We start from the raw sequence: 72,089 nt of genomic DNA on the forward strand, positions 1-72,089 counted from the left end.
GCTTTAAGTGCTTGAGGTATTTGAATAAAATTCAGACTCTTTGTCATGACCTCCAAAATTCAACCAGGTTGGGCACCAACTGCCTCCAGGACTATACTTACCTCCCCTTCCCCCTAGTCCTACGCACTTACAATCCCTTCAATATATCAGACATGGTCTCATATCAGGATCTTTATTTATTTATTAAAGGATCTGCTCTTCCCTTTTCTTGGAATGTGTTTTTCCAGATCTTGTCATGGCCACTCCCTAATTCTATTCAATTCTCAGCTCAAATACCTGAAACAAGCCTTCCTCAACCCCTGAACTTCCTTACTTAAAATAGCTGTTTCCACCTGTGACACTGTCTGTCGCCTGACCTCACTTTTCCTGTCACAGGCCTTCCTGTCCCCGCGTATGAAAGCCAGCACTGTGAGCCCATCATCTAGCTCATGTACAACGAAGCAACAGCCAGGAAAGCAACGCTGCTGCCGTTTCCCTTGACTCACTATGTACTCAAAAAACATTTGTTTGGTGAAGAAATAACAAATATTTCCTGACACTTTATGCATTAAGTTTTACAAATCATTTCTACTCAATGTATCGATTTTTTTTCCCCAGATATTTCTCTTGCAATTGTGTTACTTACACTTAGATGGCAAGGTTTTCTATTAATTTATTCAGAAAGATTAAATTTGCTTTTCTCAGGGATAGTGAACACAAAAGAACAAGAATGTTATAAAATTTGGTTGTCTGTCTCTTGCACAAAATATTTATGCTTTCTAAATCTAATGAGATGAATTATTGATTAAATGCCATCTTTGCTTCTCAAGTCTTAAAAATCCTTAATTTTTTTTTTCAGTTTCTTTCTTTAGTTTGTGAGTGCATTAAAGACAGAGACTGTGAATTATTCATTCTTTTAGTCCCAGGGCCAGACTTAGAGCCTGGTGAATAGAAGGTTTATAATAGATGTTCCCTGAAAATGACAGAGGAATGATTCAGGGAAATATAAGAATTTAAGTACAGATTTATGTCTTTCTTCTGTAAAAATTGTCAAGGTTTTCATAAAAGTTTGTGATTCCTTATCTTCTTAATTAGTTGTCTTTTGTGTCCTAAACTTGATCTTAATTTAATTTCTCAAAAAACTCCCAACCTGCACTTAAATCTATTTCTAACCAGCCAACTTCCCCATTACTCACTGCAGATGGAGCGATATCTTAGAATGAATACACCTTCTGTAGGATCTATAAGACAGAAGTAACAGAGGTCCAGGACAGGTCCACAGGGATGAGGCACAATTCAAACCAAATGAGCAAGATCTGATCATCACTGTTTTATTCCATCAAATATGGGCTTAATGGAATCACAATAAAGAGAGAAACTTATATCTCTGCCTAACTGATGTTTATGCAACCTAGAAGATTCTGGCATGATGGTTTAGTACGCAAGACAGCCTTTATTCCTTAAAATTAAATTTAAAAAGTGCTCTATTTCTTCCTAGAGTGATAGTCACTGTAAAATGTTAAAATGATATTATTAATATCATAGTATTAATAGATATAGTATTGATCACTTTACCCATGAAACAAAACCACCATTTTGGTTACATGCTGCTGTATAACAAACCCCAAATGTAAGGGGCTTAAAATAATAGTAGTCATTTGATTGTTGTGTCTCAGAGTTCTAGGAATTGACTGAAGACAACCAGGCAATTTTCACTTAGAGCTGTGAAACGTGACATTTTTGCCATCAGTGTTGAGGCTAGAATATCAGCCAGAGTCTCACTCCCTCCTGTGGCGGGTGCCTGGCAGGAGACTCAGAGGCTTGTTGGCTGAAACACCTGGGATACCTTGTGCGTCTCTCTCTGACTCTCTGTGGTCTCTCCAGCAGGGCGACCTCAGAGTAGAGGGACTACTTCCATGCTAATTCAGGCCCCAGAGTGCATTCTTGAGACAGTGCTACAGGAAAGTGTACAGGGTTTTCTAAGAGCCTCGGGGATCATGCAGCACCACTCTGGGATCCTCTGTTGGTCAAAGCCACCCCCACAGTCCTCCAGGTTCAGGGGAAGGGCCTCAGACTCCACCTCTTGATGAGGAAGTGGCAAGCCCTTCAAGAGCATGTGGGACGGAAATGTTGCTGCATCCATTCTTGGAAAACATAACCTGCCATGGCCACTGTTAATATTTTGCTGACTCCTCCCAAGCATCTCCTTCTGCATATTCTTTTTTACATAAGTGGATTTTAATGATGCACACCATTATAAAACCTTATTTGCTGTTATTAGATCCCTTGTTACATTGCAACTCCAGTACTCTTGCCTGGAAAATCCCATGGATGGAGGTGCCTGGTGGGCTAAGAGTCGGACACAACTGAGTTACTTCACTTTCACTTTCACTTTTCACTTTCATGCACTGGAGAAGGAAATGGCAACCCACTCCAGTGTTCTTGCCTGGAGAATCCCAGGGACGGGGGAGCCTGGTGGGCTGCCGTCTATGGGGTCGCACAGAGTCGGACACGACTGAAGCGACTTAGCAGCAGCAGCAGTCACATTGCAGGTTAGTAATACGTCTTGTCACACAGAGTTAGCAGCAGACCTGGGCCAGATCTGAAGCCCCTTGAGGAAAAATCTAGGTCTCATGTTGATCCACGTGGAATAAAGAAAGCAGAGGTCAAGTGACAGTTCCTGTTGGAGCTATGGGATAAGGTGGATATTGAGGTACTCGAGGAAGGATGTTAAGAGGATGTTTGGTAACCTATAGAAAAGCAGGTGGATTTTACACCTGCTTTTTAGTAATGTAGTTTGAAGGAACTGGTAACCACTGTCCTCAAAGATGCACTAGCTAAACTATAGGTACTACATGCACGTCTTACTGTCTAAGTCATGAACAATTTTCACAGAATTCTCTAGTTGCATAGATTATAATCAGTATGTATGTTACTGTTGTGAGTCACCACGGGCATCAGGCACTTTGTTTCCAAGACCAGTGCTGTGTGGAAAAGCCCCAGCCCCGCAGTGACTGGAATAGGAAGCAGATTTCTGAAAGTCCACTAAAAGTTAAACCATCGCATCTATGCCATGAACTCTGAGCAGAATCATCCATTCTGCAATGGGGACAAAGTAATTCAGATGCTCAGGGCATCACAGGGAGAGCCCTTCTCCCATGGAGGAGTCTCCTCAGGGCCCCTTTCATGTCCTTGTTCCTCAGGCTGTAGATGAAGGGGTTCATCATGGGGATCACCACAGTGAACAGCACCGCCCCAATCTTGTCTCTGTTGTCAGGGTCAGAGGATGAAGGGAAGAAGTAGACCCCTGCGATGGTCCCGTAGAAGAGGAACACGACTGTCAGGTGAGAGCCACAGGTGGAGAAGGCTTTCCACCGCCCCTCTGTGGGTGAGAGTCTCAGGACAGCCCTGACGACGCAGACATAGGAGATGAGGGTGAGGGCGAAGGGCAGGGTGACGACCGACGAGCCCACGACAAAGAGCACGAGCTCATTGGCCGTCGTGTCTGAGCAGGACAGCCTGAGCAGTGGGGCCAAGTCACAGAAGAAGTGCGGGAGAGCATTGCCATCACAGAAGACCAGTCGAAGGAGCAGAAGGGTGTGTGTCAGGGCGACAGCATTACTGAGGACCCAGGGGATGGCAGTCAGCCAAAGGCAGAGCCTGGGTCCCATGATGGCCATGTAGTTCAGAGGGTGGCAGATAGCCACAAAGCGGTCACAGGCCATGACCCCCAAGAGGAAGTTGTCAATGACAACAAAGACAATAGAAAAATACATCTGTGTGACGCAGCTCTCATAGGAGATGGATGGACTCTTGGTCTGAATATTCATCAGCATTTTGGGGACTGAGGTGGAAATGGAGGAAATATCAGCAAAGGCTAGGTTGGCGAGGAAGAGGTACATGGGGGTGTGAAGGTAAGAGTCCAATCCGATGGCCAGAATGATGAGCCCGTTCCCCACCACGGTGGCCAGGTACATAGCCAGGAAAAGCGCAAAGAGGAGCTCCTGCTGCTCAGGTTGGGTGGAGAGTCCCAGGAGGAGGAATTCGGAGACGCTCGTTTGGTTTCCTAGATGCATATTTCTGCTGATCTGGAGAAAGGACCGCAAAGTCTTCACCCCCACAAGGAAACCCAATGTGGTACTATTCAACTGGGGTCACGGGGAAGCCTGAAGGGGAATGAAGGGTGGAAAAAGGTTACTTAATAAGGGAACTATTTCAGCTGTGCAGAGACTCAGGAAATGCCTTAGAAAGAAAAGACAGGGACATGATAGATACTTCTCGATGAATATGTTTTAAGCTCTAACATGGTTCTGAATGTGATTTTTACAGTTGGCTCCAAATTAGTGACAAGCCCTGAACTGAGGACAATATATGAGGTATGTTCCATTCTCTAAAGATGTGAGATAGCTCTGAAGGAATTACTTAAAAATGAACTAACCGGTCCCAAGACCTTCCCCACCACTCACCTACATCCTTTTGAAGAGTCATTAAAGTGAAGAGTTTGGGAGTAGCCAACTGAGTGTTAGGTGTGCTCGTGAGAATACACTATATGTGGGTTCTTCTTCCCACTCAAATTCAAGGGACAATCCCAAAAGAACTGTTCTCGGAGAAGGTGTACAAGAAAGGGAGACCAGACAATTACTTCATTTATGGTTAGATGTTGGGTGAATGGAGAAAGTTTAGGGGACACGTAAGAGCCTAAAGTCTTGTGTTTTCCTCTCTGTCGGAAGATGGGAGGCACAGTGCATCAGCTCACTACTGATACGGCAGGACCGTCCTGCATCCTCACAGGGGACACAGCGCGAGTTGCCCACAGGCCAAGTGGCGGCTGCAGGAGGTCGTTGAGCTCAAGCTTCCTTGTTGGGACTCCAACCAGGAAGAAGCCTTTTGGGGAAGAGGAAGTTATAGAATAAGGGATCAGGGAGGGGCTGTCTTAGGAAACAGGCAGTCATAGAGAGATCAGGGAGAAAGCTCATCGCCTTTGTCAAGGAAATGCTTCATGGACCAGTCCCTGAAAGGCCTCTGAAGAATCCCAAGTGTTCTCACGGTGGAGCAGGCCTGCCACCTGCAACTCACCGCCCCCTAGTATCCCATGGCACCAGACAGAGGATGTCCCTTTCCACTGCCAGCCTTCTCCTTGCGGCTCCCTGCGATACACCCCCACACTGCAGAGCAGACTCAGCTCAGAAGGGAGGACACAGACTGCGAAGGATGTGAAACTGAAGTTTCTAATTGGGCCAGGCTTTCGGCCACCTGGAAGTGAGCCTTTAGTTCTAAGGTAAAACTTATTTTTAAATAGTAAAAGTGATCAGAAAATGACGAGAACCTCCCAAGGTGTTACCCGGGGCAGGGGTATTGGACTGAGTATGGTTTTCCTTGGGAAGAACACTGGCTTGAGAGCCAAGAGGTTCGGGTCTCACCCTCTGCTCTCATAGTATTGTCTCCCTCTCAGTTTTTCTCTCTCTTCCATTATCTCCAAAATCTTCATCCCTCAGAGATTAGAGAGAGAGCCAAGTCTTCATGTAGGTTTTCTTTCCATGATGGAGTCAGAAGAACCCCAGGATTCTGGAAAACTGAAGGCAGTGAAGACTGGAGTAGGAGGTCTGGGGTCTCTTAGCCCCCATGAAGCGTGGCTTACAGACTCAGAGAGAGGCAGAGAGAGAAGCTTAGAGTGGAGGTGCCAAGGCAAAAATAAAGAGAGACAAAGAAACAAGCAGGCCAAACACAGACCAGACATCTAACCTAAGGGCCAGACACGGAGCAGCCTTCGAGCATCCTGTGAGGGTTAAGCCCTGGACTGGTTTGGGATCGACTAGCATGAGCAAGTGTGTATTTTGAGTGACAGTCTCACCTTCCTGCCTTTCCTGTCCTGCCACCAGAAGTCCTGCAAAACTCGCCCGAGTCCCTGGGGCCCCTGCCTAACTAGCTGAGAGCCGCAGTGCTAGTCTAAACGGGCTCACCTCTGAAAGACGCTAGGACCTCAGGATGTCACTGGGCTCTAGACCCAGCAGCATAGCTTGCTGATGACAGGGCTGCAGCGGGGAGACAGAGAGCAGGTCTCATGTACTTCTCAGAACCAGGCTCTTTCCCCAAGCACAGAACTGATAAAGTCACGGTGCCAGGCTCACATGGGACAGTCAGCTACTTGTAAATCCCTGGGGACAGTGTCCCTGAAGGCTTTCCTCAGGACAGATGGTTGTTTTCACACCCCAGCTCAGTGAGGTATACAGGGAATAGACGGGCTGCTCAGCTTTTTTGTTTGTTTGCCTTCAGATGCCTCTTCCCACCTGTGATTCCAGGTTTGTAACTTAGTCGCTTATTACCTTTGGTAGCAAGTGAATTGTTTGCTGTGTGTCTTATGTTCCTAGTGAGATAGATGGTAAGAATTTTGAGAGTTCCTTCTCTGCTTTCTCACTAGTGCCAAGTAGAGGGAAAACAGTAAACACCTCAAGAGCCAACTGTAATTCCTGCACTAGGGATTATGACTCCAAAGAGATGCCATGTCTCGTGGAAGCGGGTAGGCTACAGTCTTCTTCCCACTTGAATGAATGTCAGTGTTGGAAGGGAATCTAGGGACCCAGTGATTTGGCCCTTGGGGCTCATAGTTGCAAACTAAAGAAATAAACTCTGGGTTTTTAATGTTGAAAGGAAACGTATTGCAATGATATTCGGTTGTTCACAGATACACTGGGAAGGCTGGAAATATAGACCCTGAAATAGACAGGAAAACGGAAGGCTGCATATACAGTGAAAGTGAAAATTGCTCAGTTGTGTCCGACTTTTTGCAACCCCATGGACTGTAGCCCACCAGGCTACTCCATCCATGGAATTCTCCAGGCAAGAATACTGGAGTAGGGAACTACCATTCCCTTCTCCAGGACATCTTCCTGACCCAGGGATTGAACCTGGGTCTCCTGCATTGCAGGCAGATTCTTTACCATCTGAGCCACCAGGGGAGCTCATATAGCTAGAAAGACAACCAAAATTAATAGACTCCTACTTCTAATCACTGCACGTGCTTCATAATCTAGTTTGGTTACTTCTCACCCAGACCAAGAACAGTCATCTCCTCCGCAACAGGAATCAGTGTAACCTATGGGCTAACTGTATAGATATTTGTGACTAATATTTAAAATAACTGAGTAATGGAGAAAAAAAGGCAAATTATTCTATCTGTCTGGTCATGACTAGGAAAAAAATGTGTGTGGAGCCAGAATCCTTATTTCTATAACTGGACCATGAGGCATATTTTTGAGTTCCTTCTCCTACTACTGCTATGGTCTGAATATTTGTGTCCCCTTGGACATGGAACAACATACTGGTTCCAAATAGGAAAAGGAGTACGTCAAGGCTGTATATTGTCACCCTGTTTATTTAACTTATATGCAGAGTACATCATGAGAAATGCTGGACTGGAAGAAACACAAGCTGGAATCAAGATTGCTGGGGGAAATATCAATAACCTCAGATATGCAGATGACACCACCCTTATGGCAGAAAGTGAAGAGGAACTAAAAAGCCTCTTGATGAAGGTGAAAGTGGAGAGTGAAAAAGTTGACTTAAAGCTCAACATTCAGAAAACAAAGATCATGGCATCTGGTCCCATCACTTCATGGCAAATAGATGGGGAAACAGTGGAAACAGTGTCAGACTTTATTTTTCTGGGCTCCAAAATCACTGCAGATGGTGACTGCAGCCGTGAAATTAAAAGACGCTTACTCCTTGGAAGGAAAGTTTTGACCAACCTAGATAGCATATTCAAAAGTAGAGACATTACTTTGCCAACAAAGGTCCGTCTAGTCAAGGCTATGGTTTTTCTAGTGGTCATGTATGGATGTGAAAGTTGGACTGTGAAGAAGGCTGAGCACCGAAGAATTGACGCTTTTGAACTGTGGTGTTGGAGAAGACTCTTGAGAGTCCCTTGGACTGCAAGGAGATCCAACCAGTCCATTCTGAAGGAGATCAGCCCTGGGATTTCTTTGGAAGGAATGATGCTAAAGCTGAAACTCCAGTACTTTGGCCACCCTATGCGAAGAGTTGACTCATTGGAAAAGACTCTGATGCTGGGAGGGATTGGGGGCAAGAGGAGAAGGGGACGACAGAGGGTGAGATGGCTGGATGGCATCACTGACTCGATGGACGTGAGTCTCAGTGAACTCCGGGAGTTGGTGATGGACAGGGAGGCCTGGCGTGCTGCAATTCATCGGGTCGCAAAGAGTCGGACATGACTGAGTGACTGATCTGATCTGATCTGAAAATTAATATGCTGAAACATGACTCCAGCTGATGGCATTAGGAGGTATAGTCTTGGAAGTTGATTAGGTCATGGGGACAGAGCCCTCAGGAATGGGATTAGCATCCTTATAAATGAGGTCTGAAAAAGCTCCCTTTGCCCTTCCACTTTGTGATGATATAATCAGAATATGGCAGTCCATAAACCAGGAGGCAGACTCTCACCAGACACTGAATTGCTAGAGTCTTGGTCTTGGACTTCTAGCCTCCAGGACTGTAAGCAATAAATTTCTGTTGTTTATAAGCCACCCAATTTATTTCATTATAGCAGCCCAGAGGGACTATGATAACTACTATCTCATCACAGGTCTTCTCATTTCTAGAGCCTGAAGGAAGAATTTAAGTCCTGATATTTTATTGGGCAGATGAAATCCCAGGGGTTTAAGGAGGAGGACAGTAGAGGATGCAGAGGCTAGGCTAAATGCAACACAGTGCAAAGAAAGACACTGTTGCAAGGGTGATTGTTCACCAGGAGCGTGGTCTCCTTAGATATATTCAATCAACATACTCCTTGGAAGGAGAAATCCTAGCTGGGATCAGTCCAGGGAGAGAGGAAATGGATACTTATGTGCCCTGTTCCTTTTCATCTCTTGCTTCCCATCAGCCAACGTCCATCCCATGGGGGCCTGACAATCTCGAACTTGCAAGTTGCATCACCTGTCCCCCTGGTGGCCACACAGGAAGTCAGGAATCAAATTCCACGAGAAGACTATTGGAGTCCAGAAGCTGAGGGAAGCTCTGCATGAGCATACAGGCTTAATGTGGGTGTCAGCCAGTGAGAGAGCTTGGAAAAAGATGGCAGAGTTCCACAGGGAAACTATTGGTTCCCAATTGGTTCCCAACATAGGTTGGTGACTGGGTTAACTGCAAAGAAACTCAGGGAAATTTACAGTGGGTGATTGTGGTAGTGGTTACCTGACTGCATTTGATCAGATTCTTAGAGTTATACAGTAAAAAGTATGCATCTTACTGTTTGAAAATTATGTGCCAATTAAAAATGAAAATAATATAAAGTAACAAAAAAAAAACATGTACACACTCAAAATATCCAATGTGGTCCCCACAGATAGTCTAATTACTTCTTCCTAGAAAAGTAGGAAGAAATACTGTGGATGTTCTCATGGAGACAGCCCTTGCGGGCATCATGTCTCTGTAAGTCACTCCTGGTTCCCATGCACTAGCTTCTGAAATCCAACACGACTCTTGATGGCCTCCCTTTAGAGGAACCAGACTGTGGTCCTAGGCTCTGTGATCACTCTGTGTTCATCTAAATGTCAATAGTTGTTTGTACCTGCAGGTCCTCTTCTGGCTGTTAGGATTTCCTATGACTCTGCAGCCATAGCCGAGGAAATACTCCAAGGTAAAAATGACATCGAGTAAATATAATAAGCTTTACTTATATTTTGTACAATTTAATTATATTAAAACTATAAACCCTCCTCTCAAGTTATTTTATAGACATTTCTTTATTTGCTGTTTATAAACATAATTCTGTGGATTTGGGGGGAAAAGTAATTCTATTACATTTATTTTACAAATAAAGAGGTAAATGATTTCTCCAAGAGCACATAAAGAATGCATGGAGAAATCTGAACTTGAACCCATATTAACATAGTTTCCACTATTATTCCCTGACTTAGAGACCTTGAAATCTTTGAACAGCACTTGAGAGAGCTTCTCGAACAGTATTTATGCATTATTCCATGGCTGAATTATTTATTCCAAACAACTCTTCAGGATTGGCTGCTGCTTGTTTTTAAGCAGCCAAATAAGCTTCTATACTCAATTGCTATTGTTTAGTAACTAAGTTGCATCCAATTCTTTGCAACCTCACAGACTGTAGCCCACCAGGCTCCTCTGTCCCTGGGATTTTCCAGGCAAGAATACTGGAGTGGGCTGCCATTCCCTTCTCCAGGGAACCTTCCCAACCCAGGAATTGAACTCATATCTCCTGCACTGTCAGGCAGATTCTTTACTGCATTACACACTTTCAGGGAAAACCGTAATTCATGCAAAAGCAGTGTGGCAGCTACACCCAGTGATTTACTAAGCACAGATACGTTAACAGATATTTCAAAAAAATTTTTAAACACGGAGGAGTTTTCTTTTAAGAAGCAGCATATTAAATATCAAATATTAAATATCGGTAGGAAGTTAGGTGATACTTAGAAACATTATCATGATGTTCCTCTAAAAACATTATTGAAAAAAATAGTCTAGGTGATGCTCTGATTAGGTACTAATTTCATCTTGTTCACTATATGTGAGCCTCTTATTAGAGGCAAAGAAAAAAAAAAGGAGAGTTATATGACCCTTCTTTAAATTACAGAAGAGACCAAAGCAAGTTAGTAAGATCCAAATTTCGTTTTAATATTTTCCCAGAATTTTATTTTTAATATTTCTAGCATAGCTATCCATGTTGGCAGTGATGTGGATAAAAGTATAGGCTTTTGATTAGGTTTTAAATGGGTTTAAATCTTGAATCATCCTCGTATCAGCTGTGTACTTGTAGAGCACCACATTCCTTCAGAAATCCTCAATTCTCCAACAGTAAAATAAGAATAAGAATGCTACCTACCTTGCACACAAACACACTTTTATGTCTTACGCTCTTAGCATTTGTTTCAGAACATAGTACATAATAACATGATGTGTACGTTAAGTTTGGCAAGCATAAAGCCTTCACAGGCTGGGCTTGTAAAGTGCAGTTGCCAAAGGTTTAGGTGGAAACTGATAGAGAATAGGAGACAGCATCGGATGGCTGTCTGTCCAGAGGGTTCTGATTCAAATAAAAGGAATTAAAATATTGTTCCTACACAAGAACAGATTCACATAAAATATTTAACAACTTGGGGTTTGCCGCTAAAACAGACCTGCAGGGTAAAGGCAAGCCATAAATAATTATTCACCTTCCATCTGTGGTGCAAATATGGGATTATTGTACTGAATAAAGAATGAGTTTAAGGAAAGGAGCAGAGAACGCAATGGCAACCCACTCCAGTACTCTTGCCTGGAAAATCCCATGGATGGAGGAGCCTGGTAGGCTGCAGTCCATAAGGTCACTAAGAGTCAGACACGACTAATCGACTTCACTTTCCTGCATTGGAGGAGGAAATGGCAACCCACTCCGGTGTTCTTGCCTGGAGAATCCCAGGGACAGGGGAGCCTGGTGGGCTGCTGTCTCTGGGGTTGCACAGAGTCGGACACAACTGAAGCGACTTAGCAGCAGCAGCAGCAGCAAAAGGAGACTCTTTAAACACAAGTTAAAATATGTATTTCAAGAAATATTTTTTTTTTTTAAGAAAACTAGCCACATTAAAGTGCCAAACCAAGCAATTGTATGAGTGGAGCAGGAACAGAGTGAAACTTACAGTGACTTTATGGTGCGACAAAAGGCAAATTGAAGAAGAAGCTTCAAGATTTCACAGCTCACACATAAAGCACCACATATTGCACCCACCCTGCCAAATCAATGCAGAAACCATCATTCTCTCCTAACAATATTATAGCTGACACTAAGCAGGCCATGATAACAGGCTTACTCATTGGTTTTTAACGCAATATCTCATTTAATTATTCGATAACATCTTGAGTTAGATCTCATTACTATTTTTATTTTGTAAATGGAAAACTTTAGGTTCAGGGGACTTATGTTAGGATTCATGATTTCTGGACAGCAAACAGTAGGGCTGATCTGCACCTCATCCCAGAGTCCAAGCTCTATATGTGATGTTATGCTTTCCCTACAGAATCACTAGCTGTATAAGTCCCTACTGCTCGGGTTATCCCACCACTTACACTATGTATATAAGTCTCAGTAACTACACTGGGGAACTCCAAACACAGGATTTGAACCAATGGAACGAATGAGCAATTTTAAACTAAGTTAAATTTAATTTGATTTAAATTCAATTTAATTACAGTTAAATTTACTTATTTACAGTTAATACTTTGGCCACCTGATGTGAAGAGCTGACTCATTGGAAAGGACCTTGACGCTGGGAAAGACAGAAGGCAGGAGGAGAAGGGGACGACAGAGGATGAGATGGTTGGATGACATCACTGAGTCGACGGACATGAGTTTGAGTGAACTCAGAAAGATGATGAAGGGCAGGGAAACCGGGTGAGCTGTGGTCCATGGGGTTGCAAACAGTCAGACACGACTGAACAACAACTTGATTTAAATTCAATTAAGACCATTTTGCTTAGCAATCACTCTATTTGGACCAGAAACTTGGCTTGCCATCCATACTTACATAAATATGAATCAAATCAGTCAGTCCTAAAGGAAATCAACCCCGAATATTCACTGGAAGGACTGATGCTGAAGTTGAAGCTCCAATACTTTGACTACCTCGTGTGAAGATTTGACTAACTGGAAAAGACTAACTCTGGGAAACATTGAAGGCAAAAGGAAAAGGGGGTGGGAAAGGATGAGAATGTTAGATAATATCACAGATTCAATGGGCATGAATCTGAACAAATTCCGGGAGATAGTGAAGGACAGGGGAGCCTGGCATGCTGTGGTCTATGGGGTCACAAGGAGTTGGACACAACTTAGCAAAATTGAACAACAATGACAACAACAAAATATGAATAAATTACTCACCATCTTGTTCCTCACTATTTAAATGAAAATAAAAACTAACCAACGTCTAGAAATTGCTGAGATGAATCATGAATGGATATATATGCAAAGTGTCTAGAGCTATTATGGCAGTTGAGTAATGTAATAGTGTAAGCTTTTACTAGGATAGAAAAAACTGAATTAGCAGAGACAGAGTATCCCAGATATGTCATCTTGGACAAATCATTAAATTTTCCAAATCTCAGTTTGCAAATATACAAAATTTTAAAACTAGAGAGATAGGGTCTCTGTTGGTTTGGGAAAGTTTACAATTTAATAATTTTTAAATCTAGATAATTAATGTATTAAATTTTGTAGTTAGATATCAACAATCTTGAAATATGTATTCAGTTCAGTTCAGTCACTCAGTCGTGTCTAATTCTTTTCAACCCCATGAATTGCAGGATACCAGGCCTCCCTGTCCATCACTAACTCCCAGAGTTCACCCAAACTCATGTTCATCGGGTCGATAATGCCATCCAGCCATCTCATCCTCTGCCGTCCCCTTCTCCTCCTGCCCCCAATCCCTTCCAGCATCAGAGTCTTTTCCAATGAGTCAACTCTTCGCATGAGGTGGCCAAAGTATTGGAGTTTCAGCTTCAGCATCAGTCCTTGCAATGAACACCCAGGACTGGTCTCCTTTAGGATGGACTAATTGGATCTCTTTGCAGTCCAAGAGACTTGCAAGAGTCTTCACCAGCACCACAGTTCAAAAGCATCTATTCTTCGGCGCTCAGCTTTCTTCACAGTCCAACTCTCACATCCATACATGATCACTGGAAAAACCATAGCCTTGACTAGACAGACCTTTGTTGGCAAAGTAATATCTCTGCTTTTGAATATGCTATCTAGGTTGGTCATAACTTTCCTTCCAAGGAGTAAGCGTCTTTTAATTTCATGGCTGCAGTCACCATCTGCAGTGATTTTGGAGCCCCCCAAAATAAAGTCTGACACTATTTCCACTGTTTCCCCATCTATTTGCCATGAAGTGATGGGACCAGATGCCATGATCTTCGTTTTCTGAATGTTGAGCTTTAACCCAACTTTTTCACTTTCCTCTTTCACTTTCATCAAGAGGCTTTTTAGTTCCTCTTCACTTTCTGCCATAAGAGTGGTGTCATCTGCATGAAATATGTATTGGCTATAATGAAATAAGCATGTGGTATATATGACAGAGGATGAGATGGCTGGATGGCATCACTGACTCAATGGACATGAGTTTGAGTAAACTCCGGGAGTTGGTGATGGACAGGGAGGCCTGGCGTGCTGCAGTCCATGGGGTTGCAAAGAGTCGTTCGTACATGACTGAGTGACTGACTGAGCTGAACTGATATAAACATTTCAGTTTCACTGCAATTTTTATTCCACTTAACACTCTTGTCCTTACTTTCACTTGCTACAGGACATCTCATAATTCCCAAAGAACATCAATGGACAACAGGATGGAAGTGACCCAATGTGTCTTCATGTCCAGCTCTGCAACCCCAGGGACTGTCACCCACCAGGCTCCTCTGTCCATGGGAGTCTCCACGCAAGAATACTGGAGTGGGTCGCCATTCCCTTCTCCAGAGGATCTTTCCAGTCCAGGTTTTGAACCCAGGTCTCCTGCATTGCAGGCAGATTCTTTACTGTCTGAGCCATCAAGGAAGCCCTCTTTGCAGTTTACAAGGTCATCTCCTATAATGCTTGTGCTGCTCAGATATTCTTTTTTGCAGCCTTTGCCACTCTGGTGAATTACTTTTTGACATCAGTAGCCTGTGTTCACTATGCAGCAGTGTGTAAGCCCCTAAATTATACCACCACCATGACACCACGTGTGTGTGCACATCTGATCATGGGCTATGTTTGTGGCTTCCTGAAAGCCTCCATCCATATTGGGAATACATTCTGTCTGTCTATCTGTAGACCCAATGTGGTCCATCACTTTCTGGGCTATTCCAGCCATCATGGCTCTGTCTTGTTCTGACAGGCATGTAAGGGAGAGGGTTCCTGTTTACGTAGCCAGCTTCAACATCTTTTTTGTTCTCTTGGTTATCTTCATAGCCTACATATTCATATTTATCACCGTCCTAAAGATGCACTCCTCTGCAAGGTACCAGAAGGCTTTATCCACCTGTGCCTCCCACCTCACTACAGTCTCCATCTTCTATGGGGCATTCATTTTCATGTACTTAGAGCCCAGCTCCAGCCATTCGATGGACACTGACAAATGGCATCTGTGTTCTACAGTAGGGTCATCCCCAAGATCAATTCTGTGGTCTCTAGCCTGAGGAACAAGGAAGTCAAGAGTGCCTTCAAGAAGGTTCTTTAGAGGCAAAACTGTCTCTAGGTTTGTGATTTTTGATGTCATAGGATTCATGTCAACCTTGTTTTATTTTTCTCAGGTCTTCTCCATGTACACAATCACATTTAAAGGCCACACTGAATTAAATTCCTGAAGGGATATCCTTCTCAAGGAAAATTTATGTCCAGAATAATAAAACCTGAATGCAAATGGCTAAGATGAAGCACAACATATCTGTGTCCCACTTGTCAAAATCTTTGTCAAGGAGATTTTTTACTGAATAACTCATTCTATATGCATGTCCTCTACCACACGCCACTCTAAAGATACGTGTGGAACAGAGGCACAGGTGAGCCCGTGAACCGAGGTCCATGTATGTGTCTCACATGGATGCATGTATATGGGCGTGTGAAAGTTGCCATATATGATGGAACGTGTCTGGTTTCTTTAAATAATTCAAGTAATTAATTGGAGTATTAAAACATCAATTCAAGTTTAATGCTACTTATTTTTTTGTTGAATTTCATAAGTGTTATAGCACTTATAAATGTTATGTGTCCTAAAATTGAAAATAAGATGATAAATTTTAAATAAAAGTATTTGCTTTTTCACCAGCACATTTTAAGTGTAGATTCGTAAGTATATCACATTAACTTAATTTTTATGAGTTGACTGAGTCATTTTATACAATCAACATGTTCACATTAAATTTTCCAAAAGAATAGAAGAGCCAGAGTCCAATAAGAATGGAGAAAAAAAATTTTTTTAATTAGAAAATCACTGCATATAAGTTATAATTGACTGAAATTATTCTGAATGTTCATATAAATATAAACATGACATATCTGTCAGCATGTTTCTCATCTTGGAACCATTTCTAATTATTATTTTAAATGGTTCTTTAATTTAAGAACTATTTTAGATTACATAAAATTATCAAAAATAGAACTAAATGCTTCTATGTAATATTGTGGCAGGCTGAAAATAGCCTGCCTAAAGATCCAAGGCTTAATTACTGGAATCTGTGAATACTAATTTATATGGCAAGAAAAATGACTATGTAGAATGACTATTAAGAATTTTAATTTGAGAGGTTATCCTGAATTATCTCTTTGTATCCTAAACCCTAAGGAAATCCCATGTATTATTATAGGAAGGAGTTAGAGAGGATAGGATTCTGGGAAAATGCAGGAAGAGAATGCAGAAAGACCGGGGATATGGGTGCTTATCTAAACAACAACTGCACAGGCAGAATCTGTCTAATGTAAACATCTGGGAACTCTGGACTCAAGACTTGCAACCTTCAGAGGAAGATTTAGATGATAAATTTTGCTTGATTTCAGCTCTTACAGACCCATTCCCCACCCCTCGTGGTGTTACAGACAGCTGTGTTTGTGTTCCTAGAGCAGCTTGCAGCAGTCAGGGTGGCAAAAAGGACTCTCATCTTCCCAATATTGGGAACTTGTGCCCTGCTTTCTGATCGTTGCTTCTAATCACAAAGTTGCAAAGAGATAGGCAGCCATTTTTGCTGCAATAGAGATCTCCTCAAGAAAATTAGAGATACCAAGGGAACATTTCATGCAAAGATGGCACTATAAAGGACAGAAATAGTATGGCTCTAACAGAAGCAAAAGAGATTAAGAGGTAGCAAGAATACACGGAACTGAAATGAAATGAAAGTCGCTTAGTCATGTCCAACTCTTTGTGACTCCATGACTATACAGTCCATGGAACTCTCCAGGTCAGAATACTGGAGTGAGTAGCTGTTCTCCTCCTCAGGGGATCTTCCCAACCTAGGGATAGAATCCACGTCTCCCTCATTGCAGGCAGATTCTTTACTGTCTGAACCACAAGGGAAATCCAAGAATACTGGAGTGGGTAGCCTATCCCTTCTCCAGCAGCTCTTCCTGACCCAGGAATTGAACCAGGGACTCCTGCATTGCAGGTGGATTCTTTACCAGTTGAGCTACCATTGAAGCCCAGAATACACAGAACTATACAGAAAAGATTTCAATGACCCAGATAACCATGATGGTGTGCAATCAGTAACCTAGAGCCAAACATCTTCAAGTGCAAAGCCAAGTGGGCCTTAGGAAGCATCACTATGAACAAAGCTAGTGGAGGTGATGGAATTCCAGCTGAGCTATTAAAAATCCTAAAAGATGATGATATTAAAGTGCTGCACTCAGTATGCCAGCAAATCTGGAAAACTTAGCAGTGGCCACAGAACTGGAAATGGTCAGTTTTCATTCCAGTCCCAAAGAAAGGCAGTGCCAAAGAATGTTCAAACTACCACATAATTGCACTCATTTCACACACTAGCAAAGCAATTCTCAAAATTCTCCAAGCTAGGCTTCAACAGTACATGATCCGATAACTCCCAGATGTTCAAGATGGATTTAGAAAAAGCAGACAAACCAGAGATCAAATTGCCAACATCCATTGGATCACAGAAAAAGCAAGAGGATTCCAGAAAAACATCTACTTCTTCTTCATTGACTATGCTAAAGCTTTTGACTCTGTGAATCCTAACAAACTAATGAAAACTTTTCAAGAGATGGGAATTCCAGACCACCATACCAGCCTTCTGAGAAATCTATATGCAGGTCAAGAAGCAACAATTAGAACAATGGACTGGTTCCAAATTGGGAAAGGAGTACATCAAGGCTGTATATTGTTACCGTGCTTATTTAACTTATGTGCAGAGTACATCATGAGAAATGCTTGGCTGGATTAAGCACAAGCTGGAATAAAGATCGCTGGGAGAAATATCAGTCACCTCACATACACAGATAACACCACCTTTATGGCAGAAAGAGAAGAGGAACTAAAGAGCCTCTTGATGAAGTTAAAACAGAAGAGTGAAAAAGTTGGCTTAAAACTCAACATTCAAAAAACTAAGATCATGGCATGCGGTTCCATCACTTCAAGGCAAACAGGTGGGGAAACAATGGAAACAATGACAGACTATTTTCTTGGGATCCAAAATCACTGCAGATGGTGACTGCAGCCATGAAATTAAAAGACGCTTGCTCCTTGGAAGAAAAGTTATGACCAACCTAGAAATTATATTAAAAAGTGGAGACATCACTTTGCTAACACAGAGCTATCTAGTCAAAGCTATGGTTCTTCCAGTAGTCATGTATGGATGTGAGAACTGAACCATAAAGAAGGCTGAGCACTAAAGAACTGATGCTTTTGAACTGTGGTGTTGGAGAAGACTCTTGAGAGTCCCTTGGACTGCAAGGAGATCAAACCAGTCAATCTTAATGGAAATCAACCCTGAATATTCATTGGAAGAACTGATGCTGAAGCTGAAACTCCAATACTTTGGCCACCTGATGCAAAGAACTGACTCATTGGAAAAGATGCCAATGGGGAAAGATTGACCGTAGGAGGAGAGGGAAGGCAGAAGATGAGATGGTAGAATGACATCACCGACTGGATGGACATGAGTTTGAGTAAACTCCAGGAGATGGTGAAGAACAGAGAAGACTGGCATGCTGTAGTCCATGGGGTTGCAAAAAGTCAGACACGACTGAGTGACAACCCCCTTCAGCTTAAGTGATTTCCAGGGAATTTAAAAAAGATGTGTGTGTGTTAGTCACTCAGTCATGTTCGACTCTATGTGACCCCATGGACTGTAGCCCACCAGGATCCTCTGTCCATGGGATTCTCCAGGCAAGAATACTGGAGTGTGTTGCCATTCTCTTCTCTTGGGGATCTTCTCACTCCAGGGATTGAACTTGGGTCTTCTGCATTGCAGGTGGACTCTTTACCATCTGAGCCCAAGGAGCTGCATTTAAAAATACAGTGCTCTTTTCATTTGATCACATTATTTTTCTCTTTTTCCCCTCTTTGCGAGCCCTAAATTAAAATCTAGGACATTCAAAAATGACTACATATATGGAGACATTGTAAAGTGACCACAATTACCCAAGAAAAGTTCAGAAAAGATCTGAAAAGACCTTAAGTTTACATTCCAGGCTGATTGTTGGCATCCTACAACAATAAAAAAGCAAAAACAAGAAACAAAAGCAATAACAGAAAGCATCAAACCCTAGGGAAAGAAGAGAATCTTATGTCCAGAATTGTAGATTAAATTGCTTAGTTTTAAACAGTAACAACAACAAATCACTGGCAAACAAACAAACAAGAAAGTCTGTCCGATTCAAAGGGAAAAAAATAAACAGAAACTGTCTCTGAAAAAGACCTGATTTTAGATTACTAAACAAAAACATTAAAACAGCTGTCTTTAAAATGCTCAAAGAACTGAAGGAATATGTGCAAAAAGTCAAGAAAACAACATGTGAACAAAATGGAAATCTCAATAAAGAGATAGAAAACCTAACAGTAGAAGCTATCCCTGAGGAAAACCAGATGTTACTCTAACACAAAAAAATTTAAATTAGATAACACAAATCTGGTCAAAGAACTAAAGGATACCAAGTCTGAAAATTCAAAGGAAAATGTGAGAACAATGTCTCACCAAACAGAGAACATCAATATAAATATACAAATTATTTCAAAAACCAAATAGAAATTTTAAGTTGAAAATAAATGAAATATAAAATTTACCAAAGTTGATTAGTAACAAATTTAAGCTGACAGAATAAAAAATTAAAGAGTTTTAAGATAGCCAGTCTGAGGAACAAAAATTCAAAAGTAATGAAGAAAATTAAACAGTCTCCAAGACAAACAGGATGCTATCAAGAGTACCAATATATGTATAATGGGGGATCTTAAAAGAAGAGAGAAACTGCAAACAGAATATTTGAAGAAGTGATGCCCAAAATGTTCCCAAGTCTGAGGAAAGAATGAAATATATATAGATTCAGATATTTTAGCAAAGTGAGACTTAAAATATTAATGACAAAATTATTAACATATTTATAACATTACATATAATTTGTTATTGCTTCAAGAATCCACCTACAATGCAGGAGACCCCGGTTCATTTTCTGGGTTGGGAAGATCCCCTGGAGAAGGGATAGGCTACCCACTGCAGTATTCTTGGGCTTCCCTGGTGGCTCAGTTGATTAAAAATCCACCTGCAATTCGAGAGACCTGGGTTTGATCCCTGGGTTGGGAAGATTCCCTGGAGGAGGGTATGGCAATGCATTCCAGTATTCTTGCTTGGAGAATCCCCATGGACAGAGGGACCTGGCAGGCTGCAGTCCAGGGGGTTGCAAAGAGTTGGACATGACTGAGCCACTACGCATAGCACATCACCTTGTAATTCTTGGTGCTTAAAAGTTTTAAATCAAACATTATATATTTAAGTCCATTAAAGTATGCCTTCAACTCTCCCTATCGGATCTGATCTGATCATATTAATCATTCTTTTTTTTCTTCTTACAAGATTACATTGCTTTACACAGGCATTTATTTTCCTAACTAAATTTCCATCTTAATAAATTATCTAAAAGTAATATATTTTACATGATAATTTTAATTGAGGAAACATGTAAAGCATGGAAAGAAATATAATTTTAGGCCTGCCCACCCAGCGCTGTGGGAGCAGGCACACACAGTCTGGCTGTATTGCAGCAGCCAGGCCTGGGCTGATAGGGAGACCTGCAGTGACATGGACTAGGCTTTTGTTATTTCTTAGGTTTTATTTGTTTATTTCTTAGGTTTTATTTCTATCAAAAATAAAACTGCTCTAAGAGGAACAAGATGGCGGAGGAGTAGGTGGATGTGGAATACATCTCTCTCCACAGACACATCAGGAATACACCTTCAGACACAGAAGTGCATGCAGAACGCCAGCTGAGAGCAGACAGGAGTAACTGACCAGCAGAAAAGAATATATAGACCCATGCAAAACTCGAGATCAAGCCCTGAGCCTTCGGAGTAGGAGCACTGACTCCAAGACCCTAGACTACCAGAGAACTAACCCTAGGGTGTATCAAATAGTGAGAACTCACACAAAGGAAACCACTGGAATACAAGACCCAGCATCACCCAACCACCAATAACAGCCTGCGCAGGACACTTCATCTAAACAACAAACAAAACAAAAATACAAACCCAGTCATCAGCAGGCAGGAGTACTACCTCACTGAGCCTTGCCCATCAGAGGAAAACAAACAAATAAACAAACAAAGTGAAAGTGAAGTCACTCAGTCGTGTCCGACTCTTTGCCACCCCGTGGACTCAGCACAAATCTCACCCTATAAGAAGCTTACACAAACCAGTGGACCAACCTTAGAGGGCAGAAACCAAAAGGAAGACAGAATTCAGCCTTGAAGCATGGGAAAAGGAGACCTCAAATACAATAAGTTAAAAAAATAAGAGAAGGCAGAGAAATGCTACACAAATGAAGGAACAAACTAGAAACATAGAAGTCCAAATAAATGAAGAGGAAATAGGCAAACTACCTGAAAAAGAATTCAGAATAATGATAGTAAAGATGATCAAAAACCTTGAAAACAAAATGGAGAAAATGCAACAATCAACTAACAAAGACCTAGAAGAATTAAAGAATAAACATTCAGAGACAAACAACACAATTACTGAAATTAAAAAGTCCTCTAGAAGGAATCAACAGTAAAATATCTGAAGCAGAGTGAATCAGTGAGCTGGAAGATAAAATGGTGGAAATAACTTCTGAAGAGCAGAATAAAGTAAAAAGAATGAAAAGAACTGAGGATGGTCTCAGAGACATCTGGGACAATATCAAACACACCAAGGTTCGAATTATAGGGGTCCCAGAAGTAGAAGAGAAAAAGAAAGGATATGAGAAAATTTTTGAAGAGATTATAGTTGAAAATTTCCCCAGCATGGAAAAGGAAATAGTCAATCAAGTCCAAAAGGCACAAAGAGTCCCATGCAGGATAAATCCAAGGAGAAACACACCAAGACATATACATAATCAAACTAACAAAGACTAAACACAAAGAAAGAATATTAAAAGCAGCAAGGGAGAAGCAACAAGTAACATACAAGGGAAGCCCCATATGCTTAACAGCTGATCTTTCAGCAGAAGATCTGCAGGCCAGAAGGGAATGGCAGGATATATTTAAAGTACTGAAAAGGAAAAATTTACAACCAAGATTACTGTGCCTGGCAAGGATCTCATTCAAAATTGATGGAGAAATAAAAAGATTTTCAGACAAGCAAAAGTTAAGAGAATTCAGTACCACCAAACCAGCTTCACAACAAATGTTAAAAGGACCTATATAGTCAAGAAATACAAGAGAAGAAAAAAGATCTACAAAATTAATCCCAAACAATTAAGAAAATGGCAATAAGAACATATATATCAATAATTACTTTAAATGTAAATGGATTAAATGCTCCAACCAAAAGTCACAGACTGGTTGATGGATACAAAAATAAGACCCATATATATGCTGTCTACAAGAAACCCACTTCAGACCTCAAGATACATATAGACTGAAAGTGAGAGGATGGAAAAATATACTCCATGCAAATGGGAAGCAAAAGAAAACTGGAGTAGCAATCCTCATATCAGACAAAATAGACCTTAAAATAAAGACTACTAGAGATAAGGAAGGACACTGCATAATGATCAAGGGATCAATCCAAGAGGAAGACATAACAATTGTAAATATCTATGCACCCAACACAGAAGTACTTCAATACATAAGACAAACACTAACAGACATAAAAGGAGAAATTAACAGTAGCACAATAATAGTAGGAGACTTTAACACCCCATTCACACCATGGACAGATCATCAAAACAGGAAATTAATAAGGAAACCCAAGTCCTAAATAATACATTAGGTGAGATGGATCTCATTGATATCTTCAGGACATTCCGTCCAAATGCAGAAGAATATAACTTCTTCTCAAGTGCACATGGAACATTCTCCAGGATAGACCACATCTTGGGTCGCAAATCAAGCCTCAGTAAATTTAAGAAAATTGAAATCATATCAAGCATCTTCTCCAACCACAATGCTATGAGACTAGATATCAATTACAAGGGGAAAAAAAAAAAACGGTAAGAAACACAAACACATGTAGATTAAGCAACACACTTCTAAATAACCAACAGGTCACTGAAGAAATCAAAAGGGAAATAAAAAAATATCTAGAAACAAATGACAATGAAAACATGACAACTCAAAATTTATGGGATGCAGCAAAAGCAGTCCTAAGAGGGAAGTTTATAGCAACAATCCGACCTCAAGAAACAAGAAAAACATTGAATAGACAGCCTAATATTACACCTAAAACAACTGGAAAAAGAAGAACAAAAAAAAAATTAATATAAGGAAAGAAACCATAAAGGTCAGAGCAGAAGTAAGTGAAAAAGAAATGAAAGAAATCATAGTAAAGATTAATAAAATTAAAAGCTGATTCTTTGAGAAGGTAAACAAAATTGACAAACCTTTAGCTAGAGTCATCAAGAGAAAAAGAAGAATCAAATCAACAAAATTAGAAATGAAAAAGGAGTGGTTACAACAGACAATGCAGAAATACAAAGGATTATGTGAGACTATTATGAGCAATTCTATGGCAATAAAATGGATAACCTGGAAGAAATGGATAGATTTTTAGAAAAGTTAAATCTTTCAAGACTGAACCAGGAAGAAATAGAAATTATGAACAACCCAATTACAAGCACTGAAATTGAAGGTCAAAAATCTCCCCAAAAAACAGAAGCCCAGAACCAGATGGCTTCACAGGAGAATTCTATCAAACATTTATAGAAGAACTAGTGCCTATCCTTCTAAAACTCTTTCAAAAAATTGCAGAGGAAGGAGCACTTCCAAACGCATTCTACGAGGCCACCCTGATATCAAAACCAGACAAACACAACACTAAAAAAGAAAACTACAGGCCAATATCACTGATGAACATAGATGCAAAAATCCTCAACAAAATTTTAGCAAACAGAATTCAGCAACACATCAAAAATCTCATACACCATGATCAAGTTGGGTTTATTCCAGGAATACAAGGATTCTTCAATATACAGAAATCAATCAATCAATGTGATACACCATATCAACAAATTGAAAGACAAAAACCATGTGATCATCTCAATAGATGCAGAAAAAGACTTTGACAAAATTCAGCACCCATTTATGACTAACACTTTTCCAAAAATGGGCATAGAAGGAACCTACCTCAACATAGTAAACACCATATATGATAAGCCTACAGCAAACATTATTCTCAATGGTGAAAAACTGAAAGCATTCCCTCTAAGATCAGGAACAAGACAAAAGCATCCACTTTCACTACTATTATTCAAATAGTTCTGAAAGTTCTAGCTACAGCAATCAGAGAAGAAAAATAAATAAAAGGAATCCAGATCGGAAAAGAAGAAGTAAAGCTCTCACTGTTTGTAGATGACATGATACTGTACATAGAAATCCCTAAAGATAGTATCAGAAAACTACTAGAGCTAATCAGTGAATTTAGCAAACTTGCAGGATACAGAATCAATGCAAAGAAATCACCTGCATTTCTATATACTAACAATGAAAAATCAGAAAAAGAAATTAAGGAATCAATCCCATTCACCATTGTAACAAAAAGAATTAAATATCTTGGAATAAACTCACCTAAGGAGACAAAAGAACTGTACACAGAAAATTATAAGACACTGATGAAAGAAATCAAAGATGACATAAACAGATGGAGAGATATTCCATGTTCCTGGGTAGGAAGAATCAATATTGTGAAAATGACTATACTACCAAATGCAACCTACCAATTCAATGTGATCCCTATCAAATTACCAATGGCATCTTTCACAGAACTAGAACAAAAAATGTCACATTTTATATGAAAACATAAAAGACACCAAATAGCCAAAGCAGTCTTGAGAAAGAAGAATGGAACTGAAGGAATCAACTTCCTGACTTCAGATTACACTACAAAGCTACAGTCATCAAGACCACATGGTACTAGCACAAAAACGGAAATACAGACCAAGGGAACAAGATAGAAAGTCCATAAATAAACCCATGCAACCTACGGGTACCTTATTTTTCACAAAGGAGGCAGGAATATACAATGGGGCAAAGATAGCCTCTTCAATAAATGGTGCTGGAAAAACTGGACAGCTACATGTAAAAGAATGAAATTAGAACACTTCCTAACAACATACACAAAGATAAACTCAAAATGGATTAAAGACTTAAGTGAAAGACCAGAAACTATAAAATCCTTAGAGGAAACCATAAGCAGAACTCTCAATGACATAAATCAAAGCAAGATCCTCTATGACCCACCTCTTAAAGTAATGGAAATAAAAACAAAAGTAAAAAAGTGGGACGTGATTAAATTTAAAAACTCTTGCACAGCAAAGGAAACTACAAGCAAGGTGAAAAGACAACCCTCAGAATGGGAGAAAATGACAGCTAATGAAACAACTAACAAAGGATTGATTTCCAAAATATACAAGCAGCTCATATAACTCAATACCAGAAAAACAAACAACCCAATCAAAAAGTGGGAAAAAGACCTAAACAGACATTCTCCAAAGACATACAGATGATTCATAAACACTTGAAAAAAATGCTCAACATCGCTCATTATTAGAGAAATGCAAATCAAAACCACAAAGAGATATCACCTCACATCAGTCAGAATGGCCATCATCAAAAAGTCTACAAACAATAAAAGCTGGAGAAAATGTGGAGAAAAGGGAACACTCTTGCACTGTTAGTGGGAATGTAAACTGATACCGCCATTATGGAAGATGATATGGAGACTCCTTAAAAAACTAGGAATAACACCACCATATGACCCAGCAATCCTACTCCTAGGCATATACCCTGAGGAAACCAGGATTGAAAACGACACATGTATTCCATTGTTCATTGCAGCACTATTAACAATAGCTAGAATATGGAAGCAGCCTAGATGTCCATCGATACATGAATTGATAAAGATGTTGTGGTACATATACACAATGGAATATTACTCAGCCACAAAAAGGAACACATGTGAGTCAGTTCTGATGAGGTGGATGAACCTAGAACCTATTATACAGAGTGAATTGAGTCAGAAAGAGAAAGGTAAACATCACATTACAATGCACATATATGGAATCTAGGAAAATGGTTCTGAGGAATTTATTTACAGGGCAGCAATGGAGAAACAGACATAGAGAATAGACTTACGGACATGGGGAGAGGGGAGGAGAGAGTGAGATGTATGGAAAGAGCAACATGGAAACTTACATTACCATATGTAAAATAGATAGCCAATGGGAATTTTCTGTATGGCTCAGGAAACTCAAACAGGGGCTCTGTATTAACCTAGAGGGGTGGAATGGGGAGGGAGATGGGAGGGAGGTTCAAAAGGGAGGGGATATATGTGTACCTATGGCTGATTAATGTTGAGTTTGACAGAAAACAACAAAATTCTGTAAAGCAATTATCCTTCAATAAAAATATAAATTAAAAAGAAAAGAAATTTTATTAAAAACAAGAACAAACAAAAAGGCAATAAGAAAGCAATACTCAGATCTTTGGAACTATTTTCATAAAGGTTAATTTTTTAAAATATAAAACCACAATGAGGTACCATTTCATGCCAGTCAGAATGGCTGCTATCCAAAAGTCTATAAGCAATAAATGCTGGAGAGGGTGTGGAGAAAAGGGGACCCTCTTACACTGTTGGTGGGAATGCAAACCAGTACAGCCACTATGGAGAACAGTGTGGAGATTCCTTAAAAAACTGGAAATAGAACTGCCATAAAACCCAGCAATCCCACTGCTGGGCATACACACTGAGGAAACCAGAAGGGAAAGAGACACGTGTACCCCAATGTTCATCGCAGCACTGTTTATAATAGCCAGGACATGGAGGCAACCTAGATGTCCATCAGCAGATGAATGGATAAGAAAGCTGTGGTACATATACACAATGGAGTATTACTCAGCCATTAAAAAGAATACATTTGAATCAATTCTAATGAGGTGGATGAAACTGGAGCCTATTATACAGAGTGAAGTAAGCCAGAAAGAAAAACACCAATACAGTGTACTAAGACATATATATGGAATTTAGAAAGATGGTAATGATAACCCTGTATGCGAGACAGCAAAAGAGACACAGATGTATAGAACCGTCTTTTGGACTCTATGGGAGAGGGCGAGGGTGGGATGATTTGGGAGAATGGCATTGAAATATGTGTATTATCCCATGTGAAATGTCACCAGTCTAGGTTCAATGCATGATACAGGATGCTCAGGGCTGATGCACTGGGATGACCCAGAGGGATGGTATAGGGAGGGAGGTGGGAGGGGGATTCAGGATGGGGAATGCATGTACACCTGTGGCGGATTCATGTCAATGTATGGCAAAACCAATACAATATTGTAAAGTAAAAAAAAAGAAAGAAAGAAAAATAAATAAATTAATTAAATAGAATTTAGGGGAAAAAAAAACAACAACAACAAATATAAAACCTGCTGCATTTTCATATGTGAAAGGACAAGGTGAAATATAATTTTAAAAAAGTAAATAGATAATATTTATATACATTATATATACTAACATAGTCTATTTTCATAAGTCAAAATATTTATATTAACACTATATTCTCAGACACCAAAATATAGTTCTACATACTATAACAGTAGATCTATCTCATGTCTGTCTTAAGTTTTTCCATCTGTAGTTGTTTGGGTTTCATGAGTTTCTCGTGAATGACATGCATGTGTGCATATGCTAACATATGCATGTAAATGTGTAGGTTCTTGTGAGAGTGTGGGTGAACATGCTTATTAAGAAGAATTTTTGTAACATGAACTCCATGTTCATGAATGATTTTTCTTAACCTATTACTCCTAGGTCTGATTTTTTTTTTAAGATTTTGGGTTTGTAGACTTAATCAACAGTTGGAGAAACTACTGTAAGAAATTAGAAAATTGGAAATAAACAGTTACATATTTTTCTCAGATGAATCCAAAGTGGATGGACAGTGCCTTACTGTAAATTCAAGGTTTTTAAAGTATGAATCCTATAGAAGACTTTGCCTTCCCCACAGCCGTCTTAAAGGCACTCTTGACCTCCTTGTTGCTCAGGCTGTAGACCAGTGGATTCAGCATGGGGATGACCATGGCATAGAACACGGACGCCATTTTGTCTGCGCTCATGGAGTGGCTGGAGCTGGGCTGTAAGTACATGAAGATGCCTGTCCCGTAGAAGATGGAGACAGCAGTGAGGTGGGAAGCACAGGTGGAAAAGGCCTTCTGGCGTCCTTCAGAAGAGCGCATCCTCAGAATGGTGATAAATATAAACAGGTAGGAGATGAAGATGACAAGGACAGAAAAAAGAGCGTTGAAACCCACCACAAAGAAAATAACCATCTCACTGACGTAGTTGTCTGAGCATGAGAGAGCCAGCAGAGGAGGAGCGTCACAAAAGAAGTGATTGACCACGTTGGCCCTACAGAAGGAGAGCCTGAAAACGTTCCCAGTGTGGACGGAGGCATTCAGGAAGCCACAGCAGTAGCAGCCTACGAGCAGACGTGCGCACGCTTTGGTCGTCACGGCCGTGGTGTAGTGCAGGGGTTTGCACACGGCGGCATAGCGGTCATAAGCCATTGCGGCCAAGAGGAAACTTTCTACGGTGATAAAGGCTACGAAGAAGAAGAACTGGGTGACACAAGCCTCGTAGGAAATGGTTTTGTCTCCTGTGAGGAATCCAGCCATCACTTTGGGAGTGACAGCTGAGGAGTAACCAAAGTCCACCAGCGAGAGTTGGCTGAGAAAGAAGTACATGGGCGTGTGGAGACGAGAGTCCAGCAGGATCAGCTCGGTCATCCCCAGGTTCCCAACCAGGGTGAGGAGGTAGATGAGAGAGAAAGTGATGAAGAGCAGGATCTGCACTTGCGGGTCATCGGATAAGCCCACAAGGAGGAACTCAGTCACCTCTGTAGTGTTTTCCATGGAGATCAACTGGGAATTGTGTGCCTGCTCTGTAGCAATGGGAAAATAGAATGAAAATAATAAATGAAAGGAAGGCTCCATTAAAGTCAATTATCATGATCACTCTGTGCTTTATTTCAGTATTAAAATAACTTGTTTCCAGGAGTGTTCAGATTTAAAGCCTGACCACAACAGCTAAATTATGTTATTTAAAGGTCATAGAGTATCCCAGTTAAAAGGATTTGGAGGTAATGCATCCCAACCTCCTAACTTCATTTGTCACTCAGCTGTGTCCAACTCTGTGACCCCATGAACATTAGCCGACCAGGCTCCTCTGTCCATGGGATTCTCCAGGCAAGAATACTGGAGTGGGTTGCCATTTCCTTCTCCATCTTAACTTTATGGAAGACTGAATTAAGTTAAAGGCAAGAAAAGAAAGAATTTATGCTATTTCATCAGATTGGTTGCTAACTAGAACAGCTCTGGCTCCCAATTCAAAGTTTCCAAAACAAAAACAAAAATTATTCTTTAAACTAAACTAAACTTAGTAAAATACATATGAAATTGGATTAATTTTACTTCAGCTTACTTTTTTTGGCTTTCCATTGTGTCAAGAACAGTGTTGTATATAGCCTAAAATGTTCTCACTATACTGTACAATAAATAGGGTATATAATTTACCCCATAGTAGAAAACAGTAGAAATCCGTGCCCAGGGAATAAAGACATCTATAAAATAACAGTTTTTAACTTTTACTAAATTCATGCAGCTTTTAACTTCTGCATTCAAATGTTCCTGATCTGGATTCATGTTATAGCCATATTAAAAGATGCAACTTCCAGCATCACCATGTACAGAACTGACGAACTTCTTTTCTGGTGGCATGCAACATCACTTGGCTGTCAATTATCCCATCAATTTTTCCCAGCAGCCAACGAGGTTGGTAACGCAAACTCAAACTCTGTCAGTTGCTAGATATTATAATTCAAACAGCGGGTTTGATCTCTCTGTATTGGAGAGGTGGATGGCCTAAGATATGACTTGCCAATAAAGGTGAAATCAAGGGACGGATAGCATCATTCATGTCGTTTTCCCTGCAAATTCCTTCTACTATATGATTTTAAATATGGTGGTCTGGGATAGACTCATTCACAAAAATGAGAGTTTTTAGCAAATGCCTGAATGGAGTAGGGGAGCAGGCCTTGAGTATACGTGGGGGAAGAGCACAGCCCAGGCAATGAAAATGAAAATGTTAGTCACTCAGTTCTGTCCCTCTCTTTGCAACCCCAAGGACTGCAGTCTGTCAGGATCCTCTGTCCATGGAATTCTCCAGGCAAGAGTCCTGGAGTGGGGATGTTCTCCAAGGGATCTTCCCAACCCAGGGATCAAACCTGGGTCTCCTGCATTGCAGGCAGATTCTTTACCCTCTGAGCCACAAAAGAAGCCCATAACCCAGGCAGAGGAAACAGCAAATACATGGCACTGGGATTTAAACATGCCAAGATTGTTCCAGGAACAGCAAGAAAACCAATAAGGCTGCAGTTGGAAGGTGAGAGAAGTACAGCAGTGTGAAGCAAAGAAGACTTCACACACTACTTTATTAACTTTATTCTGAAAGAGATTGGAAAGCATCATAGGATTTGAACCCAAAGGGACCTCATCTGAATTCTTTGAACAGAATCACTCTGGTAGGTCTGTAGGTACTTGTATTTAGCAAGATAAAGATGAAAGTTGCAAAAGAAATTATAGGTTATTATATTATTCCAGGTAAGAGAAGATGATTGTTTAGACCAAGCTCGTAGTGAGAGAGATAATAAAAAGTTGTTCAATTTTGGATATATTTCAAAAATAGAGCTGACTGGATTTACTGAAACACTGCATATTGATGGTAGAGAGAGGGGTCAACCCTCACTCCTGTTTTTGAATAGTGATACAAAGAATGGTGGGAGAGGAGCAGATACTTGGGACAAAGAGAAAAAGAAATCATCACTAAGTCTGAGATTCCTTTTGGCCATCCGAGTAAAAGTATTGCATCAACAGCTCTGATACAGAAGTCTGGAGCTCAGAAGAGATGGCCAGATACCTCAGTTTAGTTCAGTTCAGTCACTCAGTTGTGTCCGACTCTTTGTGACCCCATGGTCTGCAGCATGCCAGGCTTCCCTGTCCACCACCAACTCCCAGAGTTTGCTCAAGCTCATGTCCTTTGAGTCAGTGATGCCATCCAACCATTTCATCCTCTGTCATCCCCTTCTCCTCCTAGAGAGAAAAAGTCTCAAATTAGATTAATTTTAACTTTCTTAGGCTTCCCTGGAGAAGGCAATGGCAACCCACTCCAGTACTCTTGCCTGGAAAATCCCACAGATGGAGGAGCCTGGTAGGCTGCAGTCCATGGGGTCGCAAAGAGTCAGACATGACTGAGTGACTTCCCTTTCACTTTTCACTTTCATGCATTGGAGAAGGAAATGGCAACCCACTTCAGTGTTCTTGACTGGAGAATCCCAGGGACGGCGGAGCCTGGTGGGCTGCCGTCTATGGGGTCGCACAGAGTCAGACACAACCGAAGCAACTTAGCAGCAGCAGGCTTCCCTAGTGGCTCAGTTGGTAAAGAATCCACCTGCAATATAGGAGATCTCCTGCAATGCCAAAGACTTGGGTTTGATCTCTGGGTTAGGAAAATCCCCCGGAGAAGGAAATGGCAACCCAACTCCTGTATTCTTGCCTGGAAAATCCCTTGGACAGAGGAACCTGGTGGGCTACAAACCATTGTGTCACAAGAGTCGGACACAACTTAGCAGCTAAACCACCACCATGAAACCTCTTGGAAATTTCTGATGGCTCAGCATACATATGTAATATTAAATCCAACACATTAAAACACCAAAGGCGCTTCCCTGGTGAGTCAGTGGTAAAAAAAAAAGAAAAAAAAAATGCCTGTCAATGCAGGAGACATGAGTTTAATCCCTGATCCAGAAAGAGCCCACATGTTGCTAAGCAACTAAGCCCATGTACCCCAACTGCTGAGCCTGTGCTCTAGAACCTAGGAGCCACGATACTGAGCCCGCATGCCACAGTACTGAAGCCAGAGCCTCCTAGAGCACATGCTCTGTAGCAAGAGACACCACCTCAACGAGAAGCCCTTGAACTGCAACTGGAGTAGCCCCTGCTCACCACAACTGGAGAAAGCCCACACAGCAACGAAGACCCAGCACAGCCAAAGATAAATAAATAAATAAAAGTTCTTAAAAGTATCAAAGAAAGCGTTTGGACAGACTAATACTAGATTGCTCATAAGGTCTAAAAAATAAAGAGATTTAGTAGCAAAGGGAATATGGGAGAGGAGGTTACTGCCTCCTGAGATAGCTGACCTGTCCCAGGACACAGAGAGATTTTTGGTTACACAAGGGAGGTAGAGAACCTTTGAAGGAAAAGTTAAGTGTGTATTGGGTTATGCTGGTAGTTGACTGTAAATTCCAGAGTGGAATGATACCAGAAGTTGAGCAGGAGTGGAGCTGGGATCAGTAAAGGAGAGATACAGAGATGTATGGGCATGATTTCGTAGGAGTTGAGGGCTGATATGACAACCCTGAGCTTCGTGCTGAGTGACAGCAATGAATGTAACAATAAAGTGAGTCCTCTGGTCTCAAGGTGAAAATAGCGGTTGGAAGGTAATTAAACAGGCGAGGGTCATGACCGAAGCATGAAGATTTCTGGGCAAAGGTCAGTCCTGAGGTTAGTGGTATGAGAGTCATTTATACAGAGCAGGGTGACTAGGATATCCTGTTGATTCCTTAAATACTGCTCACTTGAGTAATAGTGTAGATACAAATTTCTCAAATCCTGGAAACAAAATTTGTTCTAGGAATCAATATAAAACTCCCCACCCACTTTCTCCTGCACATGAGAAGTCTTAGGTTTTAGTACAATTCTCCTGGAGGAAAAATAAAGATAAAGCTTGTTAGTCAAGATGACTACTATGATCACGTTCCCTAAAAGGGAAAACTGAGATTGGAATAGTTTAAATAACTTGTTCAAAGTCAAGCAAGCTTATACTTAGCCAAGCAGAGACTCAAGGTCTTCCCGTGCTTTTCTCAGTGTCCCATGATAAATATACTTTGTAAATATATAGATATAAATATATAAAACATACAACATAAATATATAGAAGTTCTAATAGGACCTATATAGTGTTTAGGCAAAAAACTTTCAATTGTATAAAACAGATAAAAGAAATATTCAGAGAACTTAAGCCCCAGCTCTGAATAAATCAAGGGATAAATGGCTTCCTTAATACATTTTCTTGACTATGTCTATTTATGCAAATTTATGCACTTTCATCCAGTTAATTTGTAGGCTTACCTGACTGCCTGAACAATGCAACATGCAAATCCAGTACCTTCATACGTGAGTTGACCTCAAATCAGAAACTCAGCTAATGAAAGCAAGTAAACATTCTGTTGTGATGCTTTTCTTTAGTGTTTGACCAAAAGGTTTAAAGTTCCCTAGCTGCAGAAAGAAACTGGAGGGAAAAAAGCGGTTTTAGCCTTGGAAGCAGTGAACAAGAGTTCTACTCCTGGGTCTGGTCCTCACTCTTCCTAAATAAGTCACTTAACCTCTTGGAGCTTCAGTATCTTTATCTATAAAATAGAAATAATAAAAAGGCAGTCCCAACAACATCTTGCCTGAGGACTACTGCTATGATAAGAAAATCCCTACAATACTTCATACTTGGTAAGGGCTGGTCATCACAATCATAGTCATTATCAGTGTTATTTAGGACTTTTCTTCCCTGGACATTGTTACTGCTCTTAGCAATATCACAATTTGGGGGAAGGTCATTGTTGCTACGTCATTGTTGCTACTGGACAACTATTAACACATCAAAAGAAAAATAAATGGCCAAAGTAACTCAGATTCTTGGGCTGCACATTCTAATATGAGGACAATTAGAGTCACGTGGGAACCAGGAGGGAGTTATGTAGACATGGAATTCTCAGAGGACAAATACCCTATGAGGGCTATAAATCTTGTTATCTCACCTAACTAGGGAACACGTGATTGACCTGTCTAAGGGGATCCAGCTCTGTCTGTTGAGGGAGATAGTGAGTGTATGTTCACTATTTGCAGTAATTCTCTTTGCTGTTGTTTATCAGTTGCAAAGCCGTGTCTGACACTTTATGACCCCATGGCTTTCCGGAGTTTGCTCAAACTCATGTCCATTGAGTTGGTGATGCCATCCAACCATCTCATCCTCTGTCACCCCCTTCTCCTCCTGTCCTCAATTCTTTCTGATATTGCACTAATTCAACCTCCAGAGCTGCAATTTGACATAAATATTGGGGGACAGAGACACAGGCTCTGTCATTAAATAAGACATAGTGGACCCATGGAATTAACAGTTCACTTAATTCACCTTAAATGTTTGTACAATGAGAAGAAATATCAGCTCATTAAACTGTTTACTAATCCCAGATGGATATAAACTATAACTGTGAGACATGGGACTATATACCCAGGCAAAATTAAATCATTTTGCATATACGATGCTTACACTTAGTGAAGAAGATAGGCATCAAACAAGGAAATAACCTAAGCCTATGAATATATATAGAAAAACATATATTTATATAGCATACATAATTTTGTGTATATGTATATATATGTAACATTATGTATAGGATAAGCAAGTAATTGTATGTGGAAAAATAAGAGAGACAAGAAGAAATCTGACTGGACAGAATGCTTTCTAAGGGAATGTTAACATGTCAGCCAGGCCTAAAAATGACAAAGAACCAGTGTGGGGAAAATCATTCCATGGAAAAAAAAAGCATGGGATCACAGTTCCAAATTTCAAGTAAATTGCCAGAATGTAAAAGCAGGCAATGTTGCTGCAGCACAGGTAGCAAGGCCTCTTCCCCAGCACTTTGCATTTCAACATCCTCCCAGAATAAAACCCTAATCCCATTCCCTAAGTCAAAACTGTCATCAAGATTATTGGTCTGCATCACTGCACTGTAATGGATGGGTTAAAAGGAAAGCACTAGTATCATCCTGCCAGAAGCAATGAATTTGGGATTCACAATTAGCTTGAAATTGGAAACTATTTGTTCTCACTAACTTGGGAATCTCTATCATTGGGAGAAAAGCCATCACTATGCCTTAAAGAGTATCCATCATGTCCAAAAATTATAGCAAGTAGTTTTAAGAACCCATGATAATATTAGTATTCTGCTGTGTGAGCTGGGGGGTGAATGGGAAATCTCTCTACCTCCTGCTAAATACAGCTCTGAACCTAAAACTGTTCTTTAAAACATCTATAAAAAAATTAAGCTATTGGTACATCGCTAAAAGGGCTTCCCTGTTGGCTCAGCAGTAAAGAATTCAACTGCAAAGCAGGAGAAGCAGGTTCAATCCCTGGGTCAGGAAGATCCCCTCAAGAAGGAAATGGTAACCCAGTCCAGTATTTTTGCCTGGGAAATTTCATGGATAGAGGAGCCTAGCAGGCTACAGTCTGTGGAGTTGCAAGAGTCAGACGCAGCTTAGCGACTTAACAACACATTGGTAAAAATCAAGTTACATCATTACATCTAGGGCACATATTTGACATAACCATGGGAGTATAGAGACACAGGCTCTAACATTAAACAAGCAAAATGAATCCCAAACTTACCGCAACCCCTCATTCCTTAAATCTTTACACCACTGTGAAGAATTATCCATTCATTCAACTATTTCTTGATCCCAAGTGAGTATCAGCCACAGTTTGGAGTCTAAGAAGACATATTCATTCAAAACTCCAATATTAGTCTTACTAGTCTGCTGTGCTTGAGTTTAGTGGAGAAGGCAAACATGAAGCAAACACACAAATAAGAATATAGTTTAAATGGAAAAGGTGTCCATATGACAGTGAACAGTAAAATTCTACTGTGAACTGAATGGTCAGAATATTTTCTCAGGAGAATCAACATCTCAGCCAATGCCTGAAGGGTAAAGCAGCATGGCAAAGATTGCCCAAGAAAAGAGAAAAGTTATGGTAAGGCCCCGAGTTGTCAAAGAAGTTGGCAGGATCTAAGGAAGACAGAGTGACTGCTGCACGGTTAACCTGTTCCTTGGCAGTTTCTTTTCATTGTTTTTTCCAGAACAAAATATGTATACAAAATTTTCTAATTTTGGTGTCAGGGTAATGCTGGAATGAGACAGAGATTAAGGAGATTGGAAGTATTTATTTCTCTTCAATTTTTTGGAGTAGTTAGAGAAAGATAGGTATTTAACTCTATTTAAATGTTTGGTAGAATTCATCTGTAATGCTGTCTGGTCCTGGACTTTTGTCTGATGGGAATTTTTTTTATTATTCATTCAATTTCATTACTAGTGATCAGTCTTTTCAGATTTTCTATTTCTTCCTGATTCAGTCTCAGAATATTGTATGTTTCTTGGAATTTTTCACTTCTTCCAGGTTGATGAATATTTTGACATATAATTGTTGGTAGTAATCTTTTGTGGATCCTTTGGATTTGTGTGTTGTCTGTTGCAACGTTCTTTCATTTCTGATTTCATTTATTTGGGCCCTTTATTTTTCTTAATGAGTCCTGCTAAAGGTTTATCAATTTTGTTTATCTTTCTGAAGAACCAGCTTTTCTTTTCATTGCTATTTTCTGTTATTTTTTTAGTCTTTATTTACCTTGCTCTGATCTTATTTCCTCCCTTCTATAATTTGGGCTTTACTTGTTCTTCTTTCTCTAGTTCCTTTAGGTATAAACTAAGATTATCTTTCTGAGATTTCTCTTTGTTTCCTGAGGTAGGCCTGTATTGTTATAAATTCTCCTCTTAGAACTGCTTTTGCTGCAGCCTGTAGATTTTAGATCATTGTGTTTCCATTTCCATTTCTCTCAAGGTATTTTTTTATGTCCTGTCTAGTTTACCTGTTGGTTCACTGGTTATTTAGAAGCTCATTGCTTATCTTCTATGTGTTAATGTTTTTTTCTGGTTTCTTTCACAGCCACAGTGGCACGACACTAGAAGCTACTTCCAAGAAGAGGCTATGAGGGGAACTAGGTCAGAGATAGGGCTGACCACAGAGAAGTTTAGGAAAATTTATAATGAGTAATTGTGGACACGACTTAGCAAATCAACAACAACAAATTAGCAACAACAATTGTGGTAGTGGCTACGTGACTGTACATTTGACCAAAGTCTTAAAACCATAAACTAAAAAGTATGCATATTACTGTTTGTAAGTTACACATCAATTTTAAATGGGGGCTATAACAAGAAATATAACAAGTAATACCAACAAGTGTATTGACCCTCAAAATATCCAGCTTAGCCCCACAGAAAGTCACATCGCTTCCTCCTTTGGAAAGTAGGATGATGAGCTGTAGACGCCCTCTTGCTCTCCCGGGAGGTCATCCCTGGAGAGATGGATGTCTCTGTAATTCCCTGCTGGTTCTCACACATTAGTCTCTGAAATCCCACTCTGGTTCCAGTCAACATCATTTCAGGGGAGCAGACTGCACGCTGAGCCCCTGTTACCACCGTTTATTAATCTGCACGTTAATAAATGCGGGTTGTTAGTCTGGCAGGTCCTCAACTGACCTAAGGATTGGCTGTGAGCCTTCAGTCATCAGGGAAAATACCCCAAGGTAAAAATTATACTGTTGCTGCTGCTGCTAAGTCACTTCAGTCGTGTCCAACTCTGTGTGACCCCATAGACGGCAGCCCACCAGGCTCCCCCATCCCTGGGATTCTCCAGGCAAGAACACTGGAGTGGTTCGCCATTTCCTTCTCCAATTCGTGAAAGTGAAAAGTGAAAGTGAAGTTGTTCAGTCGTGTCCGACTCTTAGCGACCCCATGGACTGCAGCCTACCAGGCTCCTCCATCCATGGGATTTTCCAGGCAAGAGTACTGGAGTGGGGTGCCATTGCCTTGTCTGAAAAATTATACTAAGCAACCTTAAAATAATAACCTCTTAGTGCTTTATAGACCTTCCTTTATTTGCCATTTACAGAGGCAATTTTGTGAATTATATGGGAGAAGTAATTTAATTGTATTTATTTTACAAACAGGGAGGACATACGTGGCTCCTCCAAGGGTGCAGAAAGAATGCATGGTAGATTCAGAACCTGACCACATACTAGTGTTCTTCCCCTCATCCTCCCTCCCTTCGAGACCTTGGAACATTTCTACCACTGCCTGAGAGATGACTTCTCTAACAGCATTTATGCATTATTTCATGTCTAAATTTCTGACTTCAAACTTACTATTCAGGATTAACTGTCCTATTTTGTCAAGGAGTAAGGTAAGTATCCATAGTCCATATATACATTTAAATTTAAAATATTTAAAACAAAAAACTTGCCAACAAAATAGATCTACAAACTAAAGGTAACCCACAAACTGTGAGCTTTCAACCCTCTACATCTGTGATTCAACTATTGGATAAACAGTAATAAGAAAAAAGAAGAAAAGGAGACTATTTCAACTTAAGCTGATATACAAGTTAAAAAAAATTAAGCAAAAGAATGGCTCACGTGGACAGACCAGAGCAGACAATTATACAGGCAGAGCATGAACAGAGGGTGATATATTGGAAAGCACCAAAAAATTGAAAGGACCTAAGTGGTGTGTGAGCAAAAAGCAAAATGAAGAGGAGGTTACAAGGACTCAAAACTCATCCTCACCTGGAGCCCTGCACACCATCATCCACCTTTCTCAAACCAGCATAGAAAACCACTATTCATGTTTAGTAGTAATAGTATCTTCTTCAGACTGTGCTTCAGCTTTTTGCTCATTGTTTTTCATGTATTATCTAACTTAATTCTCAATAACACCTTGAGTTAGGTCTCCTTACTATCTTAATTTTTCAGTTGGAGAACAACTCGTTCAGGAATGTCAGTTGGTGACCAAAGACTCAGGCTGTTAACTTGGGCTCTTCTCAGAGTCCAAACTCTCCACCTAATGCCGTGTCTTCCTTTGAGAACTGCGTCTGCTGGCTGTACACGCCCCACTCCTCCAGTTACCCCACTACATACACTATGCATCTAAGTCTCAGTTACTTCTCTGTGCAGCCTCTAACACTGAGTTTGGACCAATGAAGACAATACATAATTTAAACAGAGCTAAATTGAGTTTAATTTAAATTTGGTAAAGACACATCAAACTTGAGAAACGCTTTATCTGAGAACAGAATTTGACTTGCCAGTGAGTATTTGTGGAAATACAAATTACTCATCGTCTTGTGTCTACAAGGGCCTTGGCATATAAAGAGCAGAGAAGTGTGTGAATTTAATAGGCGAGGAAAAGCTGAACTGTCAGAGGTATTAACTCCAAAATGATCGTGTTGACATATCTGAAAGAATTAAAAACTGGAGAGATGATTCATTACGATCCTCATTCAATAGTTTGGAATTCTAGATGAATAATACACTAAGTTTCACTCATAAGTCCATGCTTTAGATGTGGAGAATCTTGAAGCATGTATCATTTCTGTAACGAAAAAATGTTCATGAGATATAAACATTTCAGTTTTGCTGTTACTGCAATCTTAGCTAAATTTGACGCTCTGTTCCTTTGTTTCTCTTTGCTCTAGACATCTGATTCTTAAGTAACCCGGATGGAGAACACGACCGAAGTGACACAGTTCATTCTCCTAGGACTAACCAGCACCAAAAATCTGCAAGTTCCCCTCTTTATAATATTCATTCTCATTTACTTGGTCAATGTGGTTGGAAACGTGGGCATCATCCTGCTGGTGCTCCTGGACTCGCATCTCCACACGCCCATGTACTTTTTCCTCAGTAACCTGTCTCTGGTGGACTTTGGTTACTCCACAGCTGTCATTCCCACAGTCCTGGCTGGATTCCTGAAAGGCCGCGGGGTCATCTCCTATAATGTGTGTGCTGCTCAGATGTTCTTCTTTGCAGCCTTTGCCACTATGGAAAATTTCCTCTTGGCAGCAATGGCCTATGATCGCTATGCAGCAGTGTGCACGCCCCTCCGTTACACCGCAACTATGACGACAAGCGTGTGTGCTGGTCTGTCCACAGGCCCCTGTGTCTGTGGCTTCCTGAATGCCTCCATCCATGTTGGAATCACCTTCAGTCTCTCTTTCTGTGGGCCCAATGTGATCCACCACTTTTTCTGTGATGTTCCAGCAGTCATGGTTCTCTCTTGCTCAGATAGTTATGTTGGTGAGATGGTTCTTGTTTATGTAGCCAGTTTCAACATCTTCTTTGCTCTCCTGGTTATCTTAATATCATACATATTCATATTTATTACCATTCTGAAGATGCACTCCTCTGCAGGATACCAGAAGGCTTTATCCACCTGTGCCTCCCACCTCACAGCAGTCTCCATCTTCTATAGTACGGTTATCACGATGTACTTACAGCCCAGCTCCAGTCATTCCATGGACACTGACAAAATTGCATCTGTGTTCTATACCATGATCATCCCCATGCTGAACCCTTTGGTCTATAGTCTGAGGAACAAGGAGGTTAAGAGTGCTTTCAAGAAGATGATTGAGAAGGCAAGATTGTCTCTAAGATTGTCATTTTAACATTTTAGAATACATAATGATCCAGTTTTACTCTGCTCACATTTTTACCATTCACTGAGTCACATGCAGAAATTAAGTGCTGAATAACACCCTTATTTTTTTCTAAAGTATATTGTCTAGAATAAGGAAACGGGGGGGAGGAGCCAAGATGGCGGAGGAGTAGGACGGGGAGAACACTTTCTCCCCCACAAATTCATCAAAAGAGCATTTAAACGTCGAGTAAATTCCACAAAACAACTTCTGAATGCCGGCAGAGGACATCAGGTACCCAGAAAAGCAACCCAACTCTTCGAAAGGAGAGAGAAGAAATACAGCTCCACCCACCAGAACACCGACACAAGCTTCCCTAACCAGGAAACCTTGACAAGCCACCTGTACAAACCCACACACAGCGAGGAAACACCACAATAAAGAGAACTCCACAAACTGCCAGAATACAGAAAGGACACCCCAAACTCAGCAATTTAAACAAGATGAAGAGACAGAGGAATACTCAGCAGATAAAGGAACAGGATAAATGCCCACCAAACCAAACAAAAGAGGAAGAGATAGGGAATCTACCTGATAAAGAATTCCGAATAATGATAGTGAAATTGATCCAAAATCTTGAAACTAAAATGGAATCACAGATAAATAGCCTGGAGACAAGGATTGAGAAGATGCATGAAAGGTTTAACCAGGACCTAGAAGAAATAAAAAAGAGTCAATATATAATGAATAATGCAATAAGTGAAATTAAAAACACTCTGGAGGCAACAAATAGTAGAATAACAGAGGCAGAAGACAGGATTAGTGAATTAGAAGATAGAATGGTAGAAATAAATGAATCAGAGAGGATAAAAGAAAAACGAATTAAAAGAAATGAGGACAATCTCAGAGACCTCCAGGACAATATTAAACGCTACAACATTCGAATCATAGGGGTTCCAGAAGAAGAAGACAAAAAGAAAGACCATGAGAAAATACTTGAGGAGATAATAGTGGAAAACTTCCCTAAAATGGGGAAGGAAATAATCACCCAAGTCCAAGAAACCCAGAGAGTACCAAACAGGATAAACCCAAGGAGAAACACCCCAAGACACATATTAATCAAATTAACAAAGATCAAACACAAAGAACAAATATTAAAAGCAGCAAGGGAAAAACAACAAATAACACACAAGGGAATTCCCATAAGGATAACAGCTGATCTTTCAATAGAAACTCTTCAAGCCAGGAGGGAATGGCAAGACATACTTAAAATGATGAAAGAAAATAACCTACAGCCCAGATTATTGTACCCAGCAAGGATCTCATTCAAGTATGAAGGAGAAATCAAAAGCTTTTCAGACAAGCAAAAGCTGAGAGAATTCAGCACCACCAAACCAGCTCTCCAACAAATACTAAAGGATATTCTCTAGACAGGAAACACAAAAACGGTGTATAAACTCGAACCCAAAACAATAAAGTAAATGGCAACGGGAACATACTTATCAGTAATTACCTTAAACGTAAATGGGTTGAATGCCCCAACCAAAAGACAAAGACTGGCTGAATGGATACAAAAACAAGACCCCTACATATGTTGTCTACAAGAGACCCACCTCAAAACAGGAGACACATACAGACTGAAAGTGAAGGGCTGGAAAAAGATTTTCCATGCAAATAGGGACCAAAAGAAAGCAGGAGTAGCAATACTCATATCAGATAAAATAGACTTTAAAACAAAGGCTGTGAAAAGAGACAAAGAAGGTCACTACATAATGATCAAAGGATCAATCCAAGAAGAAGATATAACAATTATAAATATATATGCACCCAACACGGGAGCACCACAGTACATAAGACAAATGCTAACAAGTATGAAAGGAGAAATTAACAATAACACAATAATAGTGGGAGACTTTAATACCCCACTCACACCTATGGATAGATCAACTAAACAGAAAATTAACAAGGAAACACAAACTTTAAACGATACAATAGACCAGTTAGACCTAATTGATATCTATAGGTCATTTCATCCCAAAACAATGAATTTCACCTTTTTCTCAAGCGCACATGGAACCTTCTCCAGGATAGATCACATCCTGGGCCATAAAGCTAGCCTTGGTAAATTCAAAAAGATAGAAATCATTCCAAGCATTTTTTCTGACCACAATGCAGTAAGATTAGATCTCAATTACAGGAGAAAAACTATTAAAAATTCCAACATATGGAGGCTGAACAACACGCTGCTGAATAACAAACAAATCACAGAAGAAATCAAAAAAGAAATCAAAATTTGCATAGAAACGAATGAAAATGAAAACACAACAACCCAAAACCTGTGGGACACGGTAAAAGCAGTCCTAAGGGGAAAGTTCATAGCAATACAGGCACACCTCAAGAAACAAGAAAAAAGTCAAATAAATAACCTAACTCTACACCTAAAGCAACTAGAAAAGGAAGAAATGAAGAACCCCAGGGTTAGTAGAAGGAAAGAAATCTTAAAAATTAGAGCAGAAATAAATGCAAAAGAAACAAAAGAGATCATAGCAAAAATCAACAAAACCAAAAGCTGGTTCTTTGAAAGGATAAATAAAATTGACAAACCATTAGCCAGACTCATCAAGAAACAAAGGGAGAAAAATCAAATCAACAAAATTAGAAACGAAAATGGAGAGATCACAACAGACAACACAGAAATACAAAGGATCATAAGAGACTACTATCAACAATTATATGCCAATAAAATGGACAACGTGGAAGAAATGGACAAATTCTTAGAAAAGTACAACTTTCCAAAACTGGACCAGGAAGAAATAGAAAATCTTAACAGACCCATCACAAGCATGGAAATTGAAACTGTAATCAAAAATCTTCCAGCAAACAAAAGCCCCGGTCCAGACGGCTTCACAGCTGAATTCTACCAAAAATTTAGAGAAGAGCTAACACCTATCCTGCTCAAACTCTTCCAGAAAATTGCAGAGGAAGGTAAACTTCCAAACTCATTCTATGAGGCCACCATCACCCTAATACCAAAACCTGACAAAGATCCCACAAAAAAGAAAACTACAGGCCAATATCACTGATGAACATAGATGCAAAAATCCTTAACAAAATTCTAGCAATCAGAATCCAACAACACATTAAAAAGATCATACACCATGATCAAGTGGGCTTTATCCCAGGGATGCAAGGATTCTTCAATATCCGCAAATCAATCAATGTAATACACCACATTAACAAATTGAAAAATAAAAACCATATGATTATCTCAATAGATGCAGAGAAAGCCTTTGACAAAATTCAACATCCATTTATGATAAAAACTCTCCAGAAAGCAGGAATAGAAGGAACATACCTCAACATAATAAAAGCTATATATGACAAACCCACTGCAAACATTATCCTCAATGGTGAAAAATTGAAAGCATTTCCTCTAAAGTCAGGAACAAGACAAGGGTGCCCACTTTCACCATTACTATTCAACATAGTTTTGGAAGTTTTGGCCACAGCAATCAGAGCAGAAAAAGAAATAAAAGGAATCCAAATTGGAAAAGAAGAAGTAAAACTCTCACTGTTTGCAGATGACATGATCCTCTACATAGAAAACCCTAAAGACTCCACCAGAAAATTACTAGAAATAATCAATGACTACAGTAAAGTTGCAGGATATAAAATCAACACACAGAAATCCCTTGCATTCCTATACACTAATAATGAGAAAACAGAAAGAGAAATTAAGGAAACAATTCCATTCACCATTGCAACAGAAAGAATAAAATACTTAGGAATATATCTACCTAAAGAAACTAAAGACCTATATATAGAAAACTATAAAACACTGGTGAAAGAAATCAAAGAGGACACTAATAGATGGAGAAATATACCATGTTCATGGATTGGAAGAATCAATATAGTGAAAATGAGTATACTACCCAAAGCAATTTATAGATTCAACGCAATCCCTATCAAGCTACCAACAGTATTCTTCACAGAGCTAGAACAAATAATTTCACAATTTGTATGGAAATACAAAAAACCTCGAATAGCCAAAGCGATCTTGAGAAAGAAGAATGGAACTGGAGGAATCAACCTACCTGACTTCAGGCTCTACTACAAAGCCACAGTTATCAAGACAGTATGGTACTGGCACAAAGACAGAAATATTGATCAATGGAATAAAATAGAAAGCCCAGAGATAAATCCACGCACATATGGACACCTTATCTTCGACAAAGGAGGCAAGAATATACAATGGATTAAAGACAATCTCTTTAACAAGTGGTGCTGGGAAATCTGGTCAGCCACTTGTAAAAGAATGAAACTGGACCACTTTCTAACACCATACACAAAAATAAACTCAAAATGGATTAAAGATCTAAACGTAAGACCAGAAACTATAAAACTCCTAGAGGAGAACATAGGCAAAACACTCTCCGACATACATCACAGCAGGATCCTCTATGACCCACCTCCCAGAATATTGGAAATAAAAGCAAAAATAAACAAATGGGACCTAATTAACCTTAAAAGCTTCTGCACATCAAAGGAAACTATTAGCAAGGTGAAAAGACAGCCTTCAGAATGGGAGAAAATAATAGCAAATGAAGCAACCGACAAACAACTAATCTCAAAAATATACAAGCAACTCCTACAGCTCAACTCCAGAAAAATAAACGACCCAATCAAAAAATGGGCCAAAGAACTAAATAGACATTTCTCCAAAAAAGACATACAGATGGCTAACAAACACATGAAAAGATGCTCAACATCACTCATTATCAGAGAAATGCAAATCAAAACCACTATGAGGTACCATTTCACACCAGTCAGAATGGCTGCGATCCAAAAGTCTACAAATAATAAATGCTGGAGAGGGTGTGGAGAAAAGGGAACCCTCTTACACTGTTGGTGGGAATGCAAACTAGTACAGCCACTATGGAGAACAGTGTGGAGATTCCTTAAAAAACTGGAAATAGAACTGCCTTATGACCCAGCAATCCCACTGCTGGGCATACACACTGAGGAAACCAGAAGGGAAAGAGACACGTGTACCCCAATGTTCATCGCAGCACTGTTTATAATAGCCAAGACATGGAAGCAACCTAGATGTCCATCAGCAGATGAATGGATAAGAAAGCTGTGGTACATATACACAATGGAGTATTACTCAGCCATTAAAAAGAATACATTTGAATCAGTTCTAATGAGGTGGATGAAACTGGAGCCTATTATACAGAGTGAAGTAAGCCAGAAGGAAAAACATAAATAAAGTATTCTAACGCATATATATGGAATTTAGAAAGATGGTAACAATAACCCTGTGTATGAGACAGCAAAAGAGACACTGATGTATAGAACAGTCTTATGGACTCTGTGGGAGAGGGAGAGGGTGGGATGATTTGGGAGAATGACATTGTAACATGTAAAATATCATGTAAGAAACGAGTTGCCAGTCCAGGTTCGATGCACGATACTGGATGCTTGGGGCTAGTGCACTGGGACGACCCAGAGGGAGGGTATGGGGAGGGAGGAGGGAGGAGGGGTCAGGATGGGGAACACATGTATACCTGTGGTGGATTCATTTTGATATTTGGCAAAACTAATACAATTATGTAAAGTTTAAAAATAAAATAAAATTAAAAAAAAAAAAAAAAAAAGAATAAGGAAACGTGTTCAGAAATCTAACAACTAAATGAGGGTGGCCAAAGAGAAGCATAAAATATTGTGGTTCTGCTTGTCAAAAAGCTTGTTAAGGACATTAACATGTTCAACATGCAATTTACCTACAGCATGTGCTAGAGCACACAGGCAAAGCAGGAAAAGAAGCAAGCCCGTGGACAGGAGGGCACCTGTGGCCTGTAGACACACGCGCGTAGGGGAAGAAAAGTAGCAAGAGGTAGACGGAGAGGGTTTGTTTTTATTAAAAATAATGAGAATAGTGAATTATTGGATTAAAATATAAATTTATATCTAATATGACTTTCTTTAGCTGAATATCTGTTCTAAAAGTCTTCGTCTGAGAAAAAAATAATAAACTTTTGATGAAACTATGTGCTTATTTTGTTGGCATAGTTTACTGACAGATGTATAAACATACCATCTTAAGTGAATTAATAATTGTCTTGATTGAGTCATTTTATTAAGCTGAATTTTCACATCACAGTTTTCAAAAGGATACAATAGCCATAGTACAAGGAAAATGGAGGGAAAATAATATAATAATTTTTAAATTTTTCATCCATGACTACCAACATTCACCTTTTTTAAAAAATGCACTGAGCTAGCAATAACATTGTATATTTTTCTGTTTGCAGTTGCTTTAAAATAAGCCAATGCTGCTTATTAATTCCCTTTAAATGGTTTATAGTCTTATATAAGTTTCATATCATTGTTACTGTTTAGTCACTAGGTCATGTCCAACTCTTGCAACCCCGTGGACTATATGGCCCACCAGGCTCCTCTGTCCATTGGATTTCCCAGGCAAGAACATTAGAGTTGGTTGCCACTTCCTTCTCCAGGGGCTCTTCCTGACCCAGGGATAGCACCCATATCTCCTGCATTGGCAGATGGATTCTTTACCACTGGAACCACCAGGGAAATCCAAGTCTCGTGTGTACAATGTTATATTTCCACTTCTGTATACAGTACAGTGCATTCATCACTGACAGTTTAGTTTCTACTCATCACCATACAGTGTACTTCCTTTAACCATTTCACCCTGCCCCTAGCCCTCTTCACCTCTAAAAACCACTATTCTGTTGTCTCTATTTGTGTATTTGCTTTTATTTGGTTTGGTTTATTCAGCCATAAAGAGAATTAAAATTTGCCATTTACCATAACATGCATGGACCCAGAGGGTATTATGCTAAGTAAAATAAGTCAGAGAAAGAAAGACAAATACTGCATATTTTCAATTACAAGTGGAATAAAACAATAAAACAAATAAATGAATGTAACAAAATTGAAACAGACTCACAAATGCAGAGACCAAACTATTGGTCACTAGTGTGGAAAGGCCAAGGAAAAGGGGCAAGATAGAGGAAGGAGGTTAAGTATGAACTAGGATATAATACAGAGCACATGGAATAGAGCCAATATTTTATAAGCTTAAAATGAGTATAATCTGGAAATCTATTGAATCACTGTTGTATACCCAAAACTAATATAATATTGCAAATCAACTGTACTTCAATGCAAAATAATAAAATGAATAAAATAAAGAGTATTAGTAGCCAAGCCATGCCTTGGACCCAAGACAACCCTTGAATCTACACTGAGTGGTTCCTAAGACTATGATCTGCATTGTTGTTCAGCCTCTCGGTCATGTCCAACTGCAACACACCAGGCTTCCTTGTCCTTCACCGTCTCCCAGAGCTTACTCAAACTCATGTCCGTTGAGTCCGTGATGCCATCCCACCATCTCATCCTCTGTCGTCCCCTTCTCCCCCTGCCCATAATCTTTCCCAGCATCAGGGTCTTTTCAAATGAGTCAGCTCTCCTCATCAGGTGGCCAATGTATTGGAGCTTCAGCATCAGTCCTTCCAATGAATATTCAGGGTGGGTTGGCTTTAAGTATATTTAGATCATATTTAATTTAACAAAATTTTCAACTTCACCTCATCAAGGGTTCACATTGAAGTAAAAGATACATGCATAGACCATGTGTAGAAGAACTGGATCAACAGGGGCCTGTTCATCAACAGAGGCAACTCTGAGAGGAAGGCGTAGTGTTGTGCATGGAGGACAGGCTCTGGGGTGAGGTACACACCAGGCTTCCATTATCTCCCTTAAGGCATTGTGAAAGTGAAAGTGAAATTGAAGTCGCTCAGTCATGCCCAACTCTTGGTGACCCCATGGACTGTAGCCTACCAGGCTCCTCCATCCATGGGATTCTCCAGGCAAGAACAGTGGAGTGGGTTGCCATGCCCTCTCCAGAGAATCTTCCTGATCCAGGGATGGAACCCATGTCTCTTATATCTCCTGCATTGGCAGCCAGGTTCTTTAGAACTAGAGCCACCTGGAAAGCTCTCAATTGGACCAGGCATATGTCCAAATCCACTAGAGAAAGAAATGGCAGCCCACTCCAGTATTCTCGCCTGGGGGATCCTGTGGACAGAGGAGAACTGGCGGGTTATAGTCCATGGGGTAGCAAGGAGTCGGACACGACTGAGCGAATAAACAGCAAACAGCATGTCCAAACCCATAGCGTGTAGAACACACAGAGAAAGCCAAGCTATAGAGTTTGGATGATTATTGTATCTTTTTAAAAATTCTGATGGCAACATGTTGATTTAACAAAAATGACTCAGTCAAGACAGAAACACTGATTCATTTAAAATATGATATTTATGTATCTCTCAACAAAATGCTCCAAAAGAGTAGACACTTTCATTTAAAAGACTATAATTTTTCCTTCTATTCAGAATATTAAAAGTTATTTCACAAAAGGAATAATTGCTATTAGACACAATTTTATACTGAATATCTCAACTAACAATTTAAATTATTTTTATCAAAAACTAGCCATGCTCCATTTACCTCTGACAAATTTCCCATTCCAGTGTGCACGTGCCCATAATAATGACAAATCAAATACATCAGTACATAATTAGTACATTACCACACGATGAATCAAATATCAGAAGTAAGTTTTGACAAACAGGTCCCAAATTTTCTAATGCTTTTCCTTAGCTATCATCATTCAGATATTGAATTTCTGAATATGTTTTCTTTTTACCAAAATCAGACTTTTGAAAAGATAAGAATGCCATCTCAGGAATTTAAATGCAGTGTGGGGATTAAAAAAATAACTTATTGCATGGGGAAAATCTGAGAGGAATTAATAAAGGTTCCTGTACTTACACCCCACTCCAGTACTCTTGCCTGGAAAATCCCATGGACGGAGGAGCCTGGTAGGCTGCAGGCCCTGGGGTCGCTAAGAGTCGGACACGACTGAGCGACTTCACTTTCACTTTTCACTTTCATGCATTGGAGGAGGAAATGGCAACCCACTCCAGTGTTCTTGCCTGGAGAGTCCCAGGGACAGTGGGGCCTGGTGGGCTGCGGTCTATGGGGTCGCACAGAGTCAGACACGACAGAGGCGACTTAGCTGCAGCAGCAGCAGCAGCAGCAGTACTTACTGGGCTTCCCAGTGATAAAGAATCCACCTGCCAATGCAAGAAACAGAGATGTGAGTTCAATCTCTGGGTCAAGAAGATCCCATCTTAGGAAATGGCAACCCACTCCGGTATTGTTGCCTGGAAAATTCTGTGGGCAGAGGAGCCTGGTGGGCTGCAATCCGTGGACATGACTGAGCCACTGAGCACACACACTGGGCATACTGCAATGCCAGAATCTGTAGAAAATGTTGCCTTCTCAATGACTTTCTTGAATGCACCCTTAACCTCCATGTTCCCCAGACTATACCCCACAGAGGTCAGCATGGGGGTGAGCACAGAGTAGAACACAGATGACACTTTGTCTGGGTCTGTGGAGTGCCTGGAGCTGGGCTGTAAGTCCATGAAGATGACGGTCCCATAGAAGATGGAGACGGCAGTGAGGTGGGAAGCGCAGGTGGACAAAGCCTTTTGGTGCCCTGAGCTGAGTGCATCTTCAAGGTTACAAATGTTAATTGATGCCTTTGAACTGTGGTGTTGGAAAAGATTCTTGAGAGTCCCTTGGTCTGCAAGGAGATCCAACCAGTCCATTCTGAAGGAGATCAGCCCTGAGATTTCTTTGGAGAGAATGATGCTAAAGCTGAAACTCCAGTACTTTGGCCACCTCATTGGAAAAGATTCTGATGCTGGGAAGGATTGGGGACAGGAGGAGAAGGGGACAACAGAGGATGAGGTGGCTAGATGGCATCACTGACTCAATGGATGTGAGTCTGGGTGAACTCCGGGAGTTGGTGATGGACAGGGAGGCCTGGTGTGCTGCGATTCATGGGGTCGCAAAGAGTCGGACACGACTGAGTGACTGAACTGAACTGAACTGAACTGAATAGATAGGGAAATCAATATAATCAGAAGAGCAAAAGAGACATTAAAGTTCATGATGAAAACAAGAACCACTTCACTAATGTGCTTATGAGACCTAGAGAGAGCCAGGACAGCTGGAACCTCACAAAGTGATGGGCTATGTTGGACTTGCATAAAGAAGGACCAAATATGTCCCCAACATGGAAAGAAGCATTCAGAAAACTACAGACATAGGATCCCATGGTCAGAGGTGCGCACACATGTGTTGTCGTGGTGGTGGTGTTATGCAAGGGCTTGTGTACTGCTGTGTGGCAGTCATAAACCACTGAGGCCAAAAGGCAAGGTTCCACACTTGCAAAGGCTACAAAAAAGAAGATTTGAGCAGCTCGGGCATTGTAGGAGATGATCTTATCTCCAGTGAGTAATCCAGCCATTACTACAGGATGACAGCTGAGGAGTAACCAGAGTTCGCCAGAAACAGGTTACTGAAGAAACGTGCGTAGGATTGTGCAGACAAGAGTCCAAGAGAAGCAGTGTGATCATTCCCAGGTTTCCAACCTCATGGGTGAGGTAAAGGATAGCAAACATGATAAACAGGAGGACCTACAGTCCTGGGGCACTCTTAGTCAAAGGAGGATGACCTGTGTCACCTCTCTCTTGGTCTCCACCAGTGCTATTTGGGAATTAGGAGAGGTACTGCAGTAGTGAGGAATAAAGGGGGAAAGTGACAAGCAAAAAAGACATTGCAATGAAATTTAAATGCACTAGCATTAGCAATTTCTACTTCAAAAGTATCCTGGTCTTGAAATGTCATGTATGAAACGAGATGCCAGTCCAGGATCAGTGCACGATGCTGGATGCTTGGGGCTGGTGCGCTGGGAAGGCCCAGGGGGATGGTATGGGGAGGGGGGAGGGAGGAGGGTTCAGGATGGGGAGCATGTGTATATCTGAAATTAAAAATTTAATTAAAAAAAAAAAAAGTATCCTGGTCTAATATTAAGAGCTTCACATGTAACTGTGTGTGTGAGTATGTGTGTGCTTCTGTGTGTGTTTATGTGTACAATGTGTAGTACTATTATTTTTATTTTGCTATTAAAGGAGTTAGAGACTTGAGAGATTATATGATATTCTACAATTCTATTGCTAGTCTAAAAATTCAAGACTGAAGCCTAATTTTCATCTAATCAAAATCCAGGGGCTTTTAGTCACCTCACTGTCAACACATATAAAGGTACCAATAAATATAAGGCTGGTAAAAGGTTAAATTGCTGCTAGATCTTGCTAATTTATTTATTTCCTTTTGGTCTCTGTGTACTTTAAAGAATAGTCCCTTCACACTTATCCTTTTTTTAACTTTAATGAGAGACCAACTGTTAATGAACAAGAAAAAAATATCGCTACCTGCTCAATCAGAGCACCATCTGTCTTATTTTTTATTCTTCTTCTTTAGGGAAGCAACAGGAGGGTTTATAAGTACCATTAAATTTCTCACCAATGGAAATTTGGATATTAAGACTCCAATCTCAAATCACTATTTTGGAAAAAAGTTTCAAAACATCATTTCTATGCTCAAAAAACTCATAGTATGTATAGGTTTCCCATTGTTTTTGCATGAATTACACTTTTCACTAATAGTGTTTATGGAATAATTATCTCACTTCTTGAAGAGAAGGGACAGTCAATCCTGAATAGTGAGTGTGAAATCAGAAGTTCAGCCATGAAATAATGCCTAAGTAATGATAAAGAAGCTGAACTGTAGGTAGTGGTCAAACGACTCCAAGGACCTTAAGACAGTGAAAGATCAGGATGAAACACTAACAAGGACCCAGGAACCAGGACTAACAGGGACCCAAGAACCCAGGTTCAAGTCCCAAATCCACCATTAATCCTTGCTGTGCTCTTGGAGGCGTCACCTTCTCCTAGTTTGTAAAATAAACATGTGAAATTACTCCTCCCATGTAGCTTACAGAATGGTGTCTGTAAATAGCAAATAAGGGAAGGTCTACTGAAAAACTCAGTAGAGAGGGTTACCATTTTAGAGTTATTCAACATAACTTTTATCTTGAGGTGATTTCCTTGGCAATAATGTAGGCTCATAGCAATTCCTCAGGTAGGAGGGAGACCTGTGTGCAAGGACAATGATTAACATTCGGGTGAGTGTATGATAACCAAGGAGCTTGGCATGCAGTCAAGTCCCTCTAAATTGATGTTGCTTGGAGTGTTGTTGGTATTTCAGAGGCTGGTATAAGGGAACCAGGAGTGAGTTACAGAGACATGGAGCTCTCCGGGGGTGCCCCCATGGGACCATCTGCAGCTCCTCACCCCAGCTTCCCAGGGAAGAAGTAACTGAACACCCTGTGGAGACCTGACTGCATATGAGTGTGCATGCATATTTTGGTATTACTTGCCATTCTTTTTTTTTTTTCTTTAAATGCATAATTGCAAAACTGCAAAATCCACAAATTTGTGTGTATTATTCCAATAATTTAAATATGTATAGCTATCTAACCATTTATAGAACACTTCTACCATGTAAATGAAACCCACGGTTCTTTGTGGTCCACTCTTTCTCCTAGCCACTGCCCCTGGAAACTACTTAATTGTTTTCTGTATATAATTTTTTAGCAGTACTCCATTTTTTGGACATTACAGATTGTTTGTTACTCAGCTGAGGAGCATTATGTTGGTTTAGTGTTTGGTGATTATGAATAAAGCTGATCTAAACATATACCCTAAAGAGTTTTTCTGCAAATATAGGTTTTTATTTCATTTAAGTAAGTATCTGTGAGAAAGATAGCTTGGCCATACAGTAAATATACACTTAATTGAAAAAGAACGTCAAACGGTTTTCTGAATTTGTTCAACTAGATGGTTCCCACCTGCAATGCATTCCACTTGTGTCATATCTTTCCCAGGGCTCGGTATTTTATTGTGTTTTAAAATTTAATTCTTGTCTCATATCTTTTCTTGCTTTTTCACAAAGATGTCTCAAAGAAATCTCATAAAATCCTCTTTAAAATCCACATTTGCCTTACCACCACAGCTCTGTCCTAGGAACTTTCTTTCAACAAAGGAATTAGATCCATGATTTCGTCTGACCTTTTGCCTCTGATCTCACAACCCACTCCAGTACTCTTGCCTGGAGAATCCCATGGAGGGAGGAGCCTGGTAGGCTACAGTCCATGGGATCACAAAGAGTTGGACACAACTGAGCAGCTTCACTCACTCACACTCCACCAAAAGACATCACACATTTTTTAGTGCAGCAAATCTAGTGGTCACGCATTTGTTCTATGCATGGAGATGGCGTCACCCTAAATTTAAGTAATTTATTTAACTCCTCCAAACTCTAGTTTCTCATCTGTAAAGAGGGAGATGATAGCACATAATCATCAAAAGATTTTTAGGAGGATCATGAGATGACATCTATACCAAGGGGAGTACAATTTCCAGGAATATCAGGTGTCCCTTAAGGTTAAATATTACTCTTTTCTTATTCTCAACATTTGGTATAGGAAGTTTCACAAATATACTGGTACTCAAACATTCGATTAGCTTTCCCTCACATGTGACTGCTCCACTGCAACTCAGCAGAGATATTTACTAATTGTAGACGATGGACTTTGGAAAAACGCGTCATGTCAGGGTGGGTGAAAGCATATACCTAACACACTAGTTGTCTCTTCTCCTGACAGACTGAGGAGGCTCAATTTTGTAGCTCAATTTGCTGCTGTGGATGATGACACCTTCATTAACCGACATCTTTTAGTGACCACATTCAGAAGTGCTCTTTTTCACAAAGCAAACTGTAATGGACATAGTAGCATAATGAGAAGCAAATCTGTGAGAGGCTGAATAATGTCTCCAAAGAAATGAGCCCCTAATATCTTGGACCTTTATATGGCTACTGTTATGGACTGAATCATGTCCGTCCTCCCCAAATTTAACATAGTGAAGATATAGCCCTTAATGTGACTGTTTCAGAGACAGGGATGACAAAGAGGTAATGAAATTATGTAAGGTCACAACAGTTGGGCCTTAATCCAATAGAACTTCTGCCTTATAAGTAGAGGGAAAAGTATCAGAGCTCTCTTTCTCTACCACGTGAGGGCACAGTGAAAAGACTGGCATCTGCAAGCCACAGAGTGAGTCCTCACCAGGAATTGAACTGCCCAGCACTTTGACCTTGCAATTCCCAGCCTCCAGTAATGTAAGAAAAGTAGTGTCTATTGTTAAGTCACCCAGCCTGCGGCATGAAGTTATGGAAGTCCACGCTGACTAATGCAGTTATCTTCTGTGACAAACACTTTGCAGCTGTGATTAAGTTAACAGTATTTACATGGGAAATTAACCCAGATTATTCAGTGGGTCCTAAATGCAATAGCCAGTGTTCTTAAAAGAGATAAGGCAGGAAAAATGGCAAATTAAGGAATTGCACAGAAACACCAAAAGAGCAAGCAGAAATCTTCAGAATCAAATTTTTGTCATAACTCTGAAAAGTGTTCAAAGGTTTATAGCAATTAACAAACACTGTGGTTTTTTCAGTGGTCATGTATGGATGTGAGAGTTGGACTGTGAAGAAAGCTGAGCACCAAAGAATTGATGCTTTTGAACTGTGGTGTTGGAGAAGACTCTTGAGGGTCCCTTGGACTGCAAGGAGATCCAACCAGTCCATTCTAAAGGAGATCAGTCTTGGGTGTTCATTGGAGGGACTGATGCTAAAGCTGAAGCTCCAATACTTTGGCCATCTCATGCGAAGAGTTGACTCATTGGAAAAGACCCTGATGCTGGGAGGGATTGGGGGCAGGAGGAGAAGGGGACGACAGAGGATGAGATGGCTGGATGGCATCACCGACTCAATGGACATGAGTCTGAGTGAATTCTAGGAATTGGTGATGGACAGGGAGGCCTGGCATGCTGCAATTCATGGGGTTGCAGAGTCGGACACGACTGAGGGGCTGAACTGAACTGAACTGAAATCATTAAAATCATGACTTAATCATGGAGTTTCAGTCAGTTCACTCAGTCAGTCGTTTCCAAGTCTTTGTTACCCCGTGGACTGCAGCACGCCAGGCTTCCCTGTCCGTCACCAACTCCCAGAGCTTGCTCAAATGCATGTCCATCTACTTGGTGATGCCCTCCAAGCATCCCATCCTCTGTCATCCCCTTCTCCTCCCACCTTCAATCTTGCCCAGCATAAGGGTCTTTTCCAATGTGTCAGCTTTTCATATCAGGTGGCCAAAGTAATGGAGTTTTAGCTTCAGCATCAGTCCTTCCAAAGAGCACCCAGGGCTGATCTCCTTTAGAATGGACTGGTTGGATCTCCTTGCAGTCCAAGGGACTCTCAAGAGTCTTCTCCAACACCACAGTTCAAAAACATCAATTCTTTGGTGCTCAGCTTTCTTTATAGTCTAACTCTCACACCCATATATGACCACTGGGAAAACCATAGCTTTGACTAGAATCTATTCCCAAATTAATATTTTTATCTTTGGTGTTTCTACACTTTAAGGCCACTTTGTGCAATTTAAAAAGTATTGGCCTCTCTTCCCCTAGTCACCTTCAAAATTAACTTCTAAAACCTCAGGAACAGTACGGAGATCGAAGCCCTCAGTATGGCAGCACAATTGGCTGTAGTATGTGTTAGGGTACAACTGAATCAGGTATTCCTGGTGGTCTTATGCACTTTAATTTCTGTTATATTGAGACTTAAGAGGATGAAGAAGAGATCTACTTAATAACACTTAGGGCAGGAATATCTGCATTTTTCCGTTTGTTTTCTCACTGTTTTACCTCTGCAGACATCTTCCTGTGCAGATCACTACTTCAAAGATGCCAAATGTTAATTAAAATATTGACTTCTGAAATTCATTATCAGCAAAGTTATGAATGTTGTTCTGTTTCTAATTAACCTTAGCAAGTGTACATAATGTCATAATCTGATAGTATTTGACAGTACTTATGTATACGATGTTTCATAAGCATTTTTAATAAGATTTGTATTTTTAAATTTAGTATATAATAAAAAGATGTGTTTGAGTGTCAAAAAAAAAGAATTTAATTAAATATAGAATAAAGGTTTAAAGGAATATTGAGAATCCTTTTTCAACAAATAGAGAATATCAACAAGATATTATAAATGGAACCAATAGATTTGGAGTTGAAAAGTATAATAAATGACAGTTAAATGTAGTCATACAATAAATATAGGATAGGGATGTGTTAGTAATCTTTATTGCTATAATCATTTCACTATATGTAGAATAAATCTTTGTGTTTATACCTTACATTTATATAATTTTATTTTCAAATTAAATTAAAAATAAATACAAAGATCAAACTTTTTAGATGCTAGAGAAAATATCTAGTTAAGACTGAAATAATAAAATACTATAGATTATACAATAAGCATTTATCTCTTGCACTTCCAAAAGCTGAGAAGTCCAAGATCAAGTAGCTGGTCAATTTATATCTGAAAAGAGCATTCTTTTAGTCTTACAGATGACCAACTTGCTACATCCTCACATGGTGAAGAAAGAGAGCTCTTAATGTCTCTTCCTTTCTTTTTAAGGGCATTTCAGTTCAGTTCAGTTCAGTCGCTCAGTCATGTCCGACTCTTTGTGACCCCATGAACTGAAACACACCAGGCCTCCCGCTCTATTACCAACTCCCAGAGTTTACTCAAACTCATGTCCATTGAGTCGGTGATGCCATCCAACCATCTCATCCTCTGTTGTCCCCTTCTCCTCCCACCTTCAATCTTGCCCAGCATCAGGGTCTTTTCCAGTGAGTCAGCTCTTCGCATCTGGTGGCCAGAGTAATGGAGTTTCAGCTTCAATATCAGTCCTTCCAATGAACATTCAGGACTGATCTCCTTTAGGATGGACTGGTTGGATCTCCTTGCAGTCCAAGGGACTCTAAAGAGTCTTCTCCAACACCACAGTTCAAAAGCATCAATTCTTCAGCGCTCAGCTTTCTTTATAGTCTAACTCTCACATCCATACATGACTACTGGAGAAAGCATAGCCTTGACTACACGGACCTTTGTTGGCAAAGTAATGTCTCTGCTTTTTAATATGCTGTCTAAGTAAGGGCATTTAGTCCCCCCTTATGAACCCCCCACCTTCAGGATGAAATCTGACTCTAAGTGCCTGCCAATGCCGCAGCTCCAGATGCCATGGCACTGTGTCTTAGGACTTCAAATTATGAACTGGGAGGAGGACACACAAGAAATTCAATCTGCTGCAGAGGGAAACATAACAGAGAAACAATAGTAATTGTCCTAAATCAGTTTTCTTATTTGAAAAAAATTGAAGTGATTATTCAGCAGCTTGATAGCTTAAAAAAATAGACAAAATAAATATCAATATCAATATCAATCTAGATTTCTATAGCCAGATAGACTACTATTTGAATGTGATGGCAAAATCAAACATTATCAGAGATACAAAAATCAAAAGTTAGTATAGTATCCACAGGTGCAGAAATTCAGTGAAAGTGCTTCAGCAGGAGGTAAGAGAGTAATTCATCAGATTGGGGCATTTGGAAGAGGAGTAGAGCATACTTTGTTCCTTCTTTTTCTTCACTCTTACCTCCAGCAAAGGTGTCTTTGATCTTCTATCCTGCTTTATTTATGTAGAAAAAGTAATGGGATAGGTACTGCCCACCCATCAAAGGAGAGACCACTAGTCCTAGGATAAATATTAGGTTAGATTTTCCCTAAGCAGACCCAGAGTCAAGGACTGTATTTCAGAAAATTCCCTGAGGGTCCAGTGGTTAGGACTCTGCACTTTCACTGCTGGGGTCCCAGGTTCAATCCCTGGTTGGGGAAACTAAGATACCACAAACTGACTGATGTGGCTAAAAAAAGGAGAGGGGGGATTTCATTTCAAATAGTTGTATTTTAGAGTTAACAGAAGAAAGCACTGAGTGAGTAGCAAGCAAGTGAACCAGGACCAGAAACTTGGCCAACACAGGCGTCATGAGCGAGTGTGTTACCTGTGTGGACAACTAGGGCTCAGTTACACCCGGGTCACTTGAAGACAGTATAGACCTGTCGAGTGTGTTACCTGTGGACAACTGTGTTACCTGTGTTACCTGTGGACAACTAGGGCTCAGTTACACCTGGGTCACTTGAAGACAGTATAGACCTGTCTCAGAGTTTTACTACCTGAAAGATGAAGAATTGGAGGGATTTATCACTCTGCTTCTACCTGCCAACTACTGATGCCTGCCACCAGAGAAATTATATGGCTCATACATAGACTGAACATATTCTAGCAGCAAAAATAAGCCCTCATTGTAAGAGCTGGTACTCTACACAGACAAAATGATTGCCATGGGTTTGTAGATAGGGCACCACTAGCCTATACAAGAGGGTAACTCCAGATCGAAAGAAGCCTATCTTCCTAGAGATCTAAACCAAAATTTTAAATTATCAGTATTAAAGTTGATTTAATTCCCATCTTTCTTCTCCCTGTGCCATATCTGTGTGTTCACTGCAAACCCATAAAAGAAATCAATTTATTGTTTGTCAGCCTCCTAACACTTGCAGTAGCCTGATCTTTGGCTAGAATATTTAAAAGAAGGAAAGGTGAAAAAGGAAAATGTTTTGTCCATAAAAACAAAATAAAATTTTAGTAGAGACTCTGATTCTAGGAAAGATTAAAGGCAGGAGGAAAAGGAGATGACAGAGGATGAGATGGTTGGATAGTATAACTGACTCAATAGACATGAGTTTGAGCAAGCTCCCGGAGTTGGTGATGGACAGGGAAGCCTGGTGTGCAGCAGTCCATGGGGTCACAAAGAGCTGGACACAACTGAGCGACTGAAGTGAACTGAACTGATAGTTCAAATCTCAACAGTCACAGTAAATTAAATGGATTAAATCTGCTGTTCATGTACATAAATTACATCTTAATAAAATATGGGGGGGGGGGGGTGACATGAGTTTCTGAAAAATGCATCCGTGTGCTCCTCAACATACCAAGCTATGTCCCTGTGGGCAGTTGAATTGTTTCTTCCCCAGATAAGTGAGGAAAGAAAAATTGACTGCTCTCATAGGACACCTGCTCCCCCAAGAGCAATGTACCTTTATAATTTTCTCCTGGCTCCCATTTATTAGTCTCTAAAATCTTATGATGACTCCACATGGCATTAGTTTTTAAAGGCTAGACTGAGCAGAGGCCATTTGTTCACTATTTATTTAGGTGAATGCTAATACATTTTAGTCAACACATTGGCCTTTCCTTAAGCTATTTATAGAGAGTCTTTAAAGATAGCAGGGGAAATACCCTATGGTAAAAATTCTATTAATTCTTGTTTAAAGGAAGAGGTCTAAGGTCTTTTATAGACCAACTCTCATTTACTCTTTTTTTTTAAATTTAAATTTATTTATTTTAATTGGAGGCTGCTGCTGCTAAGTCGCTTCAGTCGTGTCCAACTCTATGCGACCCCATAGACGGCACCCCACCAGGCTCCCCCGTCCCTGGGATTCTCCAGGCAAGAACACTGGAGTGGGTTGCCATTTCCTTCTCCAATGCATGAAAGTGAAAAGTGAAAGTGAAGTCGCTCTGTCATGTCTGACTGTTAGTGACCCCATGGACTGCACCCTATCAGGCTTCTCCATCCATGGGATTTTCCAGGCAAAAGTACTGGAGTGGGGTGCCATTGCCTTCTCCGAATTGGAGGCTAATTACTTTATACTATTGTATTGTTTTGCCATACATCAACATGAATCCGCCACGGGTGTACACGTGCTCCCCATCCTGAACCCCCCTACCACCTCCCTCCCCGTACCATCCCTCTGGGTCATCCCAGTGCACCAGCCCCAAGCATCCTGTATCCTGCACCGAACCTGGACTGGTGATCCGTTTCTTATATGATATTTACATGTTTCAATGCATTCATTTGCTCTTTATAGGTGAAATATTGCAAAGTATGTGGGAGTGACAATTTTATTATTTCTTTTTTAAATACCGTAAATAAAAAGGCTGATCTTGGCAGAAGATAAAGAACTCTTACAAATACTCAGAAAAACCCACTAGATGTGAGACTTGAACTCAAGCTTCCTAGCTCCATATTAATTATCTTTTCTTCATTTCTTTATGATTCAGGGACATTGGAACTTTTGAAGCAGATAGTGAGAGACAATCTCCCCAAATAATTTTGAGGATGACTTCTGACTTCAGATTCATATTTCAAGATTGCCTTTTCCTTTTCTCAAAGAACATGGTAAGCTCCTATATTCAATATTCATTTTTAGCGAAAAATGCAATTCATGCAGAAGCAGTCACACATTTTATGAGTTTCTGAGCTCATATCTGGCTCTTTGAATACTTTTCTGAAATCATCATATGGATCTAGTATTTAAATGCAAAAATATTTCAATCAGGAGGTAGTACAGTAATATTTAGGATATGTCAAGCTGCTTTCCTTCAGAGACTGAGCAAAAACCTAGATTAAATGATGCTCTGATTGAATGGGTCATAAACACATGTTGTTTTTCCATGCCATACCCTCCTCCAGGGGATCTTAGGAGCTTATATGTATATGGATATGAATATGTATGCACAAACTCTCCTTCTCCTGTCTAATCTCCTATCTCTCCATCCATCCATTCATCACCCAGTCATCCATCCACTATCCTCTATATTTCTATCTATCTGCCTGCCCACTTGTCTGATTTCTGTCTAGCTGATAGATAAACTAGCACATAAGCATTATGTCAGAGCTGTCACTAATCCCCATAAATGTGATTTGGGAATGGATTCATTCTACATATATGACTTTGGACAAGTTAATACTTCTTTTTGCATGTCTGTTGATTAATAGACACAACTAGGAATTTGGCCACACGATCTATGAAGACACCTCAGATTCAATAATCTCTAATTCTATAGATAATTTATCTATTGCGTACTTCTTCATTCCCATTGTAGCAGTCTAAATAATGGCTCCCAAATATGCCCATATTCTAACACTAGAAAGTGTGTTTATGTTCTCTAATGTGATGACAAGTATTATGTGCATGTGACTAAGTTGTGAATTTTAAGAAGCCATTACTTTACTGGATTGTCCTTTGGGGCCCAATAAGAATTGACCTGTCATCATAAAACATAGCAAATGCTAAACAAAAAATTACAGCTTATACTATGATTTGAGTGATGTGCTTATACACAAATACAATCAATTCAGACACATGAAGGAATGTGTGGAAGGGCCAGGAAGAAAACAATAACAAGCAGTAGTTACCAGAAAATGCATGCCCTCGAAAGACTTAGTGTACAGATTAATTGACTTAAAGCATTTGTCTTGCTCTTGAACAATCTGCAAGGTTAAAGTCAATGCCACAGACATGAATTTTCAGCCTTCAGCATCTGCAATCCAGCTAAAAGTTGACAGTAATGACTCTAAGAATGAGTCTAAGAGAGGAGTCATTCAACACAAGCTAAAGTGGGTATCAAACTAAAAAAAGTACTTAAAAGAAGTCTTGCAGATCCCTGGGTTCCTGCATAGAGTAGTTGACAAAGCCAATAATATAAGACAGGAAGACAGACTGGGAAACAGTGTAAAAAAAGAAAAGAAAAGAAAAGAAAGAAAGGTCCAAGTGGACATAGTGTATGAAAAAAGTAGAAATCAAAAATAAAACTACAATACTTAAAAACCCATCCATGCCTTAAAGCCCTACATGTTGTCACCAACCTTTTCTAAATCAATAGGCTCCATCATTCTATCTTAATTATAAGATTATAGATAGCACTCATCAAGATTGCACTGAACACCCACATTATATGAATTGTTTGTCATGATTATTCCATTTAACTCTCACAAGAATTCTGAAGTAGATTCCAATATCACTTTCATTTTATTGATAGATAAAAAGAGCTTCAGGAAACTTAGTTTAGGACAAAGGTCTCCCAGGTAGTCAATGGTAGGGTTTATATGGGAATACATGTGCCTGTCTCCTCAGAACCCAGTATCTTACCTTCTCTTTAGCCCTTATTTTGCAGGTTGTATTTGTCTCTAATGCTGCATGTATCTTACTGCATCTATGCACATATTTGTGACTTACTCTAGTGTGTCATCCCAAGCATAAAACTTGGTGGAATGGATACCATAATCAAATGTAAATTGAATGACAGTAAAACCAACTCAAATTCATTAATGTTGTTTACTTTGGAAACCATTCTGATGGCTCTAAAGCATTGCTGTCTCTTAATAGCCATGTAAACTTGAATCAATTACTCAATCTCTCTGTTGCCATGTTACTTATATATAAATAGTCATAACAACTATCAATTTAATAAGAATAATGAGAGTATTGGGGAAGGCAATGGCACCCTACTCCAGTACTCTTGCCTGGAAAAATCCCATGGATGGAGAAGCCTAGTAGGCTGCAGTCCGTGGAGTTGCTAAGAGTTGGACATGACTGAACGACTTCACTTTCACTTTTCACTTTCATGCAATGAAAGTGACTTAGCAGCAATGAGAGTATTAAATAAATACACGTGAGCACTATAAAAGCATAAGCTCGTGGGCTGCTAATTCACTTCAGTCGTGTCTGACTCTTTGCAACCCCATCAACTGTAGCCTGTCAGGCTACATGTCCATGGAATTCTCCAAGCAAGAATACTGGAGTGGGTTGCCATGCCCTTCTCCAGGGGATCTTCTGCCCCCAGAGATCCAAGCGGCATCTCTTACCTCTTCTGCATTGGCAGGCAGGTTCTTTACCAGTAGCTCCACCTCTTGGGAGACTCAAAAATCTGATTTAGAGATCAATGCATTCCAGGCATATAACCTTCCAAGCTCATTATCCCTTCCTGTAACTCAGATTATTCATATAGAAAATTTACATGTTGGAAAGGTGTCCGTGAAGAATCTTCTCTGTGAATCCTATTGTAATAAATAATGCTTGTGCATTTCAATTTCTGTGCAACTCTTCTTTCTGCATCACTCTCTCCCTAATTTTCATTACAAGAGCATCTTGTGATTCTCAAATCCATGAAGAATAGCACAGAGGTAACCGATTTCATCCTGCTCGGACTCACAGATGACCCACAGCTGCAGATTCCTCTCTTTATAATCCTCACCTTCATTTACCTCCTCACTCTGATTGGGAACCTGGGGATGACCACGTTGATCCTGCTGGACTCTCGTCTCCACACTCCTATGTATTTTTTCCTCTGTAACCTGTCTCTGGTGGACTTTTGTTACTCCTCCACTGTCACTCCAAAAGCAATGGCTGGGCTCCTAAAAGCAGACAAAGTCATCTCCTACCATGCATGTGCTGCTCAGATGTTCTTTTTTATAGTCTTTGCCACTGTGGAAAGTTATCTCTTGGCCTCAATGGCTTATGACCGCTACGCAGCAGTGTGCAAGCCCCTACATTACACCACCTCCATGACGAAAAATAGGTGTGCTTGTCTTGTCTTAGGCTCTTATGCATGTGGTGTTCTGAATGCTTCTGTCAACACTGGAGACATGTTCAGTCTCTCTTTCTGTGGGTCCAACGTGATCCATCACTTTTTCTGTGATGTCCCAGCAGTCATGACTCTCTCTTGCTCTGAGAAACGCATCAGTGAAATGATTCTTGTCCTTGTCTCAAGCTTCAATGTCTTGTTTGCGCTTTTTGTAATCTTGATTTCCTACCTGTTCATATTTATGACAATTTTGAAGGTGCACTCACAAGAGGGGTACCAGAAGGCTCTGTCTACCTGCACTTCTCACCTCACTACTGTTTCCATATTTTATGGGACTGTCATCGTCATGTATGTACAGCCCAGCTCCAGCCACTCCATGGACACAGACAAAATCACATCCGTGTTCTATACAATGCTCATCCCCATGCTGAACCCCGTGGTCTACAGCCTGAGGAACAGAGAAGTCAAGGGTGCATTTAACAAAGCTGCTGAGAAGGTGAAAGTTTCTCTAGATTTTCTCTTCATGTAGGTAGAGTCTACAAAAGCTATTTTACCCCTTTGAATCTGCTCCATGCAATGACTCAAATGACAATGGCCATTTGGGATGGTAGGATACAGATTTTGTCTCATATTTTTTCTCTCTTTAGTTGAGGAATAGTTCCAACCATTTAAAATGCAGACAAAATGTAATAATAGCTTTTAATGAAGTATGTGCTTTTGTTGATGTATTTTATCTAGAGCTAAATAATTCTAGCAGCTTAATAAACCAATGCTTCAGTCATTACCGAGTGATTTGGAAAGAAAAAGCACATTCATGTGAAATTTACCAAAGGTAAATAGCCCTATTAGAATACAAGGATGCACAGGATTCACTCATTTTTACTCTTATGGGCACTAACTCTTCACTTTTTTTTTTTTTTTGAAAATTTCACTGAAAATAATAATAATGCTACCCATTTGGGGGCAATAAATGTTTTGAAATTGTTAATGCCACTCTGTCATTTATGTTCTAGTCAGCTATCTCATATCTTAGCAATATTCAGCTCATTCACTCTGCTTCATTCACACTGATTTCTACCAAATCTGGACCAGTCCAAACTTGCCCTTGTCTCAGCTTCTTTGCACTGATGCTTCCACTGCATGGAATACACTTCCACTCATTTAAGATTTCTAGTTAAATTTTACCCACCCTGGAGATCATAGAGGCTTGCCGTGAGTTACTTATAAAATAGTCACTTCCCTCCCATGGACTGTTTTTCCTAAGCCTGCTCTCTCATCTCCATAGTCATTATCAACATGTAGCTCTTATATTTATTTACTCACCTGTTCATCTCTTTTTCTCAACTTAAATGGAAAATCTCTTTGAGCAGTAGCTTAACCTGGTTATTGCACTGGAAATAAAGCTTTGAAACTTGATTTTTAAATTATTTTATTGAGCATGATGACAACTCCAGAAATTCCAAATTATACTAAAAAAAAGCAAGCTGCAAAAACTTTAAGGGGAGAATTCACCAATATCCACTTGACAAAGACCCCAATTTCTTGCACCCGCTAACATTCAATAATCCTTGTTCTTTTGAAATTCTTCAAATTGCTTGCTCACTTGCAGCCAACCAATCACTGACAATGTACCTGAAGATCTCTCCCACTTCTAAAAACCGTATCTTAATAAAACGCTTGTATTCATACACTGACTCAGTATTTATTCATTTTACTCCACAAGTTGTGTGGCACGGCCAAAAAACCCCATGGATTTATTTCTGACAGTTCTGGAGGCCAAATGTCAAAGGTCGGCTTCATTGGGGTGAATTATGGTATGTCTGCAGAGGTTCCAGGGAACAACCTGTCCTCCTATGCTGCATCTCCAGGTACTTGCAAGCATGCCTTGGCATGTATCTGTATCTATGCCATCCCTGCCTTTGTAGTCACATTAGGTTTCTCCCCTTCAGTTCAGTTCAGTTCAGTTCAGTCGCTCAGTCGTGTCTGACTCTTTGCGACCCCATGAATCGCAGCACGCCAGGCCTCCCTGTCCATCACCAACTCCCGGAGTTCACTCAGACTCACGTCCATCGAGTCAGTGATGCCATCCAGCCATCTCATCCTCTGTCATCCCCTTCTCCTCCTGCCCCCAATCCCTCCCAGCATCAGAGTCTTTTCCAATGAGTCAACTCTTCGCGTGAAGTGGCCAAAGTACTGGAGTTTCAGCTTTAGCATCATTCCTTCCAAAGAACACCCAGGGCTGATCTCCTTTAGAATGGACTGGTTGGATCTCCCCTTACTGCCTAATTTCATCTGCTTCCATCTCTTAGTTGATATGAAATGTAACATTAAATTTAACTACTTTGAAGTGTACAGATTAGTGGCATTTAGTACATTCACAGTGTTGTACAACCATCACATCTGTCTGGTTCCAATGTATTTTTCACTCACAGAGAAGACTTTGTACCCACTTGGCAGTAACTCCTCCTTCCTTTGCGTCCCTCAGACTTTAACCAATAATTGGCTTTCAGCTGACTTACTTACAGGGGAGCCTGGTAGGCTGCCATCTATGGGGTCGCACAGAGTCAGACACAACTGAAGTGACTTAGCAGCAGCAGCAGCAGCAGTAGCAGTAGCAGCTATATCATATCAATGAAATGATACAGTATGTGACTATTATGGATCAAATGATTGCACCCTTTTCTGAGATTTTTTTGATGTGGACAGTTTTTAAAGTTTTTATTGAATTTGTTACAATATTGCTTCTGTTTCATGTTTCGATTTTCTGGCTGAGAGGCAGGAGGAATCCTAGCTCCCAGACTAGAGATCGAAATCACACCCCTTGCACTGGAAAGTGATATTGCAATCACTGGCCTGTCAGGGACATCCCAGTGGTTGTCCTCTTGAGTCTCCCTTGAGAAACAGCTAGAAATGGACATGAAATAAAACCAAAATACAAATTTTAAAACCAGTTTAGTATCAAGTGCTGGCAAAGAAGTAAAGCAATTGTAATGCACTGGTGGGAGGAAGTGCAAAATGTTAGTACAACCTTAGAAAACAGTTTGACAGTTTCCACTCAATTAAATGTATACTTATCATCTACCCGGGCACTAGTGGCAAAAAATCCACCTGCCAATGCAGGAGACACAAGGTTTGATCCCTGCATCAGGAAGATCCTGTGAAGTAGGAAATGGCAATCCACTCCAGTATTCTTGCTTGGAAAGTCCCATGGGCAGAGGATGCTGGTGGGCTACAGTCCATGGGGCCATAAAGAGTCAGACATGACTGACCAACTTAGCACATTATCTAACCAACAAATCTAACTCACATATATTTACCCCAATGAAATTAACACCTATGCTCATACAAGTTTAGATGCTTTTCCTTTTTTAATCTCCAGACATTAGAACCAACCCAAATGCACTTCAAATGAGAAAGGAATAACAATCTGCAGTTTCCATATAATGGAATACCATCTAGCAATAAGAAATATTTCTTAATTGATATATTGTGGGTTGAATTGTGTGCCTAAAATTTATATGTTGAAGACCTAATCCCCAGGACCTCAGGAATTGATCTTGTTGAAAATAGGGTCATTAGAGATATAATTAGTTAAGATAAGGTCATACCAAAGCAGAGTGTGGTCCTAGATCAATGTGACTGGTATCCTTACCAAAAGAGAAAATTTGGACACACACACACACATAGACTCATACACACAGAGAGAGAACACATGTGAAAACAAAGATGGAGATCAGGATGAGGCAGCAGAAGTCAAGGAATAGCAAAGATTGTCATCAAATACTCCCCAGTCACTAAGAAAAACATAAAGCATCTTTTCCTTTCAGCCTTCAGAAGGAACAACAGAATCAACTCTGCTGACACCTCAGTTTCAGATTTCTGAAATGCGACACAAGCAATTTCTGTTACTTGTGCCATCCAGTTTCTGGTACTTTTTTAATGGCATCTTTAGAGAATTCATGGGCTTCCCTCATAGCTCACTCGGTAAAGAATCTGCCTGCAATGCAGGAGACCAGGGTTCTGTTCCTGGGTCAGGAAGATCCCCTGGAGAAAGAAATGGCAACCCACTCCAGTATTCTTGCCTGGAGAATCCCATGGAAAGAAGAGCCTGGTGGGCTACAATCCATGAGGTCGCAAAGAGTCGGACATGACGTAGCAACTAAAAGAGAAAGAGAGAGGAAATTCATACAGGTAACCACATGGATATGGATACAATATGGATAAGTCTCAAATACACCATGCTAACTGAATAAAGCCACAGTCAAAGTCAACATACACTAAGGTTCTGTTTAAATGACATGACACTCTTGCAGAGGCAAAACAATATGGAGAGAAAATAGAGGTCACCCCAGACATTGGGCAGAAACAGTGGAGTACAAAGACAGTCCAAGTGTTTGTTTAGAAGATGGGCCTCTTCTATATCATGGTTATGTCAGTGGGTGCATGATCTTATAAAACTGACCAAGCTGAGAATCTGTGCACATTGCTGTTTGTGAATTATAATTTAATCTAAAAGTAGGAGGAAAATAAACAGCAAGTAATACGAAAGCATGTGTGCACCTTCAACCTATCCAGCTAGATCCCCATGGGCAATGTTTCTGCTAGGTTTTCTGCTAGGAAAGAGGGATGAGAGCTATAGAGATCCTCTTTCAGGGAGAGGGGAGGCAATCCCCAAAGAGCTCCATGTCTCTGTAACTTTCTCCCGATTCCTAGGAATTAGCCTCTAAAACCCCAACATGACTCAATGTGATATCATTTTAGAGGGACTAAACTGTGTGCTGAGACCCTCTAGTCATCACTCATTCATTTGAGTGTTAATAGTTGTTAGTATCGGAGAAGGCAATGGCACCCCACTCCAGTACTTTTGCCTAGAAAATCCCGTGGACGGAGGAGCCTGGTAGGCTGCAGTCCATGAAATCGCTAGAGTCGGACACGACTGAGCGACTTCACTTTCGCTTTTCATTTTCATGCATTGGAGAAGGAAATGGCAACCCACTCCAGTGTTCTTGCGTGGAGAATCCCAGGGACGTGGAAGCCTGGTGGGCTGCCATCTATGGGGTCCCACAGAGTCGGACACGACTGAAGCGACTTAGCAGCAGCAGCAGTTGTTAGTATACACAGCGCTTTTTCTCCTACCCCCAAATCCTGACCTTAAGATTTGCTATGCATCTCCAATCATGGCCAGGAAAACATTTCAAAATGAAAATATACTGGTAGACTTTTAAATGATCACTCCTCAGTGACATGCTTTATAGAGCTTCCCAAGTTTGCTATTTACAGACACTAATCCTTGAATGATGTGAGAGAGGTCATTGTATTCTGTTTTGCAGATAAGAAGATAAGAGACTCCTCCCAGGGTACTCAAGGAGTGCCTGGCAGATTTAGGTTCCTGGCTCCAAGTCATGTTTTCTCCTCCTGCTTACTTGCCTTAGAGCCTTGGGAATTTTTGACCATTAACCAATAGAGAACATGTCTAAGAGTATGTATGCATTATTTCACAGCTGAATTTCTGATTTCAGACTCACTGTTCAGGATTGGCTGTCCCTTCTTTTCCAACAACAACGTAAGTTTCTATATTCCATATACACTTTGAGTAACAAGGATAATTCATGCAAAAGCAATGGGACAGCTATACTTACTATGAGTTATTTAAGAACAGAAATAGATTTTTTGGATATTTTCCAAATCAGTGACATAACAAAATTTCAAAATATACTTCTGAAACATTATCATGCTGCTCTCCTCAAAGAGATTAGTGGGGAAAAAGTGGATAGGTAATGCTCTGATCAGTTCAGTTCAGTCACTCAGTCATGTCCAACTCTTTGCGACCCCATGGACCACAGCACACCAGGCCTCCCTGTCCATCACCAAGTCCCGGAGTTTACTCAAACTCTGTCCATTGAGTCAGTGATGTCATCCAATCATCTCATCCTCTGCCGTCCCCTTCTCCTCCCACCTTCAATCTTTCCCAGCATCAGGGTCTTTTCCAAGGAGTCAGTTCTTCGCATCAGGAGGCCAAAATATTGAGCTTCAGGTTCAGCATCAGTCCTTCCAATGAATATTCAGGACTGATTTCCTTTAGGATGGACTGGTTGGATCTCCTTGCAGTCCAAGGGCCTCTCAAGAGTCTTCTCCAACACCACAGTTCAAAAGCATCAGTTCTTCAGCACTCAGCTCTCTTTATGGTCCAGCTCTCACATCCATACATGACCACTGGAAAAGCCATAGCTTTGACTAGATGGACATCTGTTGGAAAAGTAATGTCTCTCCTTTTTAATGTACTGTCTAGGTTGGTCATAGCTTTTCTTCCAAGGAGCAAATGTCTTAATTTCATGGCTGCAGTCACCATTTGCAGTGATTTTGGAGCCCAAGAAAACAAAGTCTCTGTTTCCACTGTTTCCCCATCTATTTCCCGTGAAGTGATGGGACCGGATGCCATGATCTTCATTTTTTGAATGCTGAGTTTTAAGCCAGCTTTTTCACTCTCCACTTTTACTTTCATCAAGAGGCTCTTTAGTCTTCTTCACTTTCTGCCATAAGGGTGGTGTCATCTGCATATCTGAGGTTATTGATATTTCTCCTGGCAATCTTGATTCCAGTTTGTGCTTCTTCCAGCCTGGCATTTCACATGAATACTCTGCATATAAGTTAAATAAGCAGGATGACAATATCCAGCCATGGCGTACTCCTTTTCCTGTTGGGAACCAGTCTGTTGTTCCATGTCCAGTTCTAACTGTTGCTTCTTGATTTGCATACAGATTTCTCAGGAAGCAGGTCAGGTGGTCTGGTATTCCCATCTCTTAAAGAATTTTCCACAGTTTGTGGTGATCCACAGTCAAAGACTTTGTCATAGACAATAAGACAGAAATAGATGTTTTTCTGGAACTCTCTTGCTTTTTCAATGATCCAGTGGATGTTGGCAATTTGATCTCTGGTTCCTCTGCCTTTTCTAAATCCAGCTTGAACATCTGGAGGTTATCAGTTCACATACTGTTGAAGCCTGGTTTGGAGAATTTTGAGCATTACCTTGCTAGCATGTGAGATGAGTGCAATTGTGTGGTAGTTTGAGCATTCTTTGGCATTGTCTTTCTTTGTGATTGGAGTGAAGAGACTAAAGAACTCATTTATAGTTGAGTCTTGTTTTTCACCACCCATGTTTCTCAAACAAACATGTGCTGTATGCTTAGTCACTCAGTTGTGTCTGACCGTTTGCTACCCCATGGACTGTAGCCGTCCAGGCTTCTCTGTCTGTGGAATTCTCCAGTCAGGAATACTGGAGTGGGTTGCCATGCCCTCCTCCAGGGGATCTTCCCAACCCAGGGATCAAACCCAGGTCTCCCAAATTGCAGGCAGATTTTTTACTGACTGAGCCACCAGGGAAGCCCCACGCAAACATGGAGGCAATCATTTCACTTTAATTCTAATATTAAACCTAAGATAATCAGACTCTGCTCAATATCTGGCATTTTACTCACAGTTTTTTTATACATTTTATCTTGTTTAATTCTTACAATAATACCTTGAGTTCTGTCTCATTAGTATTTTCATATTGTAGATGAAGAATCTGTGGGTCAGGCTCAGTGATTTCCAGGTAGTGAATGGTAGGGCTGTGGAGCTGCAAAGTGAATTAAGATCAATTCAGTTTATAGCATCCTTGGAAAACAGTACAGAAGTGACTGAGTTCATCCTGCCGGAACTAAACAACGCCCCAGAGCTGCAGGGCCCCCTCTTTATAACGTTCACTCTCATTTATCTCATCAGTGTGGTTGGAAACCTGGGAACGACCCAGTTGATTCTCTTGGGTTGTCGTCTCCACACTCCCATGTACTTTTCCCTCAGTAACCTGTCTCTGGCGGGCTTCGGCTACTCTGCAGCTGTCAATCACAAAGTCATAGCTGAATCCTTGTAGGAGACAAGGTCATCTCCTGCAACGTGTGTGCTGCTCAGATGTTCTTTCTTTCAGCCTTTGCCACTGTGGAAAATGCACTCTTGGCTTCCATGGCCTACAACCGCTTCACAGCAGTGTGTAGACCCCTACATTACACCACCATAATGGCGACAAGCCGGTGTGCACGCCTTGCCGTCGGCTCCTGCGTTTATGGTTTCCCGAATGC

The 72,089-nt window shown here is 40.4% G+C and overlaps 4 protein-coding genes, 1 non-coding gene and 3 pseudogenes across 5 annotated transcripts; 5 read left to right on the plus strand and 3 right to left on the minus strand.

The window, feature by feature from the left end:
- Positions 1–3,107: 3,107 nt before the first annotated feature.
- Positions 3,108–5,412, minus strand: LOC113905991 (olfactory receptor 1S1-like). Its single transcript, XM_027564024.1, has 3 exons — positions 5,400–5,412; positions 4,736–4,863; positions 3,108–4,088 (listed from the first exon to the last, which is right to left on the minus strand). The coding sequence occupies exons 1-3, from the start codon at positions 5,410–5,412 to the stop codon at positions 3,108–3,110; spliced, it is 1,122 nt and encodes a 373-aa protein (XP_027419825.1).
- A 107-nt stretch (positions 5,413–5,519) lies between these two features.
- Positions 5,520–15,209, plus strand: LOC113905992 (annotated as a pseudogene).
- A 12,920-nt stretch (positions 15,210–28,129) lies between these two features.
- LOC113904633 (olfactory receptor 5B12-like) lies at positions 28,130–29,077 on the minus strand. The gene has a single exon (XM_027561758.1). The coding sequence runs from the start codon at positions 29,072–29,074 to the stop codon at positions 28,130–28,132; it is 945 nt and encodes a 314-aa protein (XP_027417559.1). The 5' UTR covers positions 29,075–29,077.
- Positions 29,078–39,659: 10,582 nt separating this feature from the next.
- Positions 39,660–40,607, plus strand: LOC113904634 (olfactory receptor 5B3-like). Its single transcript, XM_027561759.1, has one exon. It carries the CDS (start codon positions 39,663–39,665, stop codon positions 40,605–40,607), a length of 945 nt encoding a protein of 314 aa, XP_027417560.1. The 5' UTR covers positions 39,660–39,662.
- Positions 40,608–48,197: 7,590 nt separating this feature from the next.
- LOC113905993 lies at positions 48,198–54,316 on the minus strand (annotated as a pseudogene).
- A 3,996-nt stretch (positions 54,317–58,312) lies between these two features.
- Positions 58,313–58,385, plus strand: TRNAE-UUC. The gene has a single exon. It is a non-coding gene; the product is annotated as a tRNA-Glu (tRNA).
- Positions 58,386–63,553: 5,168 nt separating this feature from the next.
- Positions 63,554–64,504, plus strand: LOC113905994 (olfactory receptor 5B2-like). Its single transcript, XM_027564025.1, has one exon. It carries the CDS (start codon positions 63,557–63,559, stop codon positions 64,502–64,504), a length of 948 nt encoding a protein of 315 aa, XP_027419826.1. The 5' UTR covers positions 63,554–63,556.
- Positions 64,505–71,530: 7,026 nt separating this feature from the next.
- LOC113905995 overlaps positions 71,531–72,089 on the plus strand; it is a 1,034-nt pseudogene continuing 475 nt past the window's right edge.

Source organism: Bos indicus x Bos taurus, chromosome 15 (assembly GCF_003369695.1).
Source record: "Bos indicus x Bos taurus breed Angus x Brahman F1 hybrid chromosome 15, Bos_hybrid_MaternalHap_v2.0, whole genome shotgun sequence".
NCBI lineage: Eukaryota > Metazoa > Chordata > Mammalia > Artiodactyla > Bovidae > Bos > Bos indicus x Bos taurus.

What these genes read in the sequence shown, in the direction of transcription:
- LOC113905991 (XM_027564024.1), bottom strand. An exon ending in ACGGTCCTGCCGTATCAGTA is followed by an intron (nt 4,089 to 4,735) that starts GTGAGCTGATGC and finishes GTGGGGGTGAAG; the next exon opens with ACTTTGCGGTCCTTTCTCCA.
- LOC113904633 (XM_027561758.1), bottom strand. Translation starts at nt 29,074, where the DNA reads ATGGAAAACACTACAGAGGTGACTGAGTTCCTCCTTGTGGGCTTATCC.
- LOC113904634 (XM_027561759.1), top strand. Translation starts at nt 39,663, where the DNA reads ATGGAGAACACGACCGAAGTGACACAGTTCATTCTCCTAGGACTAACC.
- LOC113905994 (XM_027564025.1), top strand. Translation starts at nt 63,557, where the DNA reads ATGAAGAATAGCACAGAGGTAACCGATTTCATCCTGCTCGGACTCACA.